At 40.5% G+C, this 59,608-nt stretch overlaps 2 protein-coding genes and 2 long non-coding RNA genes across 6 annotated transcripts; 1 reads left to right on the forward strand and 3 right to left on the reverse strand.

Moving 5' to 3' along the window:
• The first annotated feature begins 3,314 nt into the window (after positions 1 to 3,314).
• LOC145454305 (uncharacterized) lies at positions 3,315 to 5,510 on the forward strand. The gene is made up of 6 exons (XM_080332299.1): positions 3,315 to 3,392; positions 3,931 to 4,122; positions 4,181 to 4,517; positions 4,837 to 4,934; positions 5,004 to 5,129; positions 5,251 to 5,510. The coding sequence occupies exons 1-6, from the start codon at positions 3,315 to 3,317 to the stop codon at positions 5,395 to 5,397; spliced, it is 978 nt and encodes a 325-aa protein (XP_080188425.1). The 3' UTR covers positions 5,398 to 5,510.
• Positions 5,511 to 7,594: 2,084 nt separating this feature from the next.
• Positions 7,595 to 13,899, reverse strand: LOC145454508 (uncharacterized). The gene is made up of 4 exons (XR_013920148.1): positions 12,519 to 13,899; positions 11,097 to 11,222; positions 8,908 to 9,087; positions 7,595 to 7,769 (listed from the first exon to the last, which is right to left on the reverse strand). It is a non-coding gene; the product is annotated as an uncharacterized LOC145454508 (long non-coding RNA).
• A 2,547-nt stretch (positions 13,900 to 16,446) lies between these two features.
• Positions 16,447 to 30,412, reverse strand: LOC145453728 (uncharacterized). 3 transcript variants are annotated; one of them, XM_080331708.1, is made up of 14 exons: positions 30,255 to 30,412; positions 29,068 to 29,225; positions 27,473 to 27,710; positions 26,642 to 26,698; positions 26,501 to 26,584; positions 25,949 to 26,086; positions 25,825 to 25,880; positions 24,586 to 24,667; positions 22,830 to 23,193; positions 22,140 to 22,297; positions 20,961 to 21,253; positions 19,828 to 19,984; positions 19,088 to 19,259; positions 16,447 to 17,268 (listed from the first exon to the last, which is right to left on the reverse strand). In XM_080331708.1, exons 2-14 carry the CDS (start codon positions 29,149 to 29,151, stop codon positions 17,118 to 17,120), a joined length of 2,034 nt encoding a protein of 677 aa, XP_080187834.1. In that variant the 5' UTR covers positions 29,152 to 29,225; positions 30,255 to 30,412; the 3' UTR covers positions 16,447 to 17,117. The 3 variants fall into 3 exon arrangements, with proteins under 3 accessions (XP_080187834.1, XP_080187835.1, XP_080187836.1); XM_080331709.1 differs by lacking the exon at positions 24,586 to 24,667 and having other exon boundaries at positions 25,821 to 25,880; positions 30,255 to 30,411; XM_080331710.1 differs by lacking the exons at positions 29,068 to 29,225; positions 30,255 to 30,412 and having other exon boundaries at positions 27,451 to 27,662.
• A 19,304-nt stretch (positions 30,413 to 49,716) lies between these two features.
• On the reverse strand, positions 49,717 to 54,901 carry LOC145454603 (uncharacterized). Its single transcript, XR_013920178.1, has 3 exons — positions 54,031 to 54,901; positions 53,424 to 53,583; positions 49,717 to 50,153 (listed from the first exon to the last, which is right to left on the reverse strand). It is a non-coding gene; the product is annotated as an uncharacterized LOC145454603 (long non-coding RNA).
• Between the last annotated feature and the right edge of the window lie 4,707 nt (positions 54,902 to 59,608).

Genomic DNA, 59,608 nt, shown 5'->3' on the forward strand with positions numbered 1-59,608 from the left:
CATCATCGGGCCCCGGCTTCATCTTATTCTCATATGACTCTACTTGAAACGGGCGTCAATCGTTATTTCACAATTCTTTACTCAACATTGGGACCTGCCGCCATGGCCACGGTCTTCTATACCATGTTAGCGTGGTTGTAGCTAGAATCTGGACCTAAACAGCAATTCGTCCCCCAGTCCAAACGTTGGTGTTTGACCCCATAGGGTGGTATTTTCAAGTTGAAGACTGAATTTCGTCAATATTATTAGTAATTGCATTATATTACTATTACTCCTCTCTCAGCCCCGATGGTCAGATTTGCCTGCAGAGCTGGGAGCACGTAATTCATAATTATAACGTCCGGTGTCTTGTTATAATTACTTTAGTTTCTGTTGTTAATTCGTGACCGCTGGTCTGTTATATAATCAAAAGATATTGAAGTGGCGCAATAACTTGGACGAGATGCACACACAAATTGTCATGTCTTTAAAACTCTGTGGGTGCCCCGGTGGCATTTGCATTATGAGCTCAGATTGGAAGGACCATACCGGGGCCTACGATATTTACGGCCTTATCTGGTACATTGAATATCGTAGGCCCCGACCAGACTATTAGTCACGTCCGCCCAGCGTGGCTATTGACAATGGACACATACCCAAAGTTTCGACCAAGGTCCTTCTTTAGTAGCACACTTCGTGAAGTCGCATGTTGGTCGAAACAGGGTATATCTTTTGGTTTATCGTGGCACGGTATTGACTGGCACCTAAATGCCTATTACTATAAATTAGGGTTGCATCTAAAACAAAAATCAATATAAAACAGACATGTTTAAAACAAGACCCTTGTTTAAAAAATGTTCTTTTTTAAACCACGACGTCACGAATATAAAATTGTGACGTCCTAGTGGATTGAGATTGACAATTGAAAATGTACACCAAAGACAGCTCATTTGACGAAATATCTGGACTATTACTGTTGAACAGACTATTTTGAGGGTTCCAACCATCCCATATCGATGTACGTCGGCCAAATCGGGAGGTAATTGTCCGTAGGCTCATAAAAAATGTTTTTTTGGAAAGTGTTTACACAATTATGGCATAATGTTACAACTTTAAAAACACAATTTAGTTTGTTTTAAAAACACCGTTTAAACATGTTTTAAACCAGTGCTCTTCAACCTTTTTCGACGTGGTACACCCTTTTAACGTTTGCTCAAAACTCGTACACCCCTGTTCATTAGGGGTCTTTAAAAATGACCTTTTATCTCAAATCGTATTGGCTACTTGATAAAATTGTTAGGTTACCTAACTTAAGCCTACACACCAAATTTGGTTCAATTCCAACCAGTAGCCGCATTGCTGCGAGAGAAGAAAGTTTCTATTTATTATATAAAAATAAATAACGAAAAATTTGGAATTTTTCTGTTCACCCCATGAAAGTATTAGGTTGTCTATAAAAACGATGTTCTTCAAATTTGTTTCAACTCTAACCAGTAGAAGCGGGGTTATTGTCGTCAAAAAATTTGGATTTGAATAAAATAGTATTTGGTCACTGAGTCTATTCGCAGCCAGTTAGGCCACCCGCCACGCAAATTGGAATATATTTCGTGTTAGCCCAAAAACAGCATGACATTACGAACGATAAGCAACCTAAATGTAACAGTATTGGGGAGAGAGTATGTAAAGCTACTGCTGCAGAAGCGGTAATTCGGATCAGCGATGATAGCAGGCGCACCAGCCTACTGCGTATCAGGCCTGCCCCACACCACACACAGACGATAGTAGCACATGGGCTGCAAGAGATGTCAGATCGTATGCCGCTATACACTACACAGCCTATTGTCGCTAATTTGCATCACTAATAACAAAATACTAAATTGCAAATGTATGGCGAAATATTGGACATAAAATCGGCATTTTAAAACAAAAGGGTTTCGATTTTAACATGGAAGCTGTTTCGACTCTGGCTGGCTACGTCACTTGATTTATGTGCATTGCGGTATTTATTAACGTCGGGTATAGGCTTACCATATTTTGGAAATCTAAAAAGTGCACACTTTTCCAGAAATTTGAGACTTGCAAAACCAGAGTAGAATTCTCAAAAACCGGTGAATTTTTCCCCCTTTGCGACCGGTTGACTAAAAAAAAAGAAGGGTCAACTCTCCGCGCTCAGAGCTCAGAATATCGTTTTTTTTTCTCCGCATTGCTAGGTGGATGACTAAAAAAAAGGTCATCTTTTCGCTCGGAGCTCAAAATAGCGTTTTTCGCTCCGAAATACCCTCCGGAGCGTCACTTCTGTGCTCATTTACGGCATATCGGTCGCAATTTGCTCTAAATCTGACCTAAATTTTCAAAGAAGACGACAAAATCTCAAAAAAGAGGACAAAAGGGCGTCCTCCGAGGACACTTTCAAAAAATTCAAAAAAGAGGACAAATCCTCTTAAAATAGGACGTATGGTAAGCCTAGTGGGGTAGGAAGTACCGATTCAAGAATTCTGAGCTATCACGGCGGTTTCCTCAAAGATCACTAAAAGACAGATGACTAGCTGAACATATGTTTGTTAACTGCAGACTTTCCAGCACCAAACGGAACCAGGTTCGCGATAGCACACACGTCTGATTTCCAAATGCTATTGCTCATTATTACGTCAGAAGTAGCCTATTAGCTTTGCTCGTCATTGCGTAAGAAGTATCCACAGTAAATAGATATTCGATGTACGTAGCCTACATTAGTGTGATTGTAAGAACACCCGCCGTGATGTATATCAGGTTATCAACACGTTCGATACGCCGCTACCTCGCAGCAGGATCATTAATCTCCATTCTGCCTTGTTTAAAATTGTAACTTATGTATTGATGTTTGGCTATATTGTCGCTGGAAAACCAAACTGCGCTATGTCATAAAACAGCGAGCTGAGATATTCGCAAAAGAAGATTTCCCATAGTTATCATGCTCACACTATCCACACGCCAACAGTGAGCCCCTGGGATACTGATATATATGCATATAGCTGGGATATCGCATAATTTTTAGTTTCTCAAAATAAGAACAACCCCCATTTTCAACCCCCATTTTGGACATAGGCCAGTTTGGTTCTCAAATGGTCCTCAACTAAGTAGCATTTTTTGGACGTAATTCCTCTTCAAATTACCAATCAATGAGTCAATAATGTACTTTATCAGCATTTTATGGCATAATAATGTCAAAGTAAGAAAGGAACATAACAAATGAAACGAATGAATGAGACTAAATAATGTCAAACTAAGAAACAGGAACACAACAAATGAAACGAGTGAAAGAAACTGAATAACTCAGTCACTCCCTTCACTAGTGCATGCCACCTGAAGGGTTTTGTAAAAGGAATGCAAGTGTGGAGGAACCGGAATCCCTGGTCTCTCCTGATACAGCAGCGGTAGAACTGTGGCATTTGACCTAGTTGCTGGTCTTGAACTGGACAGCTGCAATTTTTAGAACGAGGGCTCACTGTAACTATACTTAAAAAAAATGTTGAATTGGAACCCTTCAAAAATTTCATTTGCATCACTTTTGACCAGTAAATTTTTTCACCGGCATTTTTCCCAGTATCAATGATGGATTTGCTCTGCCAAATTGAGGAATACTTCGAAAAACCCAATGGTGACTTGAAGTCAATCACGTCACTGTAATTAAAGGCATTGACTTCAGGTGAATTCTTCTTAAATGCCATTTTTATTGCCATTTCCCATTGTTATATATAAATATGCAAATAAAAGACGTCCTATTATCTGCTTCAGTTTCGAGCATCTTGGCGATGGTATAATATTTCAATGATATTTCGTGTAAGCAATTTCACGATCTCGGTATCATTATCATTACTCATGAGCGACGGTTCAGGGAACCGCTCAAGTATCTGCACTGAAAATATGGTTAGACAGATTACGCCGCAGTATTAGATATTTCGTTAGCTGTAGTCAATTTTGCAAAATATTCCTTCCTCATGTGACCTAATTCACAGCGTTAACCTGGACAATCTCGAAGCAGCGGAACTATTGTTGCAAAGAAGCCCCTCGTCAGACGTTGGGGAAACTTTCGGAAGGTATCACACGTCTGTTCAGTTGAAAGCCGCCAATGTGAGCGATGCTAAATTACACTCCGGCGTCCAGGTATGAATATCAATCATCATAATTGTAGTAGTGTGACATCTTTCGATTATCGTTACAGACATCGTGTTCGTCTCGCCACGGAGAGATCATGTTCCTGGATTTGAATGCGGATCTTCTACGAGAGGCGATGTTCAATGCGGACGAGTCCATCAAATTGAGAGTTGACGTCCAAGCCCGACGTCAATACATCTACCGATCCAAGTCGTCGCTACAGAGACCGTCGCGTCTTAGCGTTGTGAGGCAATCAATCGGATTAATCCTTCACTGGAGAAACGAAGACGAAGTTTCGGCGCATATCGTCAACTCTGCGAACATTGCGAACGCCCCTGTATATTCGGAAAACTCTGAATCGCAGGTTGAGGTCCCGGAAATGGCCGATGTCGAGAGTATCCCAAGTATGTTCGATCATAATCGATGCAATCTGGTGTAACATGGAGTCTCGCCTGAAATGATAGTCGATTCCGGACCTGAATATGATATATCATTTTCCAATCTGCGATGGCTCGCTGTGGCTACCGCGCTCGATTGTATCTAGGAATACTTCTTACGATCTGCAACGAACGCTATTGTTAGTACGAGAATCTCATTTCACAATTACTGTGATATTGGTTGGTGGTTCATTGGATAGCCTACTTGAAACGCTATTGGTCGTAGTCGGTTGAATGACCCGTTTGTCACAAATGTAAATAGTCGTGTTTTCTACTTTTCTTTCAGATCGAAACCGCAGGAGTCCTCGGATCAACAGCGAAACCGCCACAACAACTACTACTTGCAGACGAATCCCTCACCGTATGAGCAGGGCTCAGTATTTGGTACGTGCACGGTTGCATCGTCGTACTCGCGAATCGATGTAAATCAGCAAATGTATTTTTTTTCAAAAGAGGATGAATATTGTACACCCGTATCACGATGACGAAGTTTTCGAGATAGGATTATGCAGTGGTATTTGTGCTACACCGATTCCGTCGTCGGCTGACCCAACAAATCACGCCATAGTTGCAGCTCAGGTAAGCCGTTATTTAGATTTATTCATTAAGCAAGTCCCTAATGTCACAGTAAATCATGACTGCAACATAGCTTCCTATCGATGTCAGGGAGGATCACGATAAACTTCTTTCGTGTTTACAGGATCGCCGCCCCCTTTGCTGCGCTGTGACGAAATATCACAAGCCGTTGTTTGTTACCACTTTTGAATCGCGGGACAATTCGGAACCAAGTACGATGGGACAAAAAGTTTTCAAACGATTCCGGGCGTCATCATGTGGATGCAGATAATTCGGTCTGCTTTGTGGTGGATCAATGACGATACTTCGTGGCTCACTGTGACGTCTAATATTTTGCTACCGATTGTCGTTGGCAAATAAATGAATATCAAGACTCGAACAAACGATTCCATAACCTGTATATTGATCTCGTTGTGATGTGAAGTCATACACGAATCGTATCAGCCAAATTCTTATATGAGCATAGGAATAGATAGCAAAGTAGCCATATTCTTATGAGCGCAGGAATAGGTAGCAAAGCTTTGAGCGCCCGCAATCACTTGGTCAGTCACCCACGTTTGTGCCATGCGGACCGAACGCTTCAACTTTCCTAATCGCCCGAGATCGGATTTGCTTCCTGCTACGATCGTAGGCGATGGGAGACATGGTACCGATGAGACATTGTCTGCGATAATCCCAGCATGATTACAGTACGCGAATCTGTCTACAATGACATGCCGGCAGAATCTTTCAGCGCATGCAAAAAACTTCGACCTGCGTGCAGTGGCGTAGCAGCCACTTAGCGGTTCTGGCTCTGCGCCAGGGGCGGCAGGCAGGTTCCAAGGGGGCGGCAAAATGAGGCAGCACAATGAGAGAGAGAGATGATATTCTTTTTCGCCTGCACCACCGAGATGCTTTGACGACGGATATGCGATATGGAATTTATAGTAAGGTCATCTAGTATGCACCCCTGTTTTTATCTTCTCCGTGATGGCTGAGCGCCAAGCGGAATAACTGCGGATAGCAGTTTTCGAGTCTTTGGTCTGACCCGGCCGGGGATCGAATCCACGAAATACCGATCAAGAACCGGACGCATCACCATTACACTATCTCGTCCGACACAGTGTACACTGCCGGATAAGAGAAGCGTAATTGGTAGTCCTATAGCTGGCGTCGCGTGAGCTAAAATTTAATCAAACAGGTCTCAATCGAAAGCTACTGTCGCGCTGATTCCGAAAACACGAATTAATATGTTAACATGGCGATGGAACCACTCCGAAATAGCCGTCAAGGCCGATTGTTCGGAGAGTTCGCAAACAATCAGATGATGCTGGCCTCATTGTTGTTGAAGAAGTTAGACGATGCATGTTTCAAGCTTTGGACAGATTTAAACTTGAAGCTGAAACTAGGTTTATCGACATACACCACTTAAATGATATGTTTGGATTTTGGAATTCCCACGCGCTGCTGCAAAGCGAAAGTCACAATTTACTCGCCTTCGCTTTTAGAAGCATTTATGACGTCGAGGTGGACTTTTTGGAGTTCACTGCGAAAATTGTCATGCCTTATACCTTCGAATTAGGGATCATATAAATCAGAAGATAGCTAGCTTTTCGTACAAACCAATATGAGGCCTCTAGCTAGGACGAACACAAATTAAAATAGGATCATATGAAGTTGTTCAACTTGAGATTTTAAAAGGGTTAAGAGGCTGGTTCGGAGCAGTGAAACCACGTTTGATCGTATAGTGAAACAACGTTTGATGTTTTACAGTGGTTAGCTATGGCTGCACAATACATTCGTTCGCTATTTTTTGTCTTTATTATATTTGGCCTTATTAGCGTTTATAGACGGTGAGGCTGAGACGCGACACATTATTTGTAATGATTTTTATTGATACGATTCCTTGAACATGAATCTATGTCGAAATTTGCTGCGGTCTACTTATGGGGGGCGGCATTTTAAGCGAGAGCCAGGGGCGGCAGCACATGCTGCTACGCCAGTGCCTGCATGAGTTATGTGGATGTATTCAAGATACGTTTCGGCACAAGATACGCACAAACATAATTCTGAGATAATTAGGACAAAAGGATATCCGAACATGTCCTAAATATATCACCGTGTTTGCTGGGTAGCAGTGTCTTACTGTTTAGTGGTAATGTTAACGCAACTCTTACAGAATTCGAAACGGGCCGACCCAGCAAACACAGTACAGACCAAAGATGTAGAAAAGCCGAGCCGATATAGTAGATATTAGATCTCGGCAGGTCGTAGAAAGGGGGATTTTGTGTCGACTCAATTCAACGTCTTTTCCATGTCCTTCAATAATGTAAATATTATGCAGATGCTACAGCCTTTAAACATGGTGAGTAGAATGTAGATCCTACGTTAGAAGAAGAAGATCCTGATATAATAACCTGTTTTCTACCACTATGGGCTTAACCTGATCACGGCTACGTACACACACCACATTATTTACTACATATTAATCACATTTGTGATAATTTAATTTCAAACGAATTGGCAATAATGCCGTTGTAAAAAATAAAACGAACAAACGAACGAATGTCTTTAGAAAGAAAGTGAAAACAGTCCTTATCATCAGGTTTCATCTTCTGATGAGCCAGTTAAATAACCAGCATGCGGCCTGTTCTTTTCAACACCCTGCAGAAATAAAATGAAAATGATGATTAATAGCTAAGACATTCGTACTGCGAAAATGGCAGAGGTAGAGACTAACGAATGACTCCTACATTTTTTTCGCCCATACTTACTAAAATGGATTCGATTCTGAACATTTCCACTCAAGTTTTCAAGTTTCATTATTATATTTTTTAATATTATATGACTAGAGAACTGACTTCAATCGTCACTTCTACTTGATTATCAAGATCAACGATGACTACTTCAGCACTCTTTGAAAACAGCCACTAACACAAAAAGAATTCTTGACTAGAGAACTGACTTCAATCGCCACTTCTACTTGTGTATCAAGATCAACGATGACTACTTCAGGAATCTTTGAAAACAGCCACTAACACAAAAAGAATTCTTGACTAGAGAACTGACTTCAATCGCCACTTCTACTTGATTATCAAGATCAACGATGACTACTTCAGCAATCTTTGAAAACAGCCACTAACACAAAAAGAATTCTTGACTAAAATTTCTTCACATTCTGTCCAAAATGATCAATTCAACAATCCAAATGAATCAGTTATTTGGCAGCTAGTTGGAGAGATACATACTCAAGTCTAGAAAGTGGAATGATACTCTGTCTGGAAAGCTGAAGACCTAACAATATTGTGTACAGAGAACAAAACATTCGAGTGGCTGGCTGGCTGCACTGGTATAGACATTAACAAATTATTAGAATTGACAGCAAGATAACCAGCAAGACATTAAAATGAGAATTAGTGCAGTTTCTTAGGCTGTAGTGATACACAGCCAGGAAAGTAATAGACCTAGCAGAGAGCAAAACGTTGTAAATAAAGCGAGCGAAACCTCCGACAAATGATACGATAAAACATTAGAATCGACAGTCTTACTAGAAGCAGAATAACAATAATGAGGGGTTAGAGAACAGAAGCCCGGGAAGTGACCATCAGAAATTACTGCATACTGGCCGAACAAATCCATGACCACTAACAAATGGTCTTTCAATAGTCAATATTGATACCAAATGACACCACCCCTATTTCACAGCAACATTTAGCAAATACAGCGCTGGAGTCAACCTTATATAAGCGCTAACCAAACGCCCTTATATAAGCGCTAACCAAACGCCCATTAGTTTTCCCACCTACTACTTCGCGGATGGAAATACGCATTAAAGCGAACGGACGCGACTTGTCACACTCTTGCTATTTCTGCTCGTTTTTTCTCTTCGTTCCTCTTCTCTGTCGCTTCCGCTTGAGGAGAGAAACAGTCGGCCGCGTTTACGGATCGTGAATTCCCGAATTCTTCCTCGAATGGTCAGCACCTTGAAAATTGAGAACAATGTTGTTGCAAAATGCATGACAATTTGAAAGTTACATCATTCTAATTATTCCAGTTATGGCCGTGAATCGTTACAAGTGCGGTAACCATAAGAATTATTACTATACTTCAACTACAAATACAATATATTGTATAAAATGATTACCAATTCTTTTACGTTGATCGAGTCCCAAATAGATGAAATATGTCAAAGAGTTTGCTAAATTTTTGTATAATTTGACAGATTCCGAAATCTTCTCAACGTGCACCTTTCAAAAATTTGATATCAAGACTCCCAACATTTTACAATTCGAAGTTGGATGGCTTCACCAATACAAGCAAACAGTTTGTATCGCAATTGACAATTATGTAGAGAACGATGCGAGACATATGAGTAGGCCTACCCTAAAACGTTTCTCTGACATGGACATTAGGACTCTTAAAATATGATTTTTTTTCTCAAATCGTTCTGGCTACTTGATAAAATTGTTAGGTTACCTAATTTAAGCCTAAACACAAAATTTGGTTCAATTCCAGCCAGTAACCGCTTTGCTACAGGAGAAGAAAGTTTCTATTTATTATATAAAAATAAATAGGTAATAAAAATTTGAAAATTTTCTGTTCACCCCATGAAAGTGTTAGGCTGTCTATAGAAACGATGCTCACCAAATTTGGTTCAATTCCAACCAGTGGAAGCGGAGATATTGCCGTCGAAAAATTTGGATTTGAATAAAATAGTATTTACGGCAGGGCTGGCCAACCTTTTCAGCCAACGGGCCACATTCGATTGACGAATTATTGCGCGGGCCACAAGCCGCGCAAGGCGCGAAAATTTCTTGAAATTCATAGGTCAATAATATTGTCACTTGACTATATTGCGGGCTTGTTGTGTTTCGCTGGGCTAAGTTTGCGAGGACTGGGCTATTCGGCACATGGACATATCGATATCGAAAGATGCGAGCAGCATGCGTCAATCATTTTGTGCCTAGGTTTCATAGTCGACGGTCTTACTGCGAGCGCAAACTCAATGTCGCATATGTTGAACGACAATTTGTCTCGTAATCGTGAATATAGTTTGACTTAATCTGATACAGTAGGAGTTCTTCCATTTTCACAAAAGGGCAACAATATTAAAAACAAGAAATCGAGTGACAACATGTTGCGCCAAGCTTGTAGAAAATTTTTACCTTTGATAAATCTATCGCTAATTATTCTGCTTTATTGTAGTGTACGAAGATATACCAATATGTGAATGGCTGATCGATCTGTCAATGCGCCGGAACTGATATTTTAGTCATCACATCTCAAATGTTGCGGCCAGACCAATCAAATTTTTGGTTGGCCTTGCATGTTCAATTGCAATCAATTTTTGATGATATTAGAAATTTCGGAAATTGCCTCGCGGGCCACTCAAAACCTTCTCCCGGGCCACGGGTTGGCCGGCCCTGATTTACGGTGACCGATTCTTTGTTTACTTATTAAAGTTGTGCTCACCGTAAGTACTATTTTATTAAAATCCAAATTTTTCGACAGCAATAACTCCGCTTCCACTGGTTGGAATTGAACCAAATTTGGTGAGCATCGTTTCTATAGACAGCTTAACACTTTCAAGGGGTTAACAGAAAATCTTCAAATTTTTTATTATTCATTTTTATATAATAAATAGGAACTTTCTTCTCTTGTAGCAAAGCGGATACTGGCTGGAATTGAACCAAATTTTGTTTGTAGGCTTAAATTAGGTAACCTAACAATTTTATCAAGTAGCCAGTACGATTTGAGAAAAAAAGTCATTTTTGAAGAGCCCTACTGTTCATGACCGTCCACGTTTAGAGTTGCATCTCAAAGATGCTAAAATAAGCCTAAATATAATCCAAGAAATACGATCGTCCACTTTGACTGACTGAATTTCTAAAAACACCTTGATAGCTTCCACATCTTACGTTTATATATACCGTCTGCTATCGGCACAACAAAGTAGGCCTATTTAAAAATAACAAAACAGATTCAACATACCACATCTCTTGCAAAGGCTTTTGCTTTCATTCAATTTGCCATCAAACCTCTTTAAATCCTCCTTTGTGGTGAGTTGCTTTGGAATTCTTCTAGGATCAATTCCGATATCGTTTTATCATATACAATCTATGGCGGAATAAAAGTTTCTGATAAGTTCTAAAACGAACACAATTTTCCACACAAAAGTCAATTGCCACACGAAATGTCAAATGCTACGGTCTCATTTTACAAGGTATGGCGAGGAAACGTAGTGGTACGTTCCATTATAGCTAAACACCAATGAATTGCGGGTTCGAGCGTGACACGTCGACTCCATAATTCCTACCGAAGTGTTGGCCGTTTATCTAGGCTCCTCCTCGCCATCTGATTCGCATAGCCATGTCTTAAAAAGCCTAGGAGTGGGCCGTGCTATAAGTGGGCAGATGGTTGCCGATGCACTCGGCACTTGGTGAATTCGGCCGCACAAACTCGCCACTTGGTGAATTCGGCCCTCGGGAAATTTTGAAATGAAGTGTATTTACAGCTATTAATATGAATTATCAAACTAATAATAGTATTATCAAGTGATTCGTCAATCTTGTAAGGAGGTCAGGGCATCCGTAGATCGCGCAGTCACAGCGTGATTAGATCACGGATTGCGTAGCCACAGCGCTCATATACCGACCACGCGCGGTCTGCTTGGAATCGATGGCGTGAGTCACGGGCCTGTGTCGTGTAAGTTCTGAGAAGATGGATCTTGGCGTTGTATGTGAGATCAAAACTGTGGAACATCAAGCGGCGCTTCTTCGTTTATCGATCACGACAAGCCAGTGTTCCTCATCAACAAATGTTTCGCATGATCACGTCAAAATAAATTATTTTTTGCCTTTGGAGAGACGATTCCACTCTGGGATTAGGGTGTCTCGATAACACGGTTGAAGGATCCCAAGATTACGAGATCTACCACGAGCCATGTCACGTTTAAATTTCCTTTTTGATACTGTTCATTCATATTAAATGCATTTCTAATGCGAAGGTGTTCTAGTGCCAATTCCTCCAAGGGCCGAGTTCACCAAGTGAAGAGCGTCGCGTTATTTCCCGCAATTACGCAATCTGTGATCTAATCACGCCGTGACTGTGTGATCTACGCATGCCCTGACCACCGTACAACATTGACAACCACTCAAAGTGCCAAGTTCACCGGCAAACATTCCAGTAACCAATCATGGTGACCGGTACCGCTACGAGATCTACCACGGCCGAATTCACCAAGTGCCGAGTTTGTGCGGCCGAATTCACTAAGTGCCGAGTTCACTGGTAATCGGGCAGATACGGAATAATAATAATAAGAACCGGCCTGGTGTAAAATGACCAGTGTAGTCGAACCACCACCATGAACACCACAAACAAACAAATAAACATCTAACATGGAAAAGAAATTACCTTTGCAGCCTTTGACAAACACAGTTACCATTGAAACCAGCAATTTAGGTCTTATTCGAAAGCAGAATAACAACTGTTTTAGTGGACATATCAAATCAAATGTTGGAAAGTTCATGTAAAATAGCCCAAAATATTATCTTACTGTGACCATATTCCATCAATATGGTCTGGCTAGCCAAATTCTCTGGGCCAACATAAACAAGCTGCGTTTGGTTTCAACGATTAATAATCTTGTCACTGGATTCGAGGTATAATTGCACTCAAATATCAAATTTTGCTCCATTAATCAACATCAAGTTGAAAATGTCCATTCTTGCACCAACTTTTATAAAATCATGAATCAGTGTTCTACAGGAATGTATCTATATGACGTATATACCTAGAAAATTCAAGCATAAATATTATGATATACCGTAGGTATAGGTACCGGTAATTCAGATGCTTAAAGCGAATTATAGTGGTCTAATTTCACTAAATTAGAGCGAAATGCCAGCAATATAATTGTAATCTAATTCGGAAAAAACGGTTTAGCTCTAATTCTAACCTGGAAAAGCTGAAACTTTTCTATAGTTGTCTACACCTGTTTTGCAGAAAGTCAAACAGCTCTAGGCGTTATATACTACAGGCAATTCGAAATACCCCATAAGCTATATGCTATATGCTGCATATATACCTTTAACCCGCTACCTCAGTCAGTCACAATTCCTATATATTTACGGCATTTACCATACAGAAAGAGCGAACTATGCCCGGCTGCGACCTGTTGCGCGTCAAATCTTTGTATGGCGCGATGACGTAAAATTTGAATCGCCAAAATATTCTAGAAGTCACGCATCGATAATCATATTCCTAAACGTACAACATATCACTTATTTAGTTATTCTCTGAATAAAACTATTAGCCATACTCGTTGAACATGCGAGATTACCGAAAGAGCGAATATATATATAATGAAGATCATATATATCAGAAGAAAACAGAACTATTCGACCTTAGAGCAACAATACGAATATACAACACCGGTGACATCCTCACGCAATAAAACGAAGGGAGAACATTGTTTTCTAATAGATAGAACGAAGCTACCGCATGAGATCGAACAAAACCGGATAGAATTCATCGTGATTGAATGTACCGACAAAGTCATCCTTTCTACGTATTTTAGTCGTACCCTCGAGAGATAGAAAATTTGCATTATTAGGTTAACTACCGGATATAACGAAGCCTAATGCATGAGATGGAACAACACCGAGTATGAATTTATTCTGATTGAATATAACCACAAGACCATCCTACTACGTATTTTAGACATTCCCTCGACACTTAGAAAATCAGAACCTAATCGAGATGATCCCGGATGATCCTTTTACGGTTTTGTGTTTGCTGGGGATATATTTATGCATTTATTTTACTCGTCAGCAATCGGCACAGGCTTCAACTGTATCGTATAGATGTGCAGGCGTATTGTGCATTGCATTATATCATTTTTTTCAACTTTCTCAGGCTTTATATTCCATCATCTATTTGAACGACCGTTGTCGACGTGGCCCATAGTGTGCCGCATTAATATTCGGGACTCGCTTATCAAGTAATATTGAATCAAACTGTACTTCAATCATTCTGCGAAATGCAATGGCTTGAATCATGATCCGAACTTCCGAAATTTGACTTGACTTTATGACTTCACTCGTGACTTGCCCGACTTGACTTGACTCGAATCAAAATGTACAATGACTTGAATTTACTTATGACTCAAAGGCTCCAACACTGATCGTAATTCCAAAATCAAAACGACACTAAGATGTCAGTTTTACGACAGATTCCGAGTGATTGCACCACCGACAGCGCGATATCAAACTGATATCTTTCGACGCTCACCATGTGGGCATGCAAAACAGTTGCTATCCTCACGCAATTGCAATCAAGCAAGCGTCTCGTAATATCAAAATATATAGGCCTACACTTTGAGCGATCCTATAACGGAATGCTGAATATTTCGAGCAGAGGACAAGGTGCATTTTCGTTTAGCAGTGCTGTGAAAAATTGTTATATATGAAAAAGGTTCACAGGGAAGAACCTACGAAGGTTCGCTTGCGAATACGCGCACAACCACACACCTGAATATCACACCCCACGCAACGATTTCTACGAGGGAAATCAACCAATATTCCACCACACTAGCTACACCAGTGGTTCCCAAAGTGGGCGCCAGCGCCCCCCTGTGGGCGTTCGCGAGCGTGAAGGGGGCGCTGGCAATGACATGGGCGATTGGGGGGCGCTGGCTAGAAAATTGGGCGGTAGGGGGCCGCTGAGAGCAAATACGTGCGGTGTAGGTTTAGAAGGCAACTGCTGCGTATAGTGTTGAAACGATTGATTATTAAAGCAGATAGATTCGCAGTAAAAATGCAAAATAGATTCAGTAAGGGCAATTTAGGGTCGTCGGTCTATTTATTGAGCTGTACCGGAAAAGTCCATTGTTACTTGACAAATGTTATTCCTGCTCATCAATAGACTAATTTCGCAGTCGACAGCATCCCCGAAAGGCGTGGTTCATTGTGTGCTGCTGTGAGAACTACGAAGTATATTTGAGCAGATATTGCTCACTGCAAGATGTGATGGCTTTTATGAGAAACTGTCTTGCGTGATTTTATTATCTGTTTCAAACGATCGTGGATTTTTCACAGCGCTGTCACCGTGGCATTCCACACGGCGTTCTGGTTGCGAGAAACAACGTCGCTCCTATACTTGACGGTCGTATTTCTCAAGATTTTAGGTTGGAATCTATCCGTTCGTAGTAATGATAAAGGTGAACATAGCACTGTCCGTATTCGGTGACAAGTCAGTGATAATTCACCGGAATTTTGCGACACAACAACTGTTCCAATTCTCAAGCATGCTTTAAGCTACCGGTCCAGCTCGAATACCTGATTTTGATGGAGAAACATGAATCAATCATCTCACAAAATTACATTAGGATGGTAATTTGGTTCCAGGATATATTCCAATTATGAATTCTTCACCGAATAATCAAATTCTGTGTAGTTTCCAGGCATGAAATGCTTGAGCAGCTGATTACATTGTAGTTAGGGTTATGGTCTTCTTTTAGGAGGATTCGTCCTCTTTTTTGAGAATTTGTCCTATTTTTTGAAAATTTTGGTTAAATGTACGTGGAAATTGGACTGAGATATAGGAAATCAGCGCTCGAGTAACGGTCTGGTGGATTTCTTTTGGGACCTGGACAAGAAAAAAATGATTTTATTTTGTCAACCAGCCACTAACTCGGAAAAAATTTATCATTTTTTTCGGATTTTACTTCTGCATTGTAAGTCTGAAAATTTTGAAAAAGCTTCCACTGTACAGATTCCCAAAATATGGTAACCCTAACTGTACTGTAGAACAAGTTTGAGTTCGATTGATTGGAGATATTGAACTTTTGGTTGATTGATTATTCTGGATACACAATTGAATAAAAAAATAAACACTCTCACAGGAGTCGTGTTGACTTTTTCGTCGTTGCCCTTCCCCGCTCATATTTGATAGAACGTATTCTCAGCGCCGTGACCAAGTCCCTGACTCACATCAGAAATCGACTTGCCAGTAGGCCTACATGAAGTGAACACTAGATTTTAGACTGATATTGTTCCTATCAAAAGTCAAACCCAATATGACGAGAATGATGATAATGATACGCCAGCTTCATTCGTCTAATTATTAGCTGTATTAAATGCAGAACAAATTTCGCTTTATGATCAGGCGTGGTGAGGGGGTGTCGGGGGGCGGTGGCACTTCATTCGTTGTCCAGGGGGGCGGTAGCTCAAAAAAGTTTGGGAGACACTGAGCTACACCTATCACTTCAAACAACTGGACGGACCTCAACTTGTATCGTATCACTGTGCCAAAATGTACATCGTTCAAGATAGCGTCGTCATTCTGATTAAGATGCGTTTATTATATGCAGTAACTGAACACTGGAGAGTAAGAACGATCAATTTCCATAATATGAGGCAGAATGCGATCGAAATTGGAACAAACCCAACTTCTGGAATTTTAGCAGGTCACTTGAATTGCGATTTTTCTGCACATTCGAAGAATATTAGAGTTTCCTTCTGTCTATCAACCAGTCACAAGATGAATTTTTGCCGCTTTTACAACTGAAGAAGTTAGCTAAGTATGCAATCGGCTAAAATTATTCGTCACTGAGTATGACACGTTCTGAAGGGCCTCGATTACATTTGCTGAAAAATATAGCAAAATTCGGTACAGGTATTGTCAAAAACATGAAATCGATGCGTAAGTATATCGAACTAACAATTTTAAGACGAGCTTGCATTCAGAACTCCTTGAAAATGCGGAAACGAGAAAAACTTGACAAGAAATTCGAGAAAAATCGCAGGAAAAACGCGACAATCGTTCTTCATCGGAAATAGCACCATACTGAAAAATGATCACGAGTAGTACATTATGACAAAAATATAACAGTTAATTCTGAACAATATAGTAGAGTCACGCGCAGGAAGAGACTGTCGACTCTCGAAAGTATATATGCGGAAATTGGCCCCACGAAAACCATGTCTGGAACAACAAGCCGTCCCAATCTCGTCAAGTAGCAGAATTAATAAACGGCGCTGTTCCGAAGGGGTCCAGATTTTCAGTGTTCTGTGAGTTATCGGAAGCGAGGCATGTTGTGGCTTGGGCGAATGGGGCGTCGCCAAAGGCGTCCACGGAAGCGCTGGATTGCAGGTTGCCTGACCTGATAAAGTTCAGCAATCAAAAAACCGAAAGATCTACATTGCATTAAAAGGTCATTTTTTCAGCTATTTAGTTTTCGCTAATATGGTTTCACTGCGGTAGACAATTTTGGTATGAGAAGAGCACCAATCTTGATCAAACTGGCAGAGGTGGTCAGTAACGAAGTACTTCTACTTTTTGAAGTACTTGAAGTAGATTTTGCCTACTCAAACTACTTTCAAGTAGTTATGATTTTAGACTACCTTTCAGTTTTGTAGGCAAAAATAAGCGTAGAATGCCTACTTACTTACTTACTTGTGAACCAGCACTCCTACTTCTACTTAAGTAGAAATTCCGGCGTTACTTCTACTTCTACTTGAGTAGCGACGGTGACTACTTTGACCACCTCTGCAAACTGGTAACTCCAGAAGTAGACCAGATCTATTTGGTAGACTTCTAGTTTTTAGAATAAAAGTTTTAGTTTGCTGGTTATGATCTGAGCTGTGATAAAATTTTAACGAATTTCGAAAACTCAGCATCGTATTAGTGTCGAGCCCAATTTTAGCAGATTCTTTTCTGCATAATTGTAAATTTCTAGCAGTCTACCACGTGCTTAGAAGCCCTCTGGATACTTCATGATGCGTTATTTTGAATTTTCAAGAATTTCTGGAAGAGACATGTTTCCCACCATGCCAACCGTCAGATTGAAATACTCCACCCCCCAATTTGGGCAGGGTTGTAACCAAGTCACAAAGCTCCGAGTCACAAGTCATTCTCACTTTTACGGTTTTGACTAGAGTCAAGTCGAGTCATTTTCAATTCACCACCGAGTCAAGTCCGAGTCCAAGTCATCGAGCAGAAGTTCGAGTCCGAGTCATGGTATTATGACTCGAGTCCGAGTCCAAGTCATTGTGTTGACTGCTCAGTTTCCAGTTAAAGTCATGATAAAGCCACTCCTATAACTCTGTTCGGTGATATCGAATGGTTCGCATTTATAATATACTAATTTTCCTCACTTTTAACAGTTTCTGGTCGCACTTTCAAGTACCAGTACCAATAGACGTAATCCCAATAGAGTTGTTACTTTACTGTTCTTCGAAATTACAATGATATGTCGGTCTTGGTCGGCTGAATCTCGAGTCCTATGACTTGGTTCGAGTCATGCGCAATGACTCGAGTCCAAGTCGAGTCAATACACAAATTGACTCGAGTCGAGTCGAGTTATTTCCGTATTTTGAGAAAATGACTCGAGTCAAGTCGAGTCATCAAAAAATCGTGAATCCACTCATTACAACCCTGAATTTGGGCGCAAGGAATTTTTGTGAGACAAAAATTTCGAACCAAATTTTAAAAAGCTAGACTCTATACCTTATTACTTCATGAATTATAGCAACAACAAATTTTACCAAACAAAACTGTACCCTACCAATTAAAGGTAATCTGGAATTTTTATGACCATACCTATTCGATTGGAGTTTGTGACAATGCTTTGGGTTGATCACAGCTTCTAAAAAATGTCATTTTCACTAACGTGCGTGGCTTTAAACTATGTTTGGTATGGTCTGATATGACCAATCGAGGTTTTAAAGATCCCACAGCGGATAAAAAGCTTCGCCACTATAATTCACGTCGCTAATTAAGCTCTTAGTACAAAGGAGTATATAATTTCCGTACTAGAAAAACAGGACCGAATACGGCTGCACGGACCTGTTCTAGTCGGACGGTTGCATTTTAAGGACCGTTTCACGCGATAAGTACCCCCTAAAATCAAACCCAGCGCCTTTCAAGGCGTGACACTGCCGCGCTTGTCGCTTCCGTCATTTGACTTTGCGTTGACTTACTTCAGAGGCTTTTTCACAAATTTCTTCTTCCGATCGCCGGCGCAATCGGCTGGACCGTTACCGGGACTCGCGCTGCTGTTGGTATGGTACGGATGCGTTCCTCTCGTGCCACCCCCGCTGCTGCTGTTGCTGCTACTTCGCGACAGTCGGTTTCTGGACTTTGTGTTGGAATCTGTGCGGGAACGCGTTTTCAGAAAAAAAATGCCTCACTCAATAAGAAACGAGCTAACGGAAGTGATCGCAAAATCGGTGAACTTTCAGGGGCCGCCCACAGACAGAATTCTCAGATTTTCCAAATTCGATCATAATCGAAAAACTTGGAAATGGATTTAGATTCCGAATTAAAAAGACATACAACAAAAATAATTTCAGTTCATATCAAGCCAGAGTTCATCCTTGTAAGCACGGTAATAGCAACAGTCTGTGCACTATGCTTCATGCGTTTCCGCATGGCTGTAGCATTTCCATGAAAAGTGGAAATTAGTTTAGAATTAATGTTAGAGCATAGAATCATTTCGTTCCAATTTGTCTAACTAGCATTATCTAGTTGTCCAAGTCTGCCCACAGAGGTATAATCATGATAGAGGTGGTCAGGTAAGTTGAGAGGTACACCTGCTTTTTCAGAATATTCAAGTAGCTTTTGCAGTAGAAATTGCAGCGAAAAGTCAATACTGTGTGCTGCGACTAAACCCCTCCCTCACCTGACAAGCATGGCATTTTGTAAGAAAATAATTACTCACCCCGAGGAGTACTATCTTTGGATAGGGACAGCCTTTTCCGGGCAGCCGCTTCTTTAGCTGCGCTCTTGCGGTTTTCTTGCAAATGAGTGAAATGAAGATTGAGTTTCGGGGTGGTTAGAGCGGACTGCGATTCCCGAAGCACGTTGCCGGCGTCGGGCTGCAAAAAATGTTGATATTTTAATGTTGATACATGTGATAGTTAGTTGGCATGGTGTTTGAACCAGCTGCCATGGTACGCAAACAAAAATACTAAAGTGCGTGGCACATATTTTCTACTCCTTTTACAGAAATCCTTAATGGGAAACAAACCAGGTACCAAATGCCCCCCTAACCACAGAAATTCAGTACGGTGCAATGGAACTTATAACCTTTTCAGAGAGATCCACTTCATGGGCACTACGATAAATGTTGTCAGAGTCACAATTAATAAAACCGTGCTTGGCAATTAGGCCAACAAAGTCCGCGTAAGTCGTGGTAGCGTATCACACACTTAAAATACATTATCTTCGCAGAGTTTTTCGAAAGTGCATTCTAGACTTGAGGTCAATAGACCTCGCTGGGTACCAATTCTGTTGGTTGATCGATTGGGTGGTTAAGGAACTTTCTCTTGCATTACGATGTACATCCAACGACCAAATAGACCATCTCCGATGAATTGCATTGCACAACAGCAAATAACAGGATAACATATTCATATATTTGTACTCTAAAACACAAAGAACTATTTACAGATTTCACTAAAAATTTTGTATCGCAGGGCTTCTTAAACAGGAGTCCAGCCCATTATATTATGGCAATAACGAGATTGTGACTACCTGGTTGAGTCGTTATTTAGCTTATTTTAGGCACGAAACAGCCGAAATAGAGTTTAGCACGATGTGATGCCCTTCCAGTCATTGGCTTCTGAAATTTAGGGGTACTCACAAGTCGCAACCTCCTACAAACTTGAAGGGGCCCGATATCAAAAATGTTAAATGACCCCCGCGGTGAACTGCATCACACCCTAAATTGCTCAGTTTGTAGCTAGCAACCCCTTCCAGATCACCTTGGGAGCCACTGGATTGTTTACACCAGTGAAATTGTAAATTAGAAGTTAGATTATGAATATTCTGAAAGTGCAGACTTATACTTACAGTAAATGGTGTTGCACCGAACGGGTCTGTCCCAGCAGCAGGGGCGGTCATCGCAGCATCCCCAAACGGCGCGTCATCAAACGGGTTATCCTGCCGGGCCGCTTCTTCCGGTAAATCTGCGGTCAAGTTGGCAGGCGGGACAGCTGCCACGTTGAACGGCGACGCCCCAAAGGGGTCCGACTGAGCAACGCGGCTGAACGGCGCGTTGGCAAACACACCCGACCCGGCAGAGCTGGCTCGAGATTCCCTCGTGGCCACTGGGGTTTTGCTAAACGGGGTGAGTCCAAACTCGTCTGTAGACAGGGATAGGGTCAAAGTGAGATTTCACAGGGAACAGACCACGGATTACGGATAGTCACCAGAGGTGGTCGGTAGCCACCACGGGACTCGAGTAGTACAAAGTCGAACAATATATCACATTGAAATAAACACAAATATTTTCGTCTGACACTAGTCAGAGGGTAATCATCAGCAACTAGTAGAGAATTGGAAAGACTTTTGGATATCAACAATCGAATAGTGTATTCATATTGAAATGAACCTGAATATTTTCGGCTGACACTCGCCAGGGGTAATCGTCAGCAGCTAGTAGAGAATTCTAAATTTTTTGATGGTACATATTTTGTGATTGTTGATAGGCTATACGATGTTCTTTTGAATTCTCTACTAGTTGCTGACGATGACCCCTGACGAGTGTCAGCCGGAAATATATTCGGGATCATTTTAATATGAATATACTATTCAATTGTACATTGAAGTTCTGGACCTCCAAGAAGCTGTACAGTACAAATACCAACAATCTTACCATGAAATACAAAGTTGTATTGAATTCCCTACAAGTTTCCAAAGATTACCCCTGATGAGTGTCAGCTGAAGAAAATAGTAGAAAACGATTATCTGAAGTACGTCGACAGTCACAAAAAGTAGATGTGATTAAGGGGGCGCATACTTTGAGCAGTTCAGAGGAGCGCGATTTCTGACAACCATGACAAGTGAATCCTAAACACAGGTGTGGTGCTCAGTGGAAAAACACTTCTGCCTTTTTCTGAATGCTCAAGTAGGTTTTGCTTCCACTTCTACTTGCATGTGTCTTGGAAATTCCTACTCCTTGCAATGTAGTCACTTTTATTGGAGTAGCAATGCCTACTACTTTATATATAATGGCAAGACAGGCTTTACCTGTTGGATCTTCACAGCCGGCATCTAGTGCTGTATCGACTGCATCATCCTCCTCCATAATGAGAGGCTTGTTTCCGACGGCATTTTCCTCCAATCTCAACTGTTCCGTGTCTTCGTCGGAAGATGAAAACGACGACTCGGAATCCTGGATAGGCACTCTCTTTTAATGATACAAGACAAATGCCGTTAAGATACGATGACAAGATGAGAGTTGCAGAGGTAGGATAGAGAGATATCATTCCTTATATTGTCGCAAATATATGGAATACAGGACACAAGTTTTTAGGAAGACACTCTTGGCGGTACAGAACTTGAATATACGATTGAAAAATGTACTAGTATAGAAATAAACCTGACTATTTTCATGACACTCGTAAGGGGTAATCGTCAGCAACTAGTAGAGAATGGAGAAGAACATTGCATATCAACATTCTTATCAACAACTATACGTTACAGGCATGAAAATTCAAATATTTGAATATTGAGTATAAATTTATGGCATTAATTCTACTTCAACAAGTACCAATGCTTACTAATTTGACCACATCTGCTTCTAATCAGTGAAAGAAGCTGGCATTGAATCAATGAAGTCTAAAGTGTCTCTGGCAATGGGACATCACTGTTACATCATTACTGGAATCACTATTAGAAAGTAACAACACAAATTGAGTCACGGAAATCAATCCATACTTACTTTCCGAACTATCTGCACTTGAAGCTTGATCGTCTGAATATCCAATCACCCCAAACACCCGATACCCCTTGGAATTAACTGAAGACATGACAGGTATTGACTTTTCCTCTGCTACATTGTCGACAAAGCCAGACTCGCTGGCGAACGCGTCGGCGCGAAAGCTATTTTGCGGCACTACAGTTCCTTTTTCTATCGACACGCGGTTAAATGCTTCTTCGTTGGTAATATTTACATCTTCTACGTCACGCACGGACACAGTGGCTTCTACAATATGATTATCACGCTCAAAATTAGTCTCTAAATGACACGCGTCGCCGGTTAATGGTGGTTCTTCGACGTGTGTTGGCAGTTGTTCGCTACCTGAAAAGACGGAATGAATTTAGGACTAAAATTAAGACAGAATAAATTCAATTAGTGTTTCTCCAAACTCCTTTTTGAATGACCACACTTCATTCTGTATGTTGACACATGCATCGACAACATTTTGAGTCGCCAAATAACATTGCAATGAATTCTCATGTCCCGATACCAGTAAAAAATATCAACTCACAAGGCAATAAGTGACCGACAAAGCTGAATGCATACAAAACAACATAACTGAAGATGCAAACAAAATATAGTTGAAAGTTTTCCCAGCAAGTCGTAGCGCAGGAATTGGTAATTCCTCGAAACCATGGTTATACAATAATTATAATGCAATAGTGCCACACTTGGAGCCAGGGAGGACTACGGTTCGATTTCACTTTTATTTGTCCTAACCGGGGAACATAGGTGGCGTTTTTACGAGCCAGATCCACCTGACTGGACTTTTGTCACATTATTCCACACTTTCAATGACCCTTCTATAAGGGAACGCAGAGAATTGTTGGAAAATACTGTCAGAAGTCGCTTCAGCCAAGCCCTTATTCAACCCCAAGATAGCTGCACAGCTTCCTATCCAATCCATGACAAATGCGCCAGTCAGCTCTTGCCTTCTGCAAATGACATGCGACAGGTAGCCATGCAAGTGCTCAACCACTCAAGTAATGTAGCTTCATTTTATTACACTAATATAGTGCTTTTGTTGTCAATTTGCCTGTACTTCAGATTTGTCAGCCAATTTGTCTGGTGGTAAGTAGTTTTTCAATAGATTTGGATTATTTTCAGGAGTGGAGTCTTAAAAACTAACCACCGACATACTACTGCATCGAAATTAATGAAGTAAAAAAGTAGCACCTATCTTCAGCGCCAGTAGCTATGAGTAATGGTAACATGACAAATTGAATCCCACTCATGGTATGCATATGCGCAGATCGTGTGTATGTATATCATGAGTCGGTGTATATGCCGCAAAAACATCAAGGACAAAAATAAACTACGTCCTTTCCTTTCCTATGGTATCGTCCGCAATCTTCAAAAAACTCGCAAGTCTTATTACTACTGCTTGAAGTAGCAGTAGGCTCCCTCACAGGCTCGTTAGACCATGGTTGGAGTCTTGGTTGTAACACTGTCACATCGAGCAAAAATGCTAGTAACACCGGTGGTCCGAGATGGATAGTAGGTTGATGAACCTTGCTCGGATTTTTTCACAACCTCAGACTTTTGTTAATTGCATTGCATCATATCTGGCGCTTAACATTGTACACTGTGTGTTTTGAGCAAATGAAAATAATAGTAGCGCTGGTTATGATTATTAGCAAATAACAAGCGGCAAGGTAACGCATCACAACTGAAATCGGTTGAAAAGAAAACGGGCCCGTGCGTGATTCACACCTCCGAAACCCTGCCAAAAGCGTTTTTGAGGGGAAGACTTTGGTCTGCGCACCGCGTTCCTCCGGAAGAAGGGTCTGCACATCTAAAAATAGGACAACCGTGACCTGTATTTTGCCGGAGACACTCGCGCACAAGCTCACGCCAATGTTGTTGTTTGCATAGGCGGTCAGTAATAAGGCAGTTTTACTTTTTGAGATAACCCAATTGGTGGGGTTGTCACTAAAGCGATATTTTACACAAAAAACTGATATTTTGACCAAAAAAGCAACATTTGAATTTCCTAACTGGAAAGTATCGTTTTTCAGTGATTTCCGTCAGTCATTTTGCATCACACGCGAAGATTCATATTGCCATTTTGAAAAGTAAACCTCCGATTTAGTACTAAAAGTGTGTGATGCTCGGCTAAACACTGACATTTTCTTGAAAATTTTTTGGAATACCCAACAAAATCCTGCAAAATTGCAACTTCTACTTGTAATGAAGTCAACGATTATTGCATTAGATCTTGAAAAAAAAAACAGGAGGTTGTCAGCAACAAGGAGCTTGTACCCTTGTACTTTTTCAGACTTCCCATTAAGTTTTGTCACGAAATAGTTCTCAAAGGTTTCTAACTAATTTCACTGCTACTTGCATTCAAGTATCATCAATGACTGCTTCCGTACAAGAAGAATCCTGCTTCTAGTATGTCTTGTACTGTGTTTTCTTCGAGGTATTTCAACTAGAGCATGACTGATATCTCAATTTCGAGCCCATGCTCATATTGCTCATAAACGTATGTTTACCAATATAGCTGATATTTTCAGCAAGCATTAAAATAGGACGTTTTCTCAACTAGACAATCTAAAAATAGATATCCCACATAAATCTCATTTAATTGCGTCCAAACTCCAGCTGAGCAAAAAACTAGTTAACAGCATTCCAGTATTGTCACTGGTAAGTGAACTCTCATGGTCGTCAAAATTTAACGCCACAGTACCTCATGCCCTCTCACTTGGTATAGTTGTAGGAGTGATGATGTCATTGTTAATAAGTATACAGAAAAAGACAAACGTCTCTAATTATAGCTTCACGTTAAATTGGTAGGGAAAATTGAAATTCTTTTATACATATATTTATATTGGGCAGCTTTTACGCAAATAATTACAGTTCCGACGTCGGAGAAAATCAGCAGCAGCTTTTGAGAGCCTTGGATATGAGAAAACGATAAAAAGCCTGCAAAAGAATTAAGAGCCCACCTGCCTGAAAGGGCTTTGCTCCGAATAAATCCTTTTGAATGTCATCGAATCCTTCGGTATCTGTGATGAGACATCGGTTGAAAAATGCGAAAAATCCGGGAATAATGAAATCAGGCGATGAAAATTACTTTGCTCTGTATTCCTAGTGGATAAAAACTCGTCGAATTCCTTGTCGGCGTCTGGCTCTGGTTTGGATTTCATGAAAACATCGCCGTTGAACGGATTCCAAACTTCCATGTCCGGGGTCAGGCTGTTGTTGCTGGTGCCTAATGCAAATTGAGTAGTAGTTAAGATTTTGCTCACTTTCTACATTCAAAATTTTAATGGAAGGAGAAAATGTTAAGGTTTAAAAAATACTCTCAAGTAAGTAGTTTCAAAGATAATATTCGCTTTCAGATTTCACTGGCTACTGTGCTTGATAAAACTGTTAGGTTGCCTCAAAAGAAATGCTGCACACCAATTCTGTCTTAATTCCAGCCTATAGAAACGCAGCAATGCTTCTACAGGCTGGAATTGAACCGAAATTGGCGTGCTCACCAAGTTCTTTGTTTCTGAAATACAACCCACTGCGTATAGCAGTATAAAACTAAACATTCACGTGTGCCAAACCAAGTCATCCGTACAATCAATGGCCGGACAGAGTATTCTACATCTACAGCAAAGGTCTCCATATATCATACTTTTATGACGGGCATCCGTAGCTCCTAAAAAGTTAGTGTCCGCAGAGGTACTGAATTCGTTCTGCCGTACGGATCTTGAAATACCTAGAAAACAGTAGAATTGCAAGAATGGTTATGATGCAACGCAAGCAAACCACTTACTTGTAATATCGCTCTGTGCCCTTCTGTGCTTCCTTATCCCTGAGTCCGACATATCACCTGAATAGAAAAATGTGACAATCATTATTCATAATAAAAATTCAGTATTCTTGGTCATTTACCGCAAGAGATATGTGACGTCGTGAACAGTTTTCATAGGCGTCATGCTAAACCCACTATTGTAACTTGCAAAGGCCAGTTATGCAGTGACTAACACTGGTCCACACAATATTTGCTCATGCTGTGTCTGTCTGGGGCATTTCTACCTAATTTGGGGGCGGTGAATCTTGAATCTGAATCCGCTGATGGGCCACAGGTAGGCGACTAATTGAAAAAAGTTGGTAAAAAGTTTACATCTTTTATTGCTAGTGAATAATTTGTTCATATTGTAATAAATCCGAATTCTTTTGGCTGACACTCGTCAGGGGTAATCGTCAGCCACTAGTATGTTAATATCAATAGTTGTATATCCAAAGGTCTTATGAAATCATTACTAGTTAGCTGACGTTACCCCATGACGAAAATATTGGGGTTTATTTTACTATGATCACATTTTTCAATAGTAGCCTATTGAAGTTTACCAAGAGTCTCTTTTATTGCTGCAATTATATACATGACCATATTTCCAAATTTTCGTATGAAAACATCGACTTAAAATCATTGTGTCTCAATTAACGGGCAATTTTCACTGTTTGCTTACTTCTTGTCATGAAGACAAATAGACATAGATCCCCTTATAGTTCAAACAGGTTATACTTTCAAAATGTAAACTGGGCCGCAACCAAGAAAAGGTTTAGACCCACTAGCCTAACCTGTTGATGGGCGGTAATTTAACTGAGTTAGGAGACACTGGGGTGATCTCCAACACTGGCGCATTATCCGCGATGCCGGTTAAAGCATCAGCGCTTTCCGATCTCTGCACCGGTTTAGCCTGCGGGGCCATGGACTGGTGCTGTTGAACGTGCATGGCTTGCGCTTGCTGAGCTTGCAGTTGCAGATGGGCTTGCATTTGAGCCTGTAGTTGCATCATTTGAGCCTGAGCCTGCATTTGACCCTGCGAGCCTTGCGAAGCCTGAGAAAAAAAGGCGGTACGCTTTCAAGTACGTTACAAGGCTCATGATAACAAGCCAGGGTAAACCGTTGGAACGGAGTATGTGAGAATCACTCATTATAATGTCAAAAGAGAATGGACAACGCAGAAAGTTCCAATATGTGCCTTTTATGTGGCCACCAATAAAATATATATTCTACATCACATAAAGATAATTTCGTATTATTTCGGCCAAACCTATTTCATAGCATTTTGTGACACTGCTGCAGGTTGATCACAGAAATATAATTTCCGCTGACGCGCGTTGAGTAGCTTTTTAGTGCATATTTAGGAAATGATGATTTGAACAATCCAGGTTTCAAGGCTTCCACAATCCAAAGTGGGCAAAATGTATCAAAACTATAATTCTTGCTAATACAATAATTATTACTGAAAAGATGGGTATAACTCCGTATGGTACTCGATTAAATCAATACCCATCTCGAATCATTACAATTAACGGCCGATTGTGCCTAGCGCAACCCTTGTGAATTCGGTCGAAAAAAGCATTGCTCGAAATCGGAATGTCTTAATCTGTAAGTAAGATAAATTTTCATTTTATTTAATTTTACCAAAATAGCATACGTACGCGTATAGGCGAGTTGATAAAGTTTATTTTCAGAGGAATGCGAGCAAAAACACACACATATTGGTGGCAGGTCTAAGATTTTGTAACGCAGAGACCCAGTTCATTCAATTACGAGGTAATTTCAGACTCCCATCAGCTTTATCGCATAGCGAATCAAACAGTCTCCCCAAAGTTGGTTCAGGCAAAAATTGTCACATTCCAATGAGAAATCTTCTTCAGAAAGCAAGAAAATCATGCCCCTCAAATAACGTCCGCAACAATCTGCGGTTTAGTTTACACTAACCTGACCAGCCTCAACATCATATCATAACATCAGTCAACGTTGTAACAGCAGAGCAAACACCTGCATCTGTCATCAGCTATCACAATATTTGTAATGGTTTATGATATGTTATAGTAGAGGTTGGCAAATTACGGCACGCGAAAACCTCGAGAAACGTTGTAAAAACGTTGATATAATGCGTACAAAAAATCAAATTACTACGGGTGCTTGATTAAACTTTTTCTTGATATATTGCAACATGATAACGATAAGTTATATCCTTAAGACAGTAATTTTCATTTCGCCTCGAGGCTCATGTATTTTAAAAGGTTTCAATTTCTAAACATCACAGAAAATGAAATGTAAATGAATGTGGTCCTTGATAGCTAAATAGTCTACCCATCCCTGTGTTATAGCAAACTGCACCGTTAACGCTAGCCTAGGCTACAAATTCTACAGTATTCTGTGTAGTTGAGCGCGAGTCATACCATGGTCAGCTGGTTGTTCAATTGTTGCAATTGTTGCATGATCTGCATGTACTGCTGCTGTATGGCTTGACCTTCCTGTTGCATGTGTTGAATCTTGGGTTGAAATGAGATGATGAAGTAACGCAGTGAATTTCTTCTCAAGTAGAATCAGTGATATCCTATCAATAAACACCAGGCCTGATCTCACCAAAAATAATGAAAACGGTTCAGTAGGTGTTGTCTAAAATTGTCACCCCTTGAGCAGGTAGTGCAAGTAGGCAACACCTCTTGAGCACTACGAAAGAGTTGTTTCCAAATTAGATTACATAATTGCAATTATAGCTGAATAGTCTTTTTCAAATTAGATTAAAATTAGACTTGCTACATTTGCAAAAACTTGGGAACCTAATCAAATTCCTAACTAGTAAGAAATACGACAAAAATCTAGTTTAGTCAATATCAAACTGGAGGTCATTCTGAAAGCCATGAAAATGGCCGACTAATGTCTGTAAACCAAGCTTGGCTGGTGTCTAACTATACAGTTCTCTTGAAGCGGTGGTACCCCAACCTTTTTCGACTCGTCGCTACCTCATCAAACTCGACACAAATTTTCGGCGATTGACCCAGTGACAATATAATTTTCGGCGGTCTAGCCTGAATGTACGTCAAATCAGAAAAGAACCTTAAATTTAAACGAAAGTGAAATATTCATGCGATCATTTTACAAATAGTGCCAAATATTTCCAGTAAAAAGTTGGTTGCATGAAAAATCCAAAAAACTTGCAAAATTTTGCATGGAAAATCGAAAAAAGTGGCAACAAGTTTCATGAAAAATCGAAAAAGTTGCATGAAAAAAATGTAGAAAAGTTGCAAAACGTTGCAATATACGAATCCCCCAAACAGCTTAAAACACCATACTACATAACTTCTGAGTATTTAGGAAGCTGCCGCAAGCTGTAAAAAAATGTTGCAAAAACTTGACCTACTTATGAGACTGAACCCTGGTTTGATGTGAACTTCATTCAATGGCCAAGTGTTCGCGAATTCAGTAAATCTCATTCTGATCTAATTTGAAAAGGAGTGTGTGTCGCTATAATTCTAATGCTAGTCTAACTTTGAAAAAAACTGGCTCAAATTATAATTTAATTTAAAAAAGTTGAAAATTTTTTAGTTGTCCAAGTTCGACCGCTATCCCCAAACAACCATACCTTAATCAGGCTGACCAAAGCGGGCTGTTGCGCGGCTTGGTTGTTGAGCGCCGCTAGGCTGTGCTGCACCATCGCCATCCGTTGTTGCAACACCTGCGCTTGCTGTTGCAGTTGCGTGGCCTGCTGAATGACCTGCGTCTGCTTCAAAACAAGCGCGGGATCGACAGCGGCGACGGGAGCTTGCTGTCGCGGTGTCGGGACTTGCGGACGTGAAGCAGCCTGCAAACATATGCACATCAGGATAACATTGGTTAGCTCAGTGGTTCTCAACCAACAAATGTTCCTGACCGAGGAACTTTAGACACTTCAAAATCAACTCAAAATGTATGAAACGCAAAAATCAATATTAAAGACTTCATATAATGCTGTTTTTTTTCACACTACACACGCTATATGTAGCTCCATTGAAGGTTCTGTGAGCGAGGCTATGTTAAAAACCACTAACTTAATATTGATTGTTCAGATTCTTTGACAGAAATGCAACTGTTGCTTGGCACTCGCTATTACACTGCCAAATGTACTGTCGGAAATTAACCAATTTCGTTTCAAAAGTCTTAACTCAATTCTAGGGGTTCTTAGCTTTTAGGCATTTTTTTACAACACTTATAGTATTGTGACGTACGCCAAGCCCAACGTAAACAATATCTTACGACACCATGCAGAAATATATATACTTTATAAATTTCTACATCAATTAAAAATTTGCCCGTTTCATTTCTCTAATCAATGGAGAAGCTCACAATTTATCACATTTATTGCATTGAGAAACACTGGGTGAACCTCCTCACGAGATTTCAGAGGAATTGAAAAAGTAGGGGTAAAAAAATATCGATCAATATCTCGCCAGTTATCGACTGCAGGATGCTACGATTGATTTTGAAACGAAGCCGAGGTGATTCTGCAAATACTGATATCTCACGACGATATTGATCGATTTCTAATTGCTGACCCATAGTCAACTTTCTGTAAGTCACATACAACTAATCGATAATCGGCAAGTGTGTCTTGATGGACGGTATATAATTACATATTTGATAAGCCAAGGTCTCTCATGAGTGAATGAATCTCTCCTGAGTGATGAATCTCTCATAACAAAACAAAGTGGAGGGCTCGAATATCGTGAAGTGAAATGTTTGTAAAATCCGGCTCTAGAGCTGGAGCCACAACAAGAGGTTAAAGCAGGGATATTAAGCTGGGCTACTAAACTGTTTCGGGGTGGTTGCATGGATGCAGAGTCCAAGAAAATTTTATGGATCGTTAGATTAATACATTTTTTTTATACGACTTGAGTCACATCAGAACCAGAGTGATGCTATTGATGAAGAAAAACTGTTAAGCAATAAGTATTCGGCAGCCTGGCCAGTGTGAATGTGAACGTTCGATGTCTACATTCGATAATGGTAACACTGGAGTCACACTTGTAAAAGCATGGAGCCACAATCCTACTCTATTTGATTGCCAGACCTATGTTCAATCACAACATTTACAAACTCACTCGTTTTGACTCTTGGATTTGTTACCATGTTAAGACCATCTCTACTGTAGTTTGCCATTTACGGAAGGGTTAAGTTCCGCCCTTATTGTTGATTACGGAAGGCATACATTCGCCGCAAAGAGCTTTGTCGCTACAAATCAGGGCATCTTCGAGACTACGTTCTTATTGCAATACGAAGACCATAATACAAGACATCACAAGACAATCAAGTCAGTCATGTAAAATCAATAAAATGATCACGTGGCTATGTACTTAACAGTTAACAACATTAAAGAGTTAGCTTGGTCTGGTACTGGTAGTTGATATGTGTAAGCTGAGCTAAAAAAGGGTGATTACAACATAAAAATATGCATGTCCTGTCATTGTGCAGATATTTTGACAAAATTATTGAGAGGACCTGATGATTTGCCGCCAGGTATTAAAAGTTGGTCCAATAATGATAATCATACCTTGACAGTTAAAAATTCTTAATGAGCTGTGCAGCCTCGCAACTATCAAAAGGTGCCTCAATTTCATGGCAGCCTATAGCCTATATATGACCCTATATATGACAACCTCCATTGCAACACCATACACAAATACGTTCAACTCTTCTAAAAAAAACTATAATTCATGGACAAGCGCTCAACAACTTGCCTTTTGGAAACAAGATATAAAATTCTAATGGATCTGGCAGTTGAGCGGCTGAGAACCATTCTCCTATACCATACGTAATTACATTCTACCGTCAGATGAATATAGTTGCAATATGTAAGGGTAAAAACATGAATGTTGAAAGACAGGACAAAGACAGCATACCATTGCTGGAGGTCTTGGAGGCTGCCAATTGGATTGAGGTTGCTGTTGCACATTAGAGTTAGCAGCTGCCATGGTAACTGCAAAGAAATCAAGATATAAATGCACGACACTTGAACTAACAAGTCACAATGAAAATACTTCATGAACAAACATTCTTTATATTACAATATGTTCGACCCGGAATATTTGGTGGCGAGATATTTTATTATCAATTGATGGAAACATCACTCACTTGCAGTTGTCCTCACAACAGGAGCGGTTTGAACTCTTGGCGCAGGGACTTGCTGATGAGCAGTCTTCTGAATGTTTGGAGTCTAAAAAGAGAACACAAAAGAGACTTTATATGGGGAAATCATTACCAAATATACCAGTATGTAAACGAAGCAAAAAATGAGTAGTTTTAGATTTCAGTTGGGCTACCGATTCTTAAAACTTAGATACAAGTAGGGGTTGAAATAATTCAAATTCACTAGCAGCAAACACATTTTCTGATCGGTCTAAGTAACACATACAAGCAAAATAACCATCATGAATTCCAGAAATTTCCCGCGCTTCGCGCGCTTAGGCGACAAATGCTGATTCACTAAACAAACTGCCAACGCAAATGATAAATAGCCGTAAACAGAGTATGGCCGCAGGGGGGTCTGGGGGGCGAAGCCCCCCAGAAGTTCGCGGTCTATAACCCTATGGGGGGCCCACGACCAAAGTTTTGGGGGGGGGCCTGACGAAGTGCTGTTACGGCCCTGGTAGTAATGAATAGTATTTGAGTATTCGATTAGACTTGAAGCCTAAAACTTGATTCATAATGGAATCACTCAGGTATCTCGACTTTTCCCGGCTCATAGGTACAACCCCGCAAGTTCTCTCATCGATGGCGCGAAAACACACGAATCCGCGACTTCAACAATTGTATTTGTCATCAGAACATGCAATTAGACAATTACACGGATGGAATTTATTTCAAGGCAAGCATCTGAATTCATGAAAGTATGTGGTTTCCTTGAATAATCATCATTCTTCTACATCTGAAATATATTATAGATATTGGTCAAATTAAGTTATGTAGGGTGATGTCTACATTAAAAAATATTAATTCACAAAAGTTTTAGCAATTGGTGTGTTAAAATTTTTTCTTGTTCAGCGGTTGTGATATTTTGAGACTTGGCGATGTTAGATGTGTCTGCTCCGTAAATGCGTGGTTGGTAGGCTACTCTTTTCAACAAAAACACGCACCAATACTTGTCGTTGTATTGTCATTATGAATGGGAAATGTGGCGAAATAGTGAATCTTTCACTGCATATGGTAGCGTTTGCAATTGATGCAATTGTGAAGTTTGCTGAATACCTTCAGGCATTCGGAGCAATTTAAGAGGGAATTTTCACTTTATAACCTGAAAAGATATGTGACACTTATATGTTGTCAAATTAATAAAAATCTAAAATGTCGTCGCGGGCCGCACAAAATGCTCTGGCGGGTCACATGCGGCCCGCGGGCCGCGTGTCTGAGACCTCTGATGTAGGACTACTTCTACTTCTACTTGATAGTTTTCAGTTTTTTAGGCAAGACAGAGTCCGAATATTTTCTTTTTTACTAACTCGTCAATCACAAGTTCTACTTCTACTTGAGCACCGGCGGTGACGATACTTTTAACCCAACTGATGATAACTTTCTCTAGAAATAGTATCGGATGTTCAAGGGTATTACAAATGTTTGATGATCTCACACACATTTGTGGTCCAAGTAGGATATTTTAGCGGGTTCCAGATGAAAGAATTCTCGTAATACAGCGAACAGTTACATTTGTCTTCTTACGAGACTGGTGTCGGACACGTTGCAATCGTGCTCGGCATAAGCGCTCCGCCGACGAGGCCCATAGGGGGACCTAAACCTAAAGGTTTGTTCGCTATTGGTATATTCGCGCCTTCGCTTTCGGTCGTTATAACGAGCATGGAAAAGGCACTACGAAATTGCAGTACCTTGGTCATAAACAGGAACCTTCACAATTTGCTTGGAGGTCCGCATAAGGATATTCGCTTTTTGCCATCAGGTTCATTATGTGTAGAATGCAATAACAGTACACGACCTGCAAAGCTACTAGCTTGTGACAATCTGGGCACGCAATAAAAGCCTATATTTGTGAAAGTCAAGTTTTACAGAACATGAGCGGTTGAGGTTCGGGGTGTAATCTCGGATGTGCCATTAGAAATAACGGGAATTGCCGATCTATAAGTAAATGCAATTCCTTTTAGGCTACATGAATTATAATAAACCACCGCATTCATGGAAATGCGTTGCAGTCATCGCTGGCGGATGCGCAGCACGAAGGCAAATTTCTGAGATTTGGCAGATTTTGTCGACTGTTAATTTGCAATGAGATCTCAAGGATATATACAACTATTGTTCTACTATAATCTATCTATAATCATTCATTATATGTCTCTAATACACCATCTACTGCATCATTTTTCTTTAGCGCCCCCTGAGCGTTTCCGCTCGCTTCGACATCCAAATCGCTCAGGGATAACGGTACCAAATTGCGAGAACGTGATAAATTACACACGCAATTTAGACTTTTTGGAAAGACTGGATAATAACAATGATGCAATTGTATATGGTCGCACTCCTCTATAATTCTAACTAAATGGGTCTCCGCCTCATCGTGAATCAAAGTCAACCGGTTCAAATTCACGTCCAACCCCCGCAAACGGTGACCTTGACCCTCGCATGGCGATCAACCGAATCTCTGGGGACGAATCCTTCGGCCCCTTTCACCCCTACGAGTATTTTCATTACTACCCTTCATACATCCGATTGACAAATGGTATTGCAAGATTCATTAACGAGCCGAAATAGTTAACGGAAAACGTAAGATTTGAAGCTTGAACATATCAATGTCAAAGGTTCCGGCCAACAATGCGGGGATAATTGTTGGTCACGGGTTTATCGTCAGTGATCACGTTGGCCACGCACTTTTAGTGAAGTCACATGTTGGTCAAATTTTCATGTCTCTGTGCGTCCTGGGGCGGAAATGTCGATGATGCACCCGCAGGTTGCGCAACCCTACACTAAAATATTTCAACGACCTCAAGTGGTGCTCCCATGACTGCAAATGACAGGTAGACTCATTTCTGTAAAATTATCCGTATTTTGTTCGGGTGTGGGTATACGCACAATAAAATCAAGAAAAGCATAGTTGTTATGTTCGTGCATTTTACGTTGGTATCGTTTGTTTCGTATTTGTCTAGGATTAGTAATTACCGCCAATCATTATTTCCTCGTGTGTCGTGCTTTGTATTTATACCCTGTGTTCTGTTGTCTCGTGGTCTTTTCATTCAACTGAACTCTGGATCGTGTCGCCTGTCTTAAAGTTATACTGCTGATAATATACTGATTTCTTATTGCAACCTCGTCGCATTGAGTTATTGTTCAAACAAGATCAAGAACATGACAATTGGTGTCAGAAGTCGGATTCATATTTATTTCTGCGACTGAGATACATCATGGAAGCAAGTATATTGAAGCTTCTAGAGAAGCAGCAGGAGATGATGGCGGAACAACGCGCACAGCACAAAGAAGATATGGCACAGCAAAAGCTGCAGCATGAGGAGGCCATATCGCAATTAGTGCAGAGGTTGAGTCCCGGTGCGTCAACATCTGAAGCCACCGCTCCCAAGTTTGATTCATTCGTAAAATCAAAGGAGAAATGGGACCAGTATCCGCAACGATTCAACCATCACCTAGCAATTTACGGTATTTCCAACATAGAGAAAAGAAGAGCGTGTCTACTCTCATGGGTCGGACCTGAAACGTACTCGCTCCTACGTAATTTGTTTGGTGCTGCTGATGTCAGTGCGCAATCCTTCGACGCGTTGACTGAGAAGTTGTCGACACACTTCAAGGACTCCATACATGTACAAGCAGCCAGGTACGAATTTTACAACTGTAAAATGCAACCGGGACAATCGTACGCCGATTGGATCGCTACTCTACGCGGAATCTCCAAAGATTGCAACTTCATATGCTCAAGAGATGGCTGTGATCAGAGCTACGTTGATGAGCTAATGCGCGATCTCATCATTAAAGAAACGCCGCACGCGGATGTGAGACGGCATTGTCTAACACAAACCAATCCATCCCTTGACGACGTTCTCAAAGTAGCCGCAACTTACGTGAGAACGCTGGAAACTGATAGAGTTATCCAAGGTGAGAGTAGCGGTAAAGACACTTCCGTCGTCAACAAAATGACGGGAAGTTATCAGAAGGGGAAAAAACCTTCCAAATCCATCCAAGGCAACTTCCCAGAAAGACTGAAATCCTGCAGCCGATCACCAGAGAAAAGACTGTCAATATCGACATGCAGTATGTCAGAAATGTGGTCGTAAAGGTCGTATCAAACCTGTGTGCATGTCTACCAAACCTAGTATCACGCAACAGGTCACATCCGTCAATTTCTGCTCAGTGCCACTCCTCTCCTTCGACACAAGCGAGAGATATTGTGTCATTTCCTAATAAAACAGTGCAATAACTATATACAGAAACGATTCTCACGGGGTAGGCTACAATTTCCGGGGTTTTCGAGGGTGCTGATTACGATTATCACATTCATTTTGCCGGATTAGCTCTTGTTCAGTATATATTTATACCCCTAAAAAGCCCGAAATTATTGTATTTACCCTTGATCAGTTCTTTTCAACCTGTGTGACGGTTCGCACTTGTGCAGTACGGTGCGGATGATGCAGGTGGTGCGAATAAAAATCCCGGAGGAAAGCGAATGACGAAGCTGGTGCAAATGGTGCGAATGAAAATCGTGAATAATGATTGGTAATTTTCCTGACCTGGAATAATTCAACTAAACCTTATAGGAAATGAAAAGGCAGTGTAACTTTTGTTGTTACGACGCAATTGTAGAAACTTGTTCAACTTGCAGCGCACCACGAATCGTAGCTCTCACTACCCACAGTGAATTAATATTATTGCACTATAATTATTACGTAACCCAAAGCCTGGTTTGGAAGCTAGTGCAGTGGCAGCTCGTCTGAGCCCACGACAGGCTGGAAAAATGACGTCAAATTGACTTTCTGCTTTCATTCGCTAAATAATCATCATACTTTCGTAATAACTGTTCGATTAGTGCGAGGCAGAGGATAGTAGTAAATACCATCATTACAAACTCACATTTGCGAGTTACTCTAACGAAATTTTTTACCCTTTCAATGCTTATTAAAGTATGGACCGCAAAATCCATAATTTTGGGTCGTCACGATGTTAAAGCTATATGTTAATATGTAGGCCTATGTAATCTTTGTCGAATTTATTGCTAAAAATCCTGCGATAGTGTTTACAAATCTAAGGTCACGGTGTTGGGTACTGTAGCCAATAAGCAAGACACGAAGAAAATATGGCTTTATGATGAGAATTCATGATAAGATTTGTCCGACTGGTTTTTCTGTAAAACATGGTCGAAGGCCGTTGGGATGAACCAGTGTAGGGACTACGGATGTGCAATGAGCAAGTTCAGGTCTATGAGACTCATTCATTTCGAGGCAAACGCCTTCTGCGTGGGGTCAAATGAAGACGTAAAGTTTTGACCAACAAACCGGTGATTAAATGCGGTGCTAAAACATAGGCGTGGACAAAACCTTGGTCAAAAAAAGAACGATGCTGGATGGCCAAACCATTCGATATGGACATGCTCCATTGTCGGCAAGGAATAGTCCCATTCTTGCAATCTGAGAAGACAGTAGTAAATAGAATAATTCAATTCCCCCTAGTTTGAAATCGCGTGCGTAAGACATATATTTTGTAGAGCTGTGTTGGATAGAATTGTGGTGTGCGCGTTCTGTATGTCATACATGTCCGTAAAATCGTAGCATACTACTGTAATGTTAAAAATGATATATTTTTCATGGATGAGGCTCGGGTCGCGAGATGCCACAAAAACTCAGATTTAGGTTGTAGTCTAAAAAGTAGCATTAACGTTATTAAACTGTTATGATTTCCCAGGTTAGATTGAGCTAAAGAGCATAGTGCACAGTATCGTGAGTTTATTTGCTTTCCACATACCCACGGGACAGAAAATGGGAAATCGAAAAAAAAATTGAACAGTTGGTTTGTGGTACAGAACTTGAAGATAGCTTTCAATACAACATCCATTGTAGTAAAATATTTATTCAACTCGAAGACTTTTCGGGTGCCTCTTTTCAAGAGTTAACGGCATAGTAGGTATGTGGGACGTACATCACAAAGATTGTTTGAACGGATAACGCAACACATTCCCAAATTGATTCGCTCAAAAACTTGCGCAAATGACCGTACGGAGTTCGCACGACAATGCAAATCAGCCGCCAAAACCGACTGTTACGACGATTACCAAGCATACGCTTCGGCAATTGGCCAACATTTAAGTGAGAACCCTTCTTGTGCTCAAAACTATAATGACCAAATGTTAACAGTCATTGCGCGAGGCAGATCCTTGTTTCATTTGAAAGCCCTAGAATCAACAATCATCCAATTGACCAAGCCTATTTTATGTAGGCAAAAAGATTTTCTGTATAACTTACAAATTTCCCATTAGTGCGTTCTAATTCGTGTTTGTTATTGTTTGGTTTCAAAATGCTATGTTACTAGTATCGTACTCTTCAAGTTTGTTATTGTTGCCATCGTTACATTGCGGACTTCATGGTATGTAATTTCTGATTGTTGCGTCATACTTCGCCTTTTTGGTTTTGCTTTTCATTCTGTTTAAATCCCTTTAGTGTGCCGTTAACTCTTGAAAAGAGGCACCCGAAAAGTCTTCGAGTTGAATAAATATTTTACTACAATGGATGTTGTATTGAAAGCTAAAAAAAAATTATGAGCAACGTATCATAAGGTAGCGAGCTTTAATATGCCCAATCTCCTCATCGTTTAGACCGGTGGTTCTCAACCTTTTTTGACACGCGCCCCCCTTGGAGATGGTCAAAAATATCGCGCCCCCTGATCCCCCTTGCATTTATCGTCATGTCAAAAAGAGCACATCATCTAATACAGAGGTGGGCAACGTTTTTGATAATCATGGCCGCATTTCGATTTCGACCGCATTCCAGGGCAATGCCGCAATGAACGATCTGGACGCAAAATTCCTATGGTAAACTGTCCAATCCATATCCATTCCCGGTGAACTCCGGACTATTATACTTTTCACAATGGCCTATTGTACGCACCGAAATCGCGAGTGGCAATGTTATGAATAGTTGCCGGGAGGTGCATATTGTCGCGCGGAGCGCGAAAATTTTTCAGGGCCGCGAACGAACTGTTATTTCTTGCCAATTCCCATTTCGGCTCAGATTAAGAAGGGCACTACTGCATTAAAATCGAAAAATGAAGTCTTGTTGAATTGCGCGGAGGGCGAAGAAAATTTCAAGATTAATTAAAATCTCTCGAAAATGCGGTAGTGAATTCGTAATTGCAATTTGCATGTCTACGGCCGCCAACACATACTAATTGAATGAGGCGTCGACAGCCGCTCAAATTCCCTTCTACGGCCGCAGGCTGCCCACCCCTAATATAATAGTATACATAAGGTATATCTTACGCCAATTTTGAATCTGCATTCCAGTTGTTGAGTCTTTTACATTGCTGACAAATTTTTCCAAACTTGTTTGAAAATAACAAAAAAACATTGAACAAGACATCCATTAATTAATTTCAAGGTAGGTCACCCTGAGACTAATCCTGATGCTGGTAGTGAGTACAAAGAGCAAGGCGTCGTTCTGTCCTGCCAGGCTAAATTTGATCAGTTTTGGAAATGAATTAAATAGTGTTGATTTATAGCCTAATTGAGGGCGAAACCGGGCAACCTATGTTGCATCTGAGTCTGTCTTAGGCAGTGCAGTTCGCAAGCTACTAACAAGAGCTGCCCAGCGCGACAAGCTTTAGGCTACTGTCAAAGCTATGAAGCAATGAATGACTTACACGTGGGAATTGCTCTCTATATCTCCAAAGAATTTCAAAAATTTGCGCAAATGATTTTAAAATCAGACTATACTCCGTTGACCGCGGTGGCTAGAGTTTGTATTTTGCAAGCTTTCTTGAATAAGGAATAAATTTCATCTTCATTAATCGTCTTCTCATAATGGATGTGAAACACATGTTCAGACACGTACAATTTATACTGACTTTGTCAATTTCTAGCGCCCCCTCCTATACTGACTTCGTCAATTTCTCGCGCCCCCCAAGGGGGGCGCGCCCCCCAGGTTGAGAACCCCTGGTTTAGACCTTATTTTCCAATACATAATGTGAAATCCTCAACACAAAAAAGTGTTTTTCACCATTTCGACATACTGAACCTCCTAGACCTTTTTGTCAGCTCTCAAAATCGATTTCTTCCAGCAAGCATTTTTCATGCTTTTCATTCACTGCGCTCTAAAAATGATGTCGTCTCAAATTGAAGGGCAAAACGAACAAAATGTTTTGGCCGTAGTCATTTCCTTCAGAACGCCACCGTAATGGAGCTGCAATTTATTGAAATTTCCACAGGACCTTCACGCTCCAGTTGCAGCGGCTGCTTAACCCGTTACGTGAAACGATGTCTTCATCGTCGCACTTGCTCGACGCGATAAGGCAGTCGCGCAGAGAACGAACTTCAGACATATTTACTTCATAACATCGGCTGACAACTATATAAAATGCGTTCTCTGCGTGACTGCCCAATCGCGTCGAGCAAGTGCGACGATGAAGACATCGTTTCACGTAACGGGTTAAGCAGCCAATGAAAGCTGAGACCACATCATTTTTCGAGCACAGTGCCGCTTCAAGATGCATAGTAGCCAATTTGTTGCACATCTGAACAAATAAATGTTGTATTTTCATCTTCTATGTGTACAATAATTTTCGGTTAATTTTTGCGAATGAAATTTAATTTACAAAAAAAGCACGAATGAAGCTCTAAAAGGTTGAAAAGCACTGCCCTTGATTATTTTAATTGATTGGAAGAAAATCGTAGTTTTTTCTAATTTTATACTGCGAATAAATGGATAATTGACTATGAAAAACCCTCATGTCGTTCTCAGTCATTCTATCAGTATTAATATGACCAGGTGCGAAATATTTGTTTGTCGTTAAAGCAGTTTGTCAAGCCAACGGAAATACATATTCTCCTGAATCAATTGGTCATTCCACAGCAGGGGTGGGCAAACTAGGGCCCACAACACCGTTCTCTGCGGCCCGCGAGAGTACAAGGAAACTTATGGAAAATATTGCTAAAATGCGTACTAAAAATCGTATTAATGCAGGGACTTGATTAAACATTTTCTTGGTATATTTCACCATGATAATTCTAAGTCAGTAGTTCTCAAACTGGGGGGAGAGCCCCCCTTGGGGGCGTGAAAGCGTCTGAAGGGGACGCGAAGCTGAGCTCAGCTGAATTTTTTTTTGCGCTTCGCGCGACTTACATCCAATTCATGATTATTGCTAAGTACTTAGTCTGAATTTCATATTAAAAATCTCTCATCCACAGTCATAACCTTCCATGCCATCACACCATCCATCCACCATCCTCCTGGTTGTGTTTTGTGATATGACGATAGGGGGGCGCGAAATCTTTCATCATGATAAGGTATCTTGAAAAGTTTGAGAACCACTGTTCCAATGTCATTATTTCCTATGTTATTTTTTATGTTTATTTCTGGCGCGACAGCCCGATCTCAAGGCCCACGCAGTTTGAAAGGTTTCTACTGCTAAGCATCACAGAAATCCTCAATTAGATTGACATAATTCGGATTACGAGTGTGCTTTCAGATTGGCCATTCCACTTATAAATATTTAGGTGATGAGCTTATAAAAAACGATTCATGCGCGTCTTTGGTAATTCGTTCTCCATATGCGTTGAATTAGGGTATTTATATTTTATCTACACATAGTAGAAGCGTGTTTGCAGCTAACGTGGTTATGATGCTGTCAGCATTGTGTGTCCTGGAATTGAACGAAAAGAGGATCTAGTAAATCTATGAACATATCGCTGCTCACAGATTTAAATTGCAATCCTGTTCTAAGAATCAGGACAACCGACTTTCATCTGTCTAGTTTTGACAAATTGGTTATTGAGGCCGACCAGCCTATAAAATCTCGCCACTGTTTCTGACGCATATACGATATCATCAAAGCAATGTTTGGTTTGTTTTAAATAAGCGTATATATTTTCTCCATGTCTTCACTATATCATCAAATACCAATATTGTGTTTTGGTTTGTAATCCCATTTTTATATAGTGCGTTCCGCGAATGGATTCAGATGTTGAATGCGGCCCGCGAGCTCAAAGGTTTGCCCACCCCTGGTCTACAGTGATTAAAGTGCCCTGGTCTACAGGGATTAAAGTGGAGTATAAAGCTAATTTGTCCTTGAAAAGCTTAACTACAATACTCATACGCGTCTCATTTCTTTTGACTTGTAAATAGATAAATTTCCGCTTAGTCAACAAAGTGGGTATACCTATAGTATCCATATCAAACAAGAAACATCAATATTGTGTCTTTGATAGATTTCATATTCGAATACGGATGAAAGATTCCAATTCCATATTAGGAAGAAGGTCACTGCATGGAATTTATCCTAACATGTAGTAAATGCAAAGTTTTAGATTATCACAAAGCACCCAACTACAAACAGTTGGTCCGAAAATTTGTATCTGCATCTGAAAAACTTGGAACAAACTTGAGCATAAAAGTTCACCTCCTGTTCACCTCCATCTTGATATATTTTCTGATGATCTGGTTGATAAGCAAGTGGAGAGGTCCCACCAAGACATCAAAACAACAAAAGAAAGAGATTAGGCCAGATGAGATGAACATATTATGGCAAACCATTGCTGGAACGTTTCGAGAAACTGCACTAAATTGCTTACATGTAAAAATCGTACGAAAAATATTGTGCTTTGAAATGAATCAATAATATTATATTCCAACTTATTATTTCATATTTACAATAGGTGGTTGACGTAAAACTGATTGAATTAACGCCACGCAATTTGATTCTATAGGTAAATACTTATCTACACGAATGGAGTTTTTTTTATGTAGGCCCACATGATATCCGTGAAAGTCTATAACTATGATAAATCTAATACTCCTAAAAATAGTGCTGTTGCTCTATCTTGATTCAAAGTGTCTTCTGTGTGTAAAAATACCGAGTAGATTGAATTTCTAAACTTTACAGTACGACTGAGCCGATTTTTTATCTACCTATTACAGCGGAAATGGGAGATTTTGGTCAAAATATCCCCATGGACTTGAACTTGAAAACTTGAAAAAAAAATAGTGATAAACAGAAATGAAGAAATTGAGTAGACTATTATTATTTCCAAGCGAATTTCGTAGTTGTATTTATGGTCTAGGAAATCGGCTACACATCTTCGATTTGATATGAACGGATGCCGAAAATCCGTTTCACAGTTATAGGTGGTGGCGAGTGTAATATTAACACGTATCGCTTACGACGACAGATTTCAGTGCGAGTTCTTAATAGACATATCACGTCCACTCATTTCTATGTATTCTAGCATCTCATCTTGAAGTTATTTAGTGGTTATACCTCATGAGAAACTGGATTTCGTAGTGAGTTTTCAATTCCTTCAATGAGACAGATTTGGAAAAAATTCAGGAATTTTAATTTCAAACGATTGAATTCAAAATGTTTTGCAAACATTTCCAAGTCACACTGTTTCACCTTCCTATCTCCCAACATTTCATTTTTTCCCACAAACTCCAACAAAACATCTCTAAACAGGAATGTGTTTACATTGACATCAGGATATCGGCAATTTGACAATTAAAATGAGTTTGCTCAGTCGGATATTCATCTCAGACGACCATTTTAATGATGAGATTCCGAAAGTTTTCGCAATTATGAAACGATACTGTCTCTTATGCTTCCCTAACAAATTAGGTTATCAATCATTTTGCAACTTTATAGAGGTTTTGCGGACCCCCTGAAAATGCTTCGCTGACCCCCGGTTGAGAACCACTGCTATATTCGAGAACCACTGCTATATTCGTTCCTATCGATTCAAAATAAATGACGACTTTCCAACAGCTATCAAAACGTGATGATGTAATAATGCCTCGTACTTCGACAAGGCGACTTGAAATTTGGCTTGACTCGAGTCACCTCCAAAATCGAGTGACTTGACTTGAGTCACCTTCAAAAATCGATCGACTGTACTTGACTCGAAGGTAGTCGCTTATCCCAACACTGCTAAAATTGCCATTATACCTACATTGTGGTATAACTTTAAGTGATTTATACTTCTACTCGAATAGTATTGCTGACTGTCATACCAGATCGGCTGTATTGTAATCTGCAAAACATTGGACATACTAGCAAAGCAATCGACTCCATAATTTAACTTGAAATGAATTCCATTGTCTTGGCAACTGTTGATTACAAGTCGAAGTAATGCAAAAGCTAAAATAAGGTAAGTCCACTTGTTCCTGATGAAAGATTTAAATGATTAGACGAGATGAAATGTATAACGACTGTTACGACAGTGCAAATTAATAAGATCGTCTACAAACAAGAACGACCAGCACGCCATTATATACATCTAAATCCATATGCTCATATTGATTTGATGCGAGACATAATTTATTGGGCCACGCAATTCTTTACGTAACCAGTCACAAAGACTCCACGCAAGTCATAACCAGCACCAAGTGGGACACGACAGTGCTGTGTTCCCAAAAGCAATTTCATCATGTCTATCGCAGTACTTTATCGTTCTTTTCATTCACTGTCTTCATCGCTCTCATCTCCCTCATCTTCCTCATCTTCCTCATCTTCCTCATCTTCCTCATCTTCCTCATCTTCTTCCTCATCTTCCTCATCCTCCTCATTCCCGTCACGTGGCTTTTTTAGCAGCTTCCGTTGCTGTTTATCACTTTCACCAGCGACTGGCTAATATGACAAAAAGGCTGCCATTCCTTTTAAATTCATAGTAAATCTATAAAATCGATACTCACCTCCTTGTATATTTCCTTGGCAGATTTAGCGAGATCATCGCACTTGGCCTTTTCGTCTGCAGGACATTCCAGCCACATTTTATTCAAAACCTTGGCGACATCGCGAACTGCGAATGTGGGATTGGCTTTCTGTACCTCACGTCTGCGGTACCCGCATAATAAGAAAAATGCTGACCTGCACGATGGCAAAAATATCGATAACAATTGTTAATTAAGTAGACAATCATGTGTATTACTCACGGTGGCCCTACTATGGCATTGTTCTCCTTTTTTCTTTTAACTGCTCTCTTTCCTTTATCGCCCGACATGGACACGTATGTTCCCATTTTCTTGTCAGATCTCAGTCTCAGACTCAGTTCCAATCTCAAATCTCTGTCGGCCATGTCGTAGGATATCTACTTCTCTATGTCTGTCATGCCAAACAAGCTATTAGCTAGAAAACCTTCCCCACCGTCTCTCCGCACAGTTTTTGAAGACTTAATTTAAAACTTCTCGGACGCCCGGGTGCATTTTTTGTACTCGGAACGAATAGGTAGTAGGTTGTCATACTTCTTCGTGGCATGTGCGTTTCTTTCTTACCATTGTTGTTGTTATCTCGGTAGTGGTGTTATATCAGGACTATGCTATATTGAATGAGAGGTTAATAACGTGTATTGACGGATATCTCACTCACACAGGCAGTGCGCGCTTAGGATGCGTCGCATCGACAATCGATGTTTACCATCGCAGTTGGCGTTTCGTTGAGTTTCAAGGCACGGAGCTTCGGCACAATCGGTCAAGTTTTCGCAGCGTGTCTCATGATAGCTTCCCTACGATGACCTACTCGGTGACATCAGTGCGCCACGTCAGTGGCACTACATCTTACCGTGCAATGGCGACCTCTAATCGGAGAGGCTGTTGCTAAACACCTTTCCCACGACGAAGTCAACTCATATAGGCCTACTTCAAACTTCCTGTCCTCGCTCCTGTATGCCGCAATCAAGAGATTTGATACTGCGTGCCTACTGCCTTGTATCTGCCGGAGAGGACTAAGCGAGTTCCCACAATATGATGATCTCAAATATCCCCAATTACAATATTATACCAACATGTAATAAAATCACAAGAAATCGAAGACGTAGGATACGACGCACTGCCCATACAGGTGACATGACGGAAATGTCATCCACGGTCTTCTTGAAATGGCGGGGGCTTATAGAATCTTGACGTCCAGAACAATCCCAAAGTAGTAAACAACATTGATACTATTCGGTAGCAGATAGCGGTGAAGTACTAGTATGTTTCCAATATCTGTATGCCCGTTGCGTATTGCATCTTTTGACACAGCTTGTTTCTCTTACGCTCAACGCTGTTTAGTAACATGTCTCTGACTCTCTGTAATCGTTGCTGCTGTCCGGTGTAAGGAAATCTGTCATGTCTGGATGCAGAACAGTTGGAGATTACAATTGTAACACTGCAGAATGACCTCCACCTCTAAGCCCACCAAGCTGCAGCAAACTATTGGTGCCTTGTTGACACAGAAAAGTAAAGTGGTGTATGCGCAGCCGCTATGAAGGTTACATGCGTGCTTGGTTCAACTTATCGTTGTGAATCAGTCTTTTCGGACATGAACTTCATCAAAAACAAACACAGAACACTCCTCACTAATGAACCTCTGGAACACTCACTCAGAGTTGCAGTGTCAAGTTAGATACTAGAGTAGAGCGCACTACTTGATAGCATGCAACTCCAGGCTTCTCACTGATTGGGAAACAGTTAACAGTCCAGTATAAAGTGTGACATGATTTATCTTAAAATTTGAGTTGACTGTTGTTGCATGATTTATACCAACATGGTGCGAAGTAATGCATGATTTCTTAAAAATTCTGAGTGGCTAGCTAGTTGAAATGAGATGTTTTATTTTAATAGACTCTCTAGAGCAGTGGTTCCCAACCTTTTTCGGCCCATCGCCCCCTTTTCAAGGTCAACACCGATCATCGCCCCCCAAATTTTGTGCACCGATAATTGGGCATACAGGCTGTAATCACCGGCGGGTTGACTAAAAAAAAAAAAAAAAAAAAAAGGTCATCTTTCTCTGCTCAGAGCTGAAAATAACGTTTTTTCTCTCCGAATGGCTAGGTGGATGACTAAAAAAAAAAAAAAAAAAAAAAGGTCAGCCGTTTTGACGCGTCATCGCCCCCCTATCGCCCCCTTCGCTATTTTCGCCCCCCGTCGCCCCCTTTGTCCATTTTCGCCCCCCTATCGCCCCCTTCCTAATTTTCGCCCCCCTAGATCGCCAAATCGCCCCCTGGGGGGCGATATCGCCCACGTTGGGAACCACTGCTCTAGAGACTCTCTTACAAGTCTTACCGCAATGTGATTCCTGCCCAAGAAGTAGCTCTTGGTTGCAAAAATGTTGGTGACCTCTGGTATATAGCAATCAATCCCAAACTGTGTGCGGCGGCTCATTAGTACCGATAAAAGCCTTTAATTTGTTTCAGGCTCCACGTGGATCTCCGCAAAAACGTACATTGTTTAGACTTCGACTTGCAAGGGAATATTCCTGTGTTTTTGTTGTTTATAACTGTAGATGGGTAGCTAGTTCATTTTGAAGCACTAAATCAAGCAATTTTTCTACAGATGGACGGTGATTTAAGAAACGCCACAACGCTAATTACAACACTACATTTCCGTAAAGTAGTATATCAACGTACACAGTACCTGTAGCGACGACGCAGGTCACATTGTGACAGCATTCGAGTAACATATAAGTAGTCTAAAAGCTGATTTTTCACCATTACTAAATGTATCAACTGGAACAACCAAATGCTATAATAATCACAAAAATCAATATCTCTTAACGCCTTGTCAACAATTTCGATAAGGACTAGCCATGGACCACGCCTTAACGGTCTAGGCTCGACTGGACAATGTATTTTCCGGGCGTCAGACTATTGCTACATTGATATTGATCAGACTGAAATTTCTATACTTGCTACAGATACTACTTACAGAGTCCTGGAAACGAAAGGAGACCGGATCTCAGCTAAGTCATGAATGCTGAATTGTTTAGGGTTACCCATATACGTTGGCATATACGTATCGTTACCCATACTTAAGTTGGGTATTTCTGGAGTCATATCTGAAAAATTAATCAACTCTGATAAAATTAGCTGTGTAAATATAAAAATCACTCATTATCCGTCCACTTTAGTAACTTTTGCAGCCTGTGAAAAGTTTCCTCATTTCCTGGTCTCAAAATATGGTAACCCATCCACATGGTCGACAAAATAAGATGATCGCTCTATATCAAGTATGCTGGTCCCGCAGTGTGGAACAGTATCACGTCGGTTATCCGACAGTCGTCGAGCATGTCCATATCCAAGTCGAAATACGAACATTTTCTACCGAATCAATACTATAGGCAAAGTCAGCCCTCTAGTTTACCGAACCACGACATGAGATATAGGTATCGCCTTCCGACACATGCACCCCTTTTTGTCGCCAGTCGTTTTAAATTATCTTCTTTTACTTTGCATTCAGTGCGCATGCCTCCTGTTTTACATCGTCTAGGCCAGGTCGGTGTCTGATTCCGAAGACTACTCCAAGCCGATTCGACACCTCCTTCTCTTTCATTGCATCCCACTTTGTCAGTTGAGCAGGAAATTATCCATTTACAATTAAAAAGAAATGAGACGCATATGAGTATTGCAGTTAAGCATTCTAGGAACAAATGTGATAGCTTTATGCTACTCTTTCATCTTGGTAAAATTACCAATTGGTGCCTTGTGTGAATACTGAATCGACTGAGAATGTGGTAGAGATCTGTGCTCACATTAAGTTTAGGACTGCTCGTCTGCACCAAGCTCTTAACCCAGCAAACACTCGATTTCCAGTTGACTTCCTGCGGAATAGCCGCAGGGCGCCCAGTGTTACTTCCCTGGAGTGGATTTGTCGACTACTAGAAGCGTCCTAAACACTTCCTGAGTTGGTCTACTATGGACGTGAAGCGACTCCATATGGACTCATTGGATCTGCTGTGAACGTGACTTGACTCCCTATGGATGCGTCAGACCTACTGCGGACGTGACGTGACTCCCTATGGATATGTCATTTACCACCTGTTCTATTCCTCGGGACTACCATATCAGGACTCCCCTCCACACCTGGTGCAATTACATGGAATTCAACATCATATAAACTAACGAACTGTTTATATTGGGTTACTGGAAAACGACAATTGCAAAATACAAGTACAACATTAACTAATGAACTATTACTTGTTAACAAAGTTCAGGCTTACGTGAAAAATCGATCAGGAAATCACTACGAATAAATGTGTCAGTGGGATTTTGTATATAACAGCAAGTTCTAAGTCAATTTTATATTACCATTACAAACATTTCAATTGAAGTGCATCATGAAATTAGAAATAAACGTGTCACATGACTTTGAAAAAGTACAACTGCTAATACAACTAAAACAGGGAAAAGCATGAAGCAATCATAAGTAATAATTTACATTGCATATGATAAAACGATGCATCATTTGCACCGCATCATGTTAAGAGCGCGAGCGCGTATTCGCAATAAACGTGGTTGCAACAACAGTTTTCTTCTTGGTCTTTGATTTGCCTGAAACATATACAACAATGTCAGCAGATCATTTGGAATTTGCGTCCGGGCTTCAATTTCTATTTCCTCGTGCATTAATTGTGATCATAGGCGCCGAACGCTAATTTTCCTTAGGCATGCGAGTTCGATGACGTCACAAAGGAATGACGTCATGATCCGACGGAATTGATAATTAGGGATAATATAGCATCAATTCATGAGAGTTAAGTGCCTGCATAAATGCCGATTATGCAATATCTTCGTGTTAACAAACTTGCGCGTATGATAAGCTTGTCAACGAGTCCGGAAGTGCTGTCACTTAGCGAGTTCCTGATCGCTAGCGAACAATTAAATACGCCGCTTATCAACGCGTATTACGTAACCTCGGCGACGATTTGCGCAAGGCAAAATGTCAGAGTTGTTATGGAATCTGTTCTATAATGGCACGGACTTCAGGTTGTTCAAACCTTTCTCGTCTTTTACAACTCAAGCCTTGACAGTTGACACACATCTTCTGATGGTTATGTTTAGGTATTAGCGGAATTCACTTACGCATGCACGGCGCACTCACAATCGCACCTGTCTGCGGACATTCGATGTTATTCAGGTCAGCGATGTCGCTCTTTAATTACAATCGCTAACCAACAAACACCTAACGGCATTGTCGCCAAGCCATCGAGAGATTGGAACTAACGCATGGTAGGCTCGAGAGATGGGAGCCAGCGCATGCTCGGCTATAGACGTGATAGTTGGCCAGCGATGATATCTTTCGTACTAGGCCTGTTGCAGATGCGAGTGTGTAGGCAAGCGATAATATCGTGCGCGCCAATGCAGATGCGATAGTGCAGGCAGCGATGGCACCGGGCCTACTGCTGATGTGATTTCATGCTCAAGCAAGTGAAACTAGGCTTGTCGGAGACGCGATAAAGCAGGCAAGCGTCCCAAACGATGATTGCCGAGCGCACGGCAATCAATGACACAATTTCGCGATCATCTCAGCGGGAGATCGCGTCGCGTTACATTGTGCACAGACAAATCTCGTTAATTGGCAACGCGCTTGTAGCTAATTGGCCGCGCGCAACGGGTTACCTCACTCACATAAGCGGTAGCAGGTAACGTCGTAAACGGAAATACATTACGATTCGTTCTAAATAACACAATCGGGGTTTATGCCGATTCATGCCAAACCGAATTCTAGGCATGCCGCATGCCTAAAAAAATGTCTAGGCATGCCTGGCATGCCTTGCATGCCCAGGTTCGGCGCCTATGATTGTGATATGTCTTGTTATCCGCTACCGCTACTTCTACTTGTGCTGAGTGATAATTTATGACGATACTACCATGTCTACTAGGGTTGTTCAGATTTGAAAAATTGTCAGGAAACTTCGATGCTTGTGACCCAAATGAAGGTTTAGTACATAAAAACACTTTTATGAGCAATTTTGGTCATCTTCGTACTGATCTTCTATCCCCGAAAACCCCCCAAAGATCCACGGGGCAATTCTCCTTACTACTGGGTATGCAATGTTGACCACGTCACCGGTTTATAGCTTTTGTGACGTTATCAGTTGAAAACGGCCGTGTAGAGATGATATATTGCAATAAAATAGCCATGATTTCAAAATTGTACCTGAATGCAGTCCCATAAAGGCCACATGCATAATGATTTCACTCTGCACAAACTGTCTATCATGCTCATGGGAATCATGTATTGGTTGCACCATTGACATCGGCTTGTTTTGGATCGTACATTGAAGAAGCGCCATTGGGTTGCAATTCGTGAACAAATACTGATATTCCCAGCTAGTTTTCAGCCATAAGATATTATTCAAAGGTATGTAATGTCAGTATAACTTTTCTCAACTTCAAATCATCTGTAAAATACCGAGTTATTTTATTTTATGGTAGACTGCGATTTAGTTGCAGAAGAAAGTCTGATGACAAATGTATTGTCTCAAAGTACAATGAAACAGGAATTATCTTAAATCTGAAAAACTTTCTTCGATGTGATGTAGAGCCGGTATTCATTTTCTTTGAAGTCGCATAGGAGATAGATATTTCAACTTTTCCTTGTTCTTAATGTTGTTACATCATATAGAGCAGAGGCTTCAAATTCAAATGTGGTCGCAGGTCATTTTCCAGAATTTTGACGACGCAGCAAGATAAGGATATTCAATGTATAATTTCCATGTAGGCCTTATTTGACGGGAGCTTGCAGACAAGCATTCGACAAACATCTCGAGAATGTAATTTACTATTGTATCATTCACGTTGGACACGAAAAAAAATCACAGTTTTGAATATTTCAATAAAATTATTTTTGTGCTGGGCATAATTTGTTAAAATAATGAGTTATAGAGATAATGCAATATGATGCATCATGACATCGTCAAACTCTGGGTTATAATATTGCAGTTGGTGGACCTTTGACGTGTCACAGTTTTTTGTAGGGTATTTTAAAATCTACTGAAATTTGATCTGGTATTTGAGCATTTAAGCGATGTAGCCTAATCCGGGTTTTGATATAGTCGTGATAAGTAGGCTGTTGCTACTGTCATTACCGAAGTCAAATTAATTCAGAATTAGATGTTGCCTTCGATTATTATTGGAACATATCAATAACAACTTTAGCCATAGTAATAGCATTGTTTCTTAGCCTTAGCGATCGCACCCTTCATGCTACTTAAAAGATTTCTAGCAGCCCACAATTTATTTTCAACACAATTTCTGATGGTACCTACATTAAAATCAGATAGTCAATTCACATAAAATTGCGCATAGCACGAGAACCACAGCATATAGGTCAAATTACACGATGAATACCGTACCCTCTGATGTGGTGCTTCGTACCACGAAAGGGTCTACGGGCCCTGGTTAAGAACCCTTGGGATAGAATAGAGCACAAAATTTTCTTTTAGAACTTTTTAATTCATTTTGAAGTGAATTTTACAAGCTTGGTAAATGGCTAATTGTACAGCAGTAGAAATTCAAGGCGTTGCAATTGCAACTATTTCAACTCCAGTGCAAACAATAATTACTTTGACCACCAGCTATGATTAAACGCTAAGAAGGCCTACGCAACACCTCAACCAAATCTACTTTCTAAAACTTATTATTTGTATACTTTCCAGAACTGCATTATCTACTTCCATTTCGGGTAGATCTAACGCAACTTTAAAGTTGTTAAATCTAGGTGTGTATAAATCCATAACATTACATCTACTTCAGTTCAAAAGATGATTACTTTCACATAGCCTCTGGTTTCCATGAAGTGTAATCAATGTTTTATACCTTTCGACTTTTTCCTGAGGATGACACAGCACCGATTTACAGCAACGCTTGTTCCATGTGGCAGTAGTACTTCCGAACGTTTTTGGTTCCAGTCATCAAGACATTCTTTGTACAGTGTTCTTGGCGTTGTTGAACACTATCAATTGAAGACATTGCCGATCTAAATAATCAAAATTATTATCATGTTTGTAGTGAAGCCATTTGTCAAGAAGCCAAGCCAGGAATCTAGAATATCCTGTAAAAAATAACAAAGACAATGAAGTTCAAGCTGGACCATTCCCACATTCTACTCACTATAATGACTAATCAGTAGGGCTGAGCACATTGGTATGGTTACTCAAATCTCGAACGAGTATCAATTCTTATGATTCGAGCCAAGTATGTGACTATTTTCAAGACAGCCTACTGAAATTACACGCTCTATGCCACTATAAGAATGCATTTTATAATAAAATCATAGTTCCATCCAGCACGTTTTAGCAGCCCGATTGCGAACCACCGTAAATAGTACATTCCCGCATCATCGATGGCACTTTTTTCAGGGTAATAAATTGCTAATTATTGAACAATCATAAATCATCATATATAGTTCGTAACTTCAACTTACATAATTCAACATCTTGATCCATGTACAATGCACCACTGCGGCGCCTTCCTCTGAAGTTTAGAACTACATAACATTGCCTGTTCAATATCTAGTCTCCTGGTAGAAATGAAGTAACTTTGTATACACAAACACAGATATGTCCCATCCATATATAGTAAGAAACCATTGATAACAAGGTTGTGTTTTCTTATCGACGGCAAGATGACCATCGAGTAATCAGCCTTCCTTAGGGCCCATCCATAGCCTACTTTTTTAATACTGCTGCAATGTAGGCAATGTTTCCGTGTATATATACTAATATCGAAAGTTATAATCAAGCTATAAAAGTATGCATGGAGGCCGTGCCAATATTGCGGTAACATTGCCAACAACCCGTCTGCACCAGACCATGAACATGTTAAGTTTATAGAGTTTATAATTGGTTTAGTGTTGGAGTATCCTTTGATTAGAGCGAGGTTAAAGATGGGCTAACAAACTATTATAATGTTGCTCCTAAAATACCCTAAATACAAACCAATATTGCCATAAATTCTTACATGTTCATGTTCACTGAAAGCCTCAATTATTTTATTAACGCTATTATAGATGGTTATATACTGTTGTGGACACAAAAATACGAAAATGGATGTTAATGTGATGCTACAATCTTCATGCATTCACAAATTCAGCAATCTCACATTCCATAAAGGAACATTCCACATTTCTATTAGCCTACATAACATTTCAAAATTCAGTATATACCGATATGTTATAAAATACCGGTACATTACTTTATGCGGCATCTGGTTTGCTGATTGGGTCCTGCAGTCCTAAGAAATCCTTGTAAAACTTGTCACAGGATGCACATGAAATGTCAAGTTATTGCTGGCGAGACATTATGCAACAGAGCACAATATATCAGACTTCTATGATCAATACATTATCATATAGTATCAAATGTACTACCATCGGCTTGCATGAGTTACCGATTAGCAGCGGGTCGATCAATTTCGTCTGTATAGCTGATATTACAGCCGTGTCACTATAATCATATAGTCGAATTCACTATCGCATCAGCAGTTCGTGATGATCGAGAGTCGAGACTGTTGCTGTTTATTAAATATAGCACTCAAATACCAAACTTCCTGCCCTTCCGGTACTCATGATAGAGACATCTCACAATCCACGCTGTTAACGTTTCCAATTAAGAACTAAACCATTACTGTGATAATTCGTCCCTCCGCCATTGCTACATACGCTGATCAAATTGAATTACACGCGCATGCGCGATGCTCGCCAAATAGAAGAAGGCAGGCTTCTGGTTTTATGGTTGGATGAATTTGTAGCAACAGGCGTGTTCGACTCCATTATCGAAATAGCCGAGAGGATTGCTTACTGCGTTGTTCCGTGATTGGAATAGTCATGACAATCCCATCATGACGATTATCAAGTTCTGATGTCGGAAGATTTCACATGCATTTCGAGTATTCGCCCCTGATGTGGGTATTTTCCACTCAGTAATGTCACAATAAAATAAGCAACTGTGTCTCTGTATCGCACATTAAATCGAGCCTCTTTAGCACTGTGCGACCACAATGATCGATAGCCGGGCTTGTGAAATTTCACGCGATGGGAAAGTCATCACCATATCAACATTCACGGCTTCACTCCACTAGATTTCACTTGTATCATGAGTATATTCAACACAACTTATTTACCATTGACTGCAGAATAATGCACATTTGAGTTCATTGAAACGATTTTCCAGTAAGGACATCCAAATCAACTACTGTGTAGGTGGCATCCAGGCATCACACTATTATGGCATCCACTGGGATGGTCATTGGTAACTGGCATAGGAGCACTCTAAAAGTTACTTCCTCTGGGGGTCACTTGGAGTTACATAATTGGACGTCAATTTGTGACTTACTGAGCAAGTCCTCAGTCACTAAAAGTGGGACGTGGGACGATTGGGCACAATTGTGGACGTACCCGTAAGTCCGTGGGAGATCGGGTGTTTGCTGGGAACTTTAACATGGATGTATTCCAAACAAATCAACCAATATTATATAACGTTCATGTGTGTTGTGTGGGTCACAACATTAAGCAGTGAAATCCTTTATGATACGATGAATAAATATTATGACGATTTAATTTTGTAGCTCTCAAATGACATTTGACTATTCATTTTGGCCAAAAAGCTTTAAGGCATCTTTAATACACAACGGGCGTCACTCTCAAATGTGGTACAGTGCCGTTTCGATTTCGACAAGCTTTGCGCTGCAGGATACAATACCTAGTTCGAAACATTTCGTGGAAAATAAGCCGAGCAAGCATGCCGGGAGCGTTTTAACGATGACTTGGCGATCCATAATTACGCACGATTCATTTTACATGAATGAAAATAAACCACTGCATTCATGGAAACAACGTTGGTGTATATTTCGCGATGAAAAACTTCGAAATTTGACAGATTTTATCGAATGTTAGTTTGCAATGAGAACTCAGGGATATATAGAACTATTGTTCTACTATATGGTTATATCTCCATAGTATATCCTCCACTGCAGTGGTTCCCAACCTGTGGTACGCGAAGGTCTTCGAGGTGGCACGCGAGTAGATCCTGTTTTTTTTTCGACCGAAGGGAGTTATCAGTTCAGGTGGGGTTGATTTTGACTTTTCCCACAAATGACGGCCTACGTGTAAGAGTTTAGTCGTAAAGCATTGGGATGATTTCCCAACCAAATTACGTTTTAATATGTTTGACCACAACAATTCCAAAAGGACCCACTACAAAAATCATGTACTGCGCCTTGAAATGGGCAGTTTATTTCCTGTTTCGCTGCTTTGGGCAGCTCAACACGGTGGTAGGTCGTATGCGAGCACTGCTGCATAAAACCTCGACTTGGTACGCGGGTGGAAAAAGGTTGGGGACCACTGCTCCACTGCGAAGTCATTTTTCTTCAGCGCCCCCGTACCGCCCCTGAGCCCAGCTCCCCTCATATCGACCTCTGAGCATTTCTGCCACCTTAAAAATGCAAATCGCTCCTGGGAGGCGCTTGAGACATGGTTAAGGACTACTGCTCTACACGGATACCACGTCTGGGGCATGTTTGGACTTTGTTGCAACTAGGATATCACAGCTGGGATAATGTCGGTATGATGCCATTAAGTCATTATATCTGGAGTAAAGCAGAGTTGGATCAATTGAATGTAATAAATTGCATTTTTCATATAATTGTAATTGTAATTGTAATTAGATTTTAGCATGAAGTAATTGTAATGTGATTGAAACATGCAAGGGAGTAATTTTAGTTGTAATTGATCTGAATTAATGTAATTGATCCAACTCCGGTGTACAGTCAGATTGTGATCCGCCACTCGGATATCATATTTGGGAAGATTCTGACTGTGTTGCCACTCGGACATGCAGTCTAACGTATATTAGGACATCATGTCTCGGGTATATTCTTCCTGTAATGGCAACCAGGACGTCATCACAGCTCAAGTTCAGACGAAGTGTAACTGCCCATGTTTCCGCTGATGCAGTGCAGGAGTACAGAATGTGCCTAGCGCTTTGCTATTGATTTGTTGCAACGTGGACTGCCCATAAATCTGGCAAAGACGTGTACTAGTATACCAGGGTTACCATATTTTTGAAATGTGAAAAGATGACACTTTTTCAAAATTTTCAGACTTACAAAACTGGAGTAAAATCCGGAAAAATAATAAATTATACCCGACGTTGTGGTTGGTTGACACTAACAAAAAAGGTCATCACTTCGACTCGACTCTCGAAAAACACGCCTTTTTACCAATACTCTTCCGTTGGTTGACTAACAGAAAAAGAAAAAAAAACCTCTACCTGGCTCAAGTCCCAAAAAGCACGCCTGACCTTTAATTGGACGCTGATTTCCTGTATCTCCATCCAATTTCCACCTACATTTAACCAAAATTCTCAAAAGAGAGGACAAATTCTCGAATAAGAGGGCATTTAGGCGTCCTCCGAGTACACTTCCAAAATAGTGAAAAAAGAGGACAAATCCTCTTAAAAGAGGACGCATGGTAACCCTATGTATACAGTATTCGATAAGTGACCTTCAGCCTAATAGGTGCAATAAAAGCAACTATTGATGGCGCGAGCCCCTGAAAGGTTGTGGTCCGTGTGAACGCGAACCTTTTCGAAAGGTTCTGTGTGAACGCGAACTTGAATCTATGACATTACGTGATTGCAGATTATGACAACTGTGGTTGGATTCCATTCTGCGATAAAATCGCCAGTGCCCGAGTAGGCATCGGCCACCACACCAACTGCTGTCGTCTCATGTCACGGCAACACTCCTATGTGGTTTATAAAAATGAACACGAGACTGCGCAATGAAATAAAATGAGATAACCGAGTTAATGAGAGTGCAAGCGCAGTCAATACAATCAAAATCATAGGCATTTCCTTCCGAGTCATCTTTTAAAATGCGACGATATCCTAGGATACCCTAGCTGCAATATGATACATGACAGTGGACGTCCTCAAATTTCATGTTTAGAGAAGCGACGACCGTATGTGGTAATTCCATCTATTATTTTCTGGTGCTAAAGTGAGCTATGCCTAGTTACGATACAACAATATTTTGATGGACGCAATGTCATCCATGCATCTGGGCGACAGCATAATATATTTACGCAACATATACAATACTGTTAGGGGTTGAGTAAGGTGAAGTTAGGTTGAGTAAGAACAGTCTAGTTTAGAGAAATCTTCAAGGTGAAGTTTCGGATGTGTTAGGCAGGGCTACCTATTCTAACTATTTTAGCAAAGGTCCAATCACAATGTAGATAAAAGTTGCTTCGGTCCGATATAACTCTCATGCAATAATTTACCATCATAGGAATGTATTAGGTGGGGAGATAATTTTTTGACCTAATAAACGATAAAGATTTTACACTAAAAATTATTATTTTGACATTTTTTGACATTTAAAAACTTTATTTTGACACAATACTGCCCTCGAGAGGCATTGGTACATACAATGTTAGAACTGTAGTGCATCAGTGTTTAGGGTGGTCCAGAATTTGGAAAATCTCAAAAATGTTGGGTATGAATGTCTCATTCTATAGATTACACTGGTCAACACATATTTTTAGGCAGACAAAGTAAGAGTGATGTTGGGGGTTCTGAAGGGCACTGATTCCGAATATGACCTTAGCTTTTTCAAATTGGCTCTTGTTGTGGAGATAACACATGGGGTATTTTCACCAAAATCTCCCATTTTCGCGGTATTGACTAGATAAAAAATAGGCTTAGTCGTACTATAAAGTTTAGAAATTCAATCTACTTGTTATTTTTACACAGAGAAGACCATTTTAAATCAAAATACAGCAACAGCACTATATTTAGGGTTAATAGATTTATCATAGTTATAGACTTTCACGGATATCATGTACATAAATAAATTCCAGTCACGTATATAAGTATTTACCTAGATACTCAAATAACGTGGCATTAATTCCATCAGTTTTTCGTCAACCACCCATTAAAATTTGAAATAATCAGTTGGAATGCAATATTACTGATATATTTCAAATCGAAATTGTTTTTGTA

This window comes from Botryllus schlosseri, chromosome 13, assembly GCF_051294905.1.
Source record: "Botryllus schlosseri isolate E-star chromosome 13, Bs_hap1, whole genome shotgun sequence".
NCBI lineage: Eukaryota > Metazoa > Chordata > Ascidiacea > Stolidobranchia > Styelidae > Botryllus > Botryllus schlosseri.

Bases quoted from the DNA above. Each gene is read 5' to 3' on its own strand.
- LOC145454305 (XM_080332299.1), top strand. From the start codon at position 3,315: ATGCCACCTGAAGGGTTTTGTAAAAGGAATGCAAGTGTGGAGGAACCG. The intron at 4,123-4,180 runs GTATGAATATCA...TTATCGTTACAG, and splicing joins AATTACACTCCGGCGTCCAG to ACATCGTGTTCGTCTCGCCA. The intron at 4,518-4,836 runs GTATGTTCGATC...CTTTTCTTTCAG, and splicing joins CGATGTCGAGAGTATCCCAA to ATCGAAACCGCAGGAGTCCT.
- LOC145453728 (XM_080331708.1), bottom strand. From the start codon at position 29,151: ATGCAACAGGAAGGTCAAGCCATACAGCAGCAGTACATGCAGATCATG. The intron at 26,699-27,472 runs TTAAATTACCGC...TTTTCTATTCAG, and splicing joins CCCAGTGTCTCCTAACTCAG to GTGATATGTCGGACTCAGGG. The intron at 24,668-25,824 runs GCAGGTGGGCTC...TCCTATTTTTAG, and splicing joins TCGGAGCAAAGCCCTTTCAG to ATGTGCAGACCCTTCTTCCG.